The sequence below is a fragment of the Brachionichthys hirsutus genome, chromosome 11 (assembly GCF_040956055.1).
Source record: "Brachionichthys hirsutus isolate HB-005 chromosome 11, CSIRO-AGI_Bhir_v1, whole genome shotgun sequence".
Lineage (NCBI taxonomy): Eukaryota > Metazoa > Chordata > Actinopteri > Lophiiformes > Brachionichthyidae > Brachionichthys > Brachionichthys hirsutus.
The window spans coordinates 978,044-1,043,094 of record NC_090907.1 but is presented as its reverse complement, the minus strand read 5'-3'; the positions used below and the strand labels follow the sequence as shown (position 1 = coordinate 1,043,094).

Below are 65,051 nucleotides of genomic sequence, written 5' to 3'. Positions count from 1 at the left end.
TCGCTCTCTCTCTTCTCTTCCTCCTCTTGTCCTCTCATCCCCATCCACGGTCCCCTCGCTGCCCCCCCCCCCCCCCCCGAACACGCCCATCTCGGCGTGCGTCGGTTCCTGCCGCAGAGGGTCCCGCATGTTCCACGTGTGCGGCGGAATCTGATCCACATCAAAGTCGATGTCGGGTTTTTTATTTGGAGCCGGTAATTCGAGCACCTGCTGAGTCCACAGGCCCCCACCGAGGACAGCGAGCCCCCTGCAACACACACCCACAGCATCACTGCTGGGGGGGCCATCGGAGAGGTTTAAAGCCAATTGAAATGTGCCTCCTCCCCAGGATGAACGAATGAATTCCACTGCTGGGGCGTAAATGTTGCTTCACCAGAGCAGGAAAGAATCACGTTCTGTCAATCCGTTCGATTTGGTCGATATTTTAGTGTGTGTGTGCGTGTGCGTGTGTGTGTGTGTGCGTGCTCAGCGCTATCCATAAGGAAAAGCAGCGGGCAATGTTGGGAAAGGGAAGCCGCAGAATGGGAGGGCAGCAGAAATGTGCAGCTTAGTGGTTTGGTGCATTAAATGCGGCGCGCTCACGGTGCCCCCCCCCCCCTTTGTGCACCGTGCCCTCCTCCCCTCCTCCTCCTCCTCCCTTTGCCTGAAGGCCTCACATCGTGAGAAGCATCCTTTCTTCCAGCGGTTAGGATGACGCCTCCCTTTATGACAGCGATCACCGACGCAGGAATGCTCATCAGAGCGATCTTTGATCCGCCGGTGTGAAAACACGGGGCCCCGCCCCCGACCCATCTGCGAGGTTTAAACACAAAGGCCCCGGTCGGGTTTAACGACGCCTTCATACCAGACGCAGTAATCGCCTCAACATGTTTAAATACTCTCCTTTTCAAACGCAGCAGACTCGGTTTCCTGCAGAGCACGCACGCCACGCACGCACGTCTTCAGGGGACGGGCTGACACTCCTGAATGGCAAAGTTTATTATTTGTTTATTCCAGCAGGGGGCAACTGGTTTCCATAGTAACCACCAAGCCGTCATCCAGGGCGGCATCTGCAAGTGTTTTAAGTGAAGACTCTTCCCTGTGTGTCTTTGGTTTATAGGTAGGCTCCGAGGATTCAGTGCCCCCCCCCCCCCCCCCACACACACACACACACTGCCCCATCATTGAAAGACTCCGTCTCTAGACTAAATGAGCTCTTTAAGACAGGAGGATTATTTCCAGATCCCCGGTTGTGTAAGCGCCACTGCTGTCAGCCCATAAAGAAGGTCCAGGGACCACACAGAACCAGAACCGGTAGACGGGAAGCTTCCCGGGGCCACTCAGGGTCCATGCACTGAAAGACGGCCGGCTTCTCTCACAATATCGTGCATGTGGCGACGAGAAGAGGCGAACGCTGACGCTTCGGACGCGTAACGGACGTCTGTGTCCATTTAAGGACTGCTTCGGACGCGTAACGGACGTCTGTGTCCATTTAAGGACTGCTTCAGACGCGTAACGGACGTCTGTGTCCATTTAAGGACTGCTTCGGACGCGTAACGGACGTCTGTGTCCATTTAAGGACTGCTTCGGACGCGTAACGGACGTCTGTGTCCTTTTAAGGACTGCTTCGGACGCGTAACGGACGTCTGTGTCCATTTAAGGACTGCTTCGGTGGCAACGCCTTCGTTCCCACGGATAGATGTGGAGTGAAACGTTCTGATTGTGAAGAATCAACCAGTCCGAGGGAGAGCCATCTAGTTCCACGAGCGAGTTCTGGTCCTCCTCACAGCCCAGACCTCTTCCTGACTCCTCCTGGAGGAAGAGGCCCAGCAGAAGACGGGGGAAACTGGACACCCCCGAAAGCAGAATCCGGTCGGACCGCTCGTCCCGTTTCCACTTCGACGTCCAATCAGAGCGACGTCTGCGTCCGAGGCCATTAGACTGTTATGACTGGAGACGCGAAGCTCTGGTCATTTACGGCGCTCTACGTGGAGCTGCTGCAAAGTTCTGGGCCCGGGGGGGGGGGGGGGGGGGGGCACGGAATCCGGCACTTTGTAACAACTCGAGGTGACTTCAGGTCAAAAGACTAGAATCAAGAACAAATCTGTGACGTCATGAAGGCCTCGGACTGTTGGTCCTGCAGTTGAGAAGAAAAATACAATCTCTAAAGGATGAGAAGAATGTTAGTAGGATGACGGGGTTTCCATGGCAGCAGATTTGACTCTACAGCCAATGAAATGCAGTCGATCCATCCCAGAATGAGCAACATAGATTATATTTGGGATTTGTGTGGTTTTAAAGTGGTTTTTCTGATGGACGCTATCGATGATCCTGCTGCGTGATAACTCAGAAGGATGTCCTACACTGCCCTCTAGTGTTTCAAACCGGTAACCATCTGGGAATGGAACTCCTGAAGTATTGAAACCTTCCGGTGCTGGATTAAATAAATCATCCAGGACGTCCATTCTGCTGCTTCAACTATTAAAGAGCTGCTGCTGGGATGGAATCAAGAACGCAGAGAAACGTCTCCCTGTTTTCACAGAGGGCGCCGGTGAGGCCTGCCGTGCACGCACGCACGTGCACCGACCGGTGACTGGGTCACAGCCCAGAGACGTCTCTTCACACTGGCATTCATGGAGGCAGCCGTGAGGGTGAAGTTATTCCTTATAGCATCATACATGTTGCTCCGTCGGCCCCCGTCGGCCCCCGTCGGGCCCCCGGTTTCAGGGTCCATTAGTTTAAACTCACCACTTTGGCAGGAGTTTCCGATGAAGCCCGGTTTGCAGTCACACACGCCAGTCTCTTTGCTGCAGGAGCCTCTGTTCTCACAGATAGGACAGGAGGACTGGCACTTCAACCCCCAGAATCCATCAGGACAGTCTGAGGAGCACCAGGCACGATTTAGCGTCGAGACACTCGCTTTCTCTCTCTAAAGTCTTTTTCACGGGCTTGCCTTCCGACCACGGCACCGGCTTCTCTTTCCTTCTGACCACTTTTGGTAGCGCTGACCAGCGCAGACCGGGAAACCCAGCAGAACCTGCAGCGTCCCAGTTACGCTGACCCAGTCGTTTAACCATCGCAAGTCACTCAGACCCTCACGTTGTTTCCTGCTTCCATCATCATTTTCTGATGGCTGAGATAAACGGGCCATAAAATCCATATAAAACTAGAAAAGCACTCAGAGAGCAGACCTCCACCAAGCATCTCAGTCGCCCTGTCATGTGACGTTATTTATTTGATCCATATTTATACATTCCTTAACCATGACAATAAAACCTTTAGCAACCGGATTCACGTTGATGTCATTATGAGTTTAGAAGTTATTCACTAATACGGTCAGTAAAGGCGGATTCTTCTGGATCTATAGATCCAGAGCTTTGAAGAGACGACGAATCCGTTTGTCCACTTCTGATTCCGCAGCGTCTCGAAGGCACCGGAAACAGAACCTCCTTGGTGGAGGTGATAAAATGACACAGGGCAAACGTTCACAGAGACATGAAGCGCTTCCAGCAGGTGAAAGTTAAAGCCACACGAGGGCGCTGTGGAGCTTTAAACTGGGACATCATGCTGGATGTGGGACAGAGGAACCTACACTTGACAGCACTCCTTCTTCATTCACAGAGTTGTAATTTTGTGCAATAATAATTTTTTTGTCTCGCCCTGCTGACATTTGTCTCCGTGAAGTCCCGCAGGACATTGTGGACTGCCTTCTCCAGGGCTGGCACTCTGCAAACATGGGGGGGAGGGGGGGTCAGAACACAGGCTTTCACGGCTGTCCTGGTCAGAACGGGGACCCACACGCCTCTGCTGCGTGGGCGCCGTCAGTCATGCCGTACTGTTCTCGCAGTGGGGGCCGTGGTACGAGGCCTTGCAGGCGCAGCTCCCTGTTTCGGGGTCGCAGCCAGAGGAATGTTCTTGAGCGCAGCCACGTTCCCTGGAACCGCCCGCGCCGTGGCTCCATCTGGGGCAGGCTGCGTTTTGAAGCAGAAGAAATGTGCAAATCAGGCTGAAGAGTGTGACATGAGTTTGACTTTAAGATATATTTTGGGCGGGGGGCGGGGGTGGGGGGGTTGAACTTGGAAAGAAATGTAATTTCTGGTGGCCGTAGTTAATGGAGAACAAATGCTGAAGTAAATCCGTCGCTGAGATCACGTTGCGTTTAGCGTGAGCCAAACAAACACGCCCAGCTAGCAACACGATCGGCGCTTCCGGTTTCAACCGACCGACGGAACGTCTTTAAGAATGCGTTGCACCGATTCCGAATGGTCCACTAAGAAGGAATCCAAGTCGTTCAAGAAAAGAACCGTTCGGTTTTCTTCTCCGAAGCTTATCGTGATAAGAACTGAACAAACACGCGTCATCGGAGAAGCAGTCCGTGTCGAGAACAATAAATCTGCCAGGATTGTCCCGAGTCGGAGACAAAACGCCCACCCCACCCTGTTGGCCTGATGTTAGCTGCAGCTGCAGGATCTGGTTCCGCCCCCCCACCCCACCCTCTGCGTGTCCCACTGCTGGACGGAGCGGACAGCTGTGAGAATCCGATAACATTCTCCTGCTCGTTCCTCCATCGTTCAGTTTGGTCTTAGAAGACAAACCGGCTTCCACACCGACGACTTAAGAGCAGGAATCCGTCGCCATGTCGATCCGGAGGCTCAGGAGCAGCGGGAAAACACGGGGGGACGCCACGAAGGTGACGGAGGAGCTGAGGAATCTTTACTATAAGAGGCTGCTGCCCATAGAGAAGCACTATTCCTTCCATCACTTCCACTCTCCGAGCTACGAGGACGCGGACTTTGACAACAAGCCGATGGTCTTAGTGATGGGCCAGTACTCGACGGGAAAGACGACGTTCATCCGGTGAGTTTCACGACGTCCCGGCTTCGTGCATGCTGAAGGAGACGTGTGCCGGAGGTGGCGCTGTCACTCTGGGTCTGCTTGACTTCAGGTATCTCATAGAACAAGAGTTCCCCGGCAGCAGAGTCGGACCAGAGCCGACCACCGACAACTTCACCGCCCTGATGCACGGCGAGGCGGAACGAGTCATCCCTGGGAACGCCCTAACCGTAGATCCCAAAATGCCCTTCCGCAACGTCGACCCCTTTGGGAACGCGTTTCTGAACAGGTGATGGGAAGAGAAATGAAGTCTCAGAAGTCTTTTTGGCCAATTCTCTCCCGTCGATGGCGGCGGACAAACATGGCGAAAGTCACTCCAGTTTTCATTTATGTTAAGAAAGTCTTTTCAGCCTCTTCTTGTCGACGCTCCCGTCTTCCTTCGCAGGTTTCAGTGCGTTCAGATTCCAAACAAAGTCCTGGAGAACATCAGCATCATCGACACGCCGGGCATCCTGACGGCGGCAAAGAGGCGGCTGAGCCGAGGTGAGGCGGGGCCTTTAAAACGCCGTTTTCACCTCCCTGGTAAGAACAGAGTTGAGTCGAGTAGAGTTGAGAGGCAATAAATCAGCCCGACATACTTCAGCGATTGAAAGAAGCTGCTGAACGTAACATGACACGGAGTTGGGAGGATGGGGGGGGGGGGGGCGGTGAGAGAGTCTCTGGGTGTAACCCCCGCGTCTTCCTGCTGTACCCTCCGAGGCTACGACTTCCCGGCGGTGCTGCGCTGGTTTGCCGAGCGCGTGGACCGGATCATCCTGCTGTTCGACGCGCACAAGCTGGAGTTCTCCGACGAGCTCACCCGGGCCTTCGGGGCTCTGTGCGGCCACGAGGACAAGCTGCGCGTGGTTCTGAACAAAGCCGACGGCGTGGACCCGCAGCAGCTGATGAGGGTGTACGGCGCCCTCATGTGGTCGCTGGGCAAGGTGTTCCGGACCCCCGAGGTCATGAGGGTTTACATCGGGTCGTTCTGGTCGGAGCCCAGGCAGACGGGGGACCAGTACCAGCTGATCGAGCGGGAGGAGGAGGACCTGCTGTCGGACCTGAGGAATCTCCCGCGCAACGCGGCGCTGCGCAAATGAACGACCTGGTGAAGAGAGCGCGCCTCGTCAGGGTAAGGGAACACGCGGCCCATCCTTCAGCCGGACGTTCCCAAACCCAGACGCGGCTGGAGGTGATTTCAGGTGTGGCGTTGTCCCCCTCCAGGCTCACGCGCACATCATCAGCCACCTGAAGGAGGAGATGCCGGCCATCTTCTGCAGAGAAAGCAAGAAGCACAGCCTGATCTACCGGCTCCCGGTGATCTTCACCAAGATCCAGCAGCAGCAGCGAGTCCCCGCCGGAGACTTCCCCGACTGCAGCAAGATGCAGGTGTCGTTAGCGTCTTCAAACGCCGCCGAAATGCTAAACGTGTTCCGCAAGGCTCACGCCAGCTTCCCTGTGTTTTCAGGAGACTCTTCTGGGGCAGGATTTCTCAAAGTTCAAGACGCTGAAGCCAAATTTAATGGCCTCGTTGGAGAAGCTCCTCACCAGCGACATCGCGAGCCTGATGCCGTTTCTCCACCAGCAAGACTCGGGGGGGGAAGCCCCCCCTGGAGTGTTGGATGGGGAGTTCCTGGGAACCTTCAGGCCCGAGCATTTCAAGAGAGACCCGTTCAAGGAACTCCCCGGGGAGGATGAGAGCAACGAATGGGCGGTGGAGAGATCCAAGCCGAAATACGACGAGCTTTTCGCTACCCTCGGGCCGATCGGAGGCAAACTGAGCGGCACCAAAGCCAGAGCGTGGATGACGAGCACCCTGCTGCCGAACGCGGTGCTTTCTCACGTCTGGCGGCTCGCCGATGTCGATGGCGATGGGATGCTGGACGACGAGGAGTTCGCTGTGGCGGCCCATCTGATTGAGGGGAAGCTGGGGGGCCACTGGCTGCCCCGGGAGCTGCCGTCTCACCTGGTGCCACCGTCGAAGCGGGCGAGCGCGGCCGGCAGTGAAGAGTAGGCGGCGCCGTTGCCTGTAAAGTTCGTGTATCGTTTCCTCTAAACTGAGAGTCAAAGAAACGAGCAATGCGATCAGAGCTTTATCCGTAACGATCGGAACGATTGTGACGTCACCAACACCTGAGCTGCAGGTATTGATCACGGCGACTTTTACATATTATAGTTTCATCTCTACGCTTCCAACATTTCCTTTCAGGCTGAGCTGCTCCCGTAAACGTCTTTTTTTTTTATTGCATTGAACCTGTAAGGATGAGCAGCCACGACCGTATCACCGTGGTAACGCGGTGACTCGCAGCAGCGTTTAGACCAAGCCACAGGGGCGGAAAGACTCATGACAGGGCTGCAGGGGGGGGGGGGGGAGGTTGCTTGTGAAATATTGTGATTTTATCTTTTACTACCTCTGACATCATTTCAAATTAAACAGTGATAAACATTTAGCAAACATCTCCGCGCCCGTTAGCTGCACGTAGCGCCTTGGGGAAAGTGAGTACCAACCATCTTCACAGAGCAGGCCCTTTACCCCTGGGGGGGTCACAAGCACTTCCCGGTCACGGGGTCGCACGAGCCTCCGTTCTGGCATCGGCACCGGCTGCTGCAGGCCCGGCCATAAGTTCCCCCGAGGGCGGGCTTCAGAAGCAAAGAGGGAAGCAGATGAAAGGAATCGATGCTGAAGGTTTAAGATGTTCGACTCCATCACGTCAAGGTCAAGGTAAAGGTCGGCTTCAATCCGGCGTCGCTCCACGGGAAGATACAGTTGTAAAGTCCCAGAAGAGGCGGCAAGGGTGAGTGTGCTGGGGGGGAACAGGTCACATCTGGAATAGGAGTCTTTGTTTTTCTGCTGAGTCGCCGTTTTGAGAGAATTTCCCTTCTGCTCTCAGGACAAGAAGCCGAGTCTATAAAAAGTAAAGACAAATAAAGTCCACGAGTGAAAACCGTCGTTTCTTTTATGCCGTCATGTCAAAACAGCGAGAAATAAAACGATTTGGTAACCGAAGCCGGCGGAGCGCCACCTGTGGACCGAGGTGAGATGTCCTGCTGGGGGGGGGCTTGCATCCGAATGCCGCCACCCCAGGGGCGTGTTTCTAGTATTGATAGATGGCCTCTAACGGGCCTGTCCTCATGATTACCGGCCTGAGTCGGGTTCGGACCAGGAACAGCCATTAATCACGGCGCTGGATGGGGGGGGGCAGAGGCACGGCGCTAGACATCTCGATCTACACCGTCACGTGTCAGAGGCCATGGGGGGGGGGGGCTATCGCGTGACACCGTCTGGATCCACAGCCAGACGAGGCAGACGAAAAGTTCCACAGAGCCGTTTTGAAAGAGGAAAGAACGCAGGAGGTCTTCGGCAGGAAGTGCATTTATTTAAAAAAGACGGGGGGGGGGGGGATTATATGTATCTAGAAGAGTTTAGAAAGACCACTCTGAGAAACAATTAGGAAACAGGAAAACCTTTTTTTGTTTGGGAGGAAAATGCTGGATGGATCTCGATGAAATAAAATCTGAAGATGGGTCCTGGTCTAATTTAGATCCCATTCAATTCTGAGAGCGATCCGGACTCCCGTCTGGATACAGAACAACAACGGAGGACGGTGATAACGTTTTCCCATTGGGCGACACGGAGACCAGGAAGCTGCTGGAATGTTCTCGCATTGTCCATGGACAAACGTCAAAGTCCCGATCCCTGTTTATCCTCTACACTACCGTACCCCCCCCCCCCCCCCCCCCTCTTTAGCTTCTACAAGGAGCGGCGCTCTTCCTCAAAGAAGAAAACTACTTTCACATTTTATAAATCAAACATTTGTCCATTAAACTCGTTAACATCATCAGGCGGGTCCGGGAGGCCTTTGGCTGCGCGGCGTGTCTCTCGGCCGCGGTTCAACGCTCGGATGTCCACGTTAGCGCTCTGAAGTGATCTACAGTTTCTTCCCGACTGGGTGGAATTTGAGTCTCTGGCTGGAATGGCTTCTATTTCCTTCATTTTCCCAGTCGGTTTTCCCACATTACTATTCCTGTATCGTCCACAGAGAAGGAAGCATCACTGCTGGCCTGGCCATTCTTTATTTCATTTTAGAACACGTGGCGTCTAAAAGCGACGCCTATTTGACCAAAGGGGATGAATGAGAACAATCACGTCCAGCTCATAAAACTGTAGAACGACTATGAGCTGTAAGCTCCAACGTTGAGGCGTCCCACCTGGACCTGTTAAAGGCTCACTCTCATTCCCTTATTATTCCGCCTGTCCTTTGAATTCTGACTGCTGCTAGTCATCCATTCTCTATTCACGCTCTCGTGGGTTTCTGTATGATCTGCTTATCTGACACTGTTTTTTTCCATGCCCTAACGTTGCCTGTCTTCCCAGTGGACACCTGCTGCTCGTCTCGTCATCAGGCGTCACACTATTTAGGCTCTGCTCAGGGTCCGGCTCCTTTCCGAGCCGTCAGCGGGAGGTTCAGCGCAGTAGCAGTTAGTTGCAGCTGAAAACAGCTGTCTTTCCTTCGTCCAGATGTCCACAGTGGACACCAGCTCGTGTGATTCATGTCCTCACGGAGTGGTGTTAACGACAATAAAGCTTTCATTCTTTCTCTTTAGTGAAGTCAGGACCAGAAAATATGGTCATGTTTGCAAAAGAATCGAACGCCAATGTTGGGGAATGTTTCCAGGAACAGGTGATCCAGAAGAGATCCTGGATTCTGGATCACTCGGAAATGTGTGTTCACATTGCAGTAAAAGGAAATTCTTCATGGCTAAAGAATCTAAAATATAGATGAAATAAATGTCGGACGATAATTTAATAATGATAAAGGGCGGCCGAGGTGCTTGGAGGAGGTCGGTGCTCTCCGAGTGCTTCTCTCGTTATATTTCGTGTCCTCCCGTAAATAAAACCTCGTTTGGTGGAGATAAAAACAAACGTCTGGTGTGCAGAGTTCAGACCAAACGCACGGATGATGAAGAGGAGAAATGTACTGAAGATATCAGAAGCTTTGTTTCAGAATCAAAAAATCTACAATAAATAAACGAGAAAAGCACTCCAAGAAAAACATAAACGTTTCGCTGTGAAAAGTCACCCCCGATTTCACCTGGATCTGTCTCCTCAGGTATTAAAGACAGAACAGACTTGCTCCAATATTAAATGTACCGTCGGCCAAACACAAGAGTGGATGAAACCCGGTGTGGAGACAGAGCCCCCCCCCACACCGGTGCTAAATTCCCTAAACATCGGTCAATAATCAACAAGATATTGATGAGCATATTTTGAAGCTTCATTTATATACAAATACACGATATATTCTAATTAAAATATCGACACCACTCAATTAAATTAGAATGTAGCGGCAGGAATAGTTTTTTTTTTTTTTTTTTTTTATCTTCATTGTTTTAATTGTTTTTTTTCCATTACTGGTATTCCAATAGAAATATTGAAATAAAGAGGGCCTGTATGTATTTGTGAACTTCTATTGTTTTTCTACTGTTTCTTTTCATTTCAACTCCAAAAAGTTCGGTCGCACGTCACTTCCTCTTGATTGTGGTACTTCCTGTTTTGGTTTTAGCTAGGAGATCCCTCTCGTTTAAGGGTGTTTGGCAGCTTAGCAGTTCGAAATACGGCGCTTTGACGCTACCGGTCATCGCGTAGCTATTTTAGTTTCCTTTGGGGTTTCATGAATGAACTATTCGTCGCGGAAGCAGAAATAATTAGCCTCAAAGCTAACGGTAAGAAACCGAATTTAGCGCTAGCCTGAAATGGCGCTAACGTGTGGTCTAGCTGAAAGTCACATATCCCAACAGTGACTTAATCCATGAAGATGTTTTTTAAGTAGTTAACTTATTTTTTCTCATAGAATGAAGTTTTAAAAGGGCAAGTAGGGTATTATCTAAGTGACCTAAATATTCCTGTGTTGATCTCGACGCTTATTTTACAGTAAATGCGTGTTTTGTGATTCGAACAGCAGATTTAGCTGCTCTTCTCTTCTCTAATCAAAGTGTTGATTGTGTCTTCTGTCCCCGTCTTCAAACTCAGAAGACACCGACTTGCCTTCACGCGATAGTGGCACTAGTTTCAGTGTTACTTTGAGGAAATCATTGAAGAGATTCTTTCTTCGTACCCTCAAACACCTCGTAGCTTTGAAATCACCGCACTCAAATCTCTCATTGGTTTACAATCGGCTCCGTGTCGTTGCACGTTTTCCTCCCACAGCCGAATGAGCGTCGCAGAATTCCCTTCCCCCGAGTCAGAGAGGGCTGAGATGAACCGCGTTCAGTATGAGCTCGACTACGCAGAAGGCATCAGCCAGAGGATGCGGATTCCTGAGATGCTCAAAGTGGCTCCTCAAGCCCACGGGGGCCCCCTCGTCGGCGCTCAGGACGTCCCCCAAAGCGTCGTCATGCAGGTTCCAGAGAGGATCATGGTTGCAGGTCGGTGTCCTCTTACGAAGGGTTAATCAACACGAGCACGTTGGTTCACGACACGAGGAGAAAGTACAAGATCTTGTCACGTTGTCTATTGAATCAGGAGACGGCCATGACCCCCGGTTCCCCAGACCCAGGGACCTGGACCTGATCCAGGCGACACCGGTAGAAAGCCTGTCTCTGAAGACTCCGCCCAGAGTCCTCACCCTCAACGAGCGGCCGCTGGACTTCCTGGAGGAGGAGCAGCGGGCGGCTTCCGGCAGTGAGGAGGCGGTGGGTAGTCAAGCAGGATGTGTTCCTGACTGTACGACACCCTGATTGGATCAATAGGTTGCCCCTCCTCCTTTTAGGCCCGCCCCCAGGGACGATTCCGGCGAGAGCGCTCAGCCAGTGAGAACACAGCTGCTCGCGTTCACGGTCAGCTGACGCACAATGATTCTGCGTAAGTCGAGTCCCGGGTAGCCCGTTGGGTCCTAGCATGTCTCAGTTTGAGAGGGTTCTTTCCCGTTCCTGTTTTTCCTTTTGTTGTGAGAACCTTCGGCAGACGTACATTTTTAAAGTCAGTAAAGGAAGAAGAGAAAGGGGCATCTTATTCTCCTTACTTCTCTCCCCTCCCCCTCCCTCTTCCTTTCTTTCCTCCTTTGTCTTTTTCTTCCCTTTCCCTCCGAATTGTCTGCTCCTAATGACGGGCACTAAACAGTGCCACCCGGTGGTCCCCCCCAGCCGCTGTCCACCCTTGTCCCCCTCTCGTGGACACTGAGGAAGGACACGGCGTGCGCAGCGCTAGCGGTGTTCTGTCTTTCATCCAGTCCAACACACGTCGGGCTTACCAGCAGGTCCTGGAGGCCTTGGATGAGAACCCCCGCAGGTGATCTCCCAAACCACCGGCTCATTTTTCTTTTTGCTTACAAGCTAACATCAGCTAACTCGACCGCCTCGGGGAGTGGGGCTGCTTTTAAATCTAGATTTTCCTGTAGTTCCGTGGGACGAATGTGATGGTTGTTCGTGTAGCTCAACATTACAGGAGCCTTTAGGGAGAATATTAGCGCTGCTAGCTTTAATGCTGCTAGCTGTAACGCTGCTAGCTCGCCGTCTGGCGTTCTGAGCTTCGCTGTTCTACGTTGAGCCTCATGGCTGTGGAGCTACTGATGCGGGTCGAACCGGGCCTTTTTTAGTTCGGATGGTCCCTTTTGAGAATCTTTAAACAAACCAACAGGTTGAGAATAGTTCTTTTACGGCCTCCGCTGTAATCAATCAGCTCCGGAGCTCTCTGATCTCTGTTTTTAGAAAATACAAAAACACAATTTGAGGTCACTTGTGATGACGTCGTAATTGACGGAGACGTTGCCCTCGACAACATGTTTCCATTTCTTCTTGTTCCAACTCTGCCTGTCCCCACCTCTATAGCAAACCGTCACTGCGAGGGGGGTCGGCCTCAAGTTCCAACCCCCTGCATGAACCCAGGTAAAGTCACCTGGCGATCTTCCGCCCGATCCTTCGTCATATTCCTCATCCTTTCTTTATTTTCTTTCTTCCTTTGTCTTTTCGGGTTCAGTAAAAACGTTTGCCCGCTAAGATCGCGTGACTGTCGGCTTGGCTGTTCCGTCTAAAACGTGCTTAATGGGCGCCACGCAGCGCTGAATATGTCTGCTCTCTCCCGAAGGCACGCCATTACGTTACCATCTTACGAAGCCTCGCTGGACGGCGGGCCTGACGACATGACCGTGGTCGACGCGGCGACGCTCCGACGTCAGGTCAGAGGGGCAACGCTCCATCTTTTATCACGTACCGCCTCTGACTAACGATAACTGATGAATTATTCATTTGTAGCTCATCAAGTTGAACCGGAGGCTCCAGCATTTGGAGGAGGAGAACAAGGAACGAACGAGACGGGAGGTGTTCCTGTACTCGGTCACTGTTGCTTTCTGGCTCATCAACGGCTGGATGTGGTTCCGCCGCTAGAACCGGCCTGTGGTTCTCCGTCATCACAGCAGCGGGACAGACACGCGGAGTCTGTGTGTCAAAACGCAGCTCTCTGCTGCACTCGGTCCTGCACACCTTTAAAAGGCCTTCCCTTCTGCACAGAGTCGTCGCTCTCATTTCATTCTGTCTTCTGTTTTATGTTTGTCTCGACTCGCTCTCCGTATTCTATGACATGTTGTAAATATTTCTTCATGTAAATCAGAGAACTGCAGAACAATCGGTTTACCCAACAAAGTAGCAGCTCTGCAGCGTGAGGACGTTTCATGTGCATATTTATTCTCACAGGAGAGATGTGTGAATGATAACGATGAATAAACTTATGCGTATGCCACGTTGTTGTTGTTGTTGTTGTTTCTTATCTTGCGATACTTTAAATGACTTGTATATAATCGTGCAGCGTCACCACGAGACTCGGGAGTTAGTTTTAGAACGAGTCGTTCTTTTCAAGGGACGGAGTGAGGATTTATTATTTCAATGGGGGGGTTCTAACTTTTCTCACTGCATGCCGAAACATGGAAAACCATTCACTGACGGATGTAAGTTTAGTGTGTCCTACACGACACTGATTTATGCACTAGTACATATAGCGATTAACTAAGACGCTTGATAGACAATTATGATATAAATATAGATTATTTACAACATGCAATTGAAGTTAATCGATCAAAGCAGACGAGATAGACTTGTAAACGTTGAATAAAGTTTTCTCTTGCGTCTGGAGGGTCGGACTGGATGGATGGATGGATGGAGTTGTGTTGTGAGTTGTTACACGTTTTAACACACAGTGTGTTTGGATTTCTAAGGCAGGATGCAGTCTGTTAACGTGCACTAAATTTGTTTGACAAATAGTGAATAGGATTTTGCGCATTTAATGTTTAAAACTTGTTTTACAGGTGATATTTTATCCGAAAGATATTCCGTGAATTGTGTTTATTCATAAATGCGCACTGCAGTTAGGGCTTGTGTCCACTAGAGGCTGTCGGGTTCGGTATTTCAAACACTTTTAATGGACACATTGTGGCATAAAAAGGCCTTTTTCTGTTCTACAAGAGCTGAACTACTTTATGATGAGGTATTTTCACGTTAGTTTATTTAGAATAAAAACATTCTGACGCATTAAAAACACGAAAAACAAGATTTTCCGGCTTTGAGTTCTCATTGGTTTAGCGTCAAACACGTGACCAGGAAGTGCCACCCAAACCGCGGTTATCTAAAATAACTCTCTTTCCCCGCCATTCTGTGGCGTTGTCCTCTCTCCGCTGCGTTTTATGTGATCCACGCGACCCAGTTCGGGTCCGGGTCGTGACTCGGTTCTGCGGACCGTCAGCGAGAAGGACGGGGCGGCGGAAGACCCCCCCGCCGCGGACCTTATTCCGGTTATCGCTTCTCGGCCTTTTGGCTAAGATCAAGTGTAGTATCTGTTCTTATCAGTTTAATATCTGATACGTCCCCTACCCGGGGACCATATATTAAATTGATTTTTGGAGCAGGGAGATGGAATAGGGGCTTGCTCCGTCCACTCCACGCATCGACCTGGTATTGCAGTACCTCCAGGAACGGTGCACCCCCCCAATGATGTACAAAAATAAAACATGGCCGCCCTGCCTGGAACTTCACTCAGGGTTTGTTGTTGCTTCCGCTGCCTGTCAGGCAAAGCTTCGGGAACCCTTAGCACGCACGGATGTTATTGGTGTTTTTGTCCAGAGTAAAAAGCTTTAAATGTTAGTTTCTGGGTGGGGAGGAGGTTGGGTTGCTATGGCGACCCCTCACAAGACAAGACAAAAGTACGGTAGTATTGTAATAAAATTCATGTATAAAAAAATAAAAACTGCGCTGGGTAATTTCAAAAATAGTAACACAGAGTTAAAATACTCAATTCAAGTACCGAAAGTACTCGATCAGCAGATTGACCCATCCCAGAATAAGGTGTGAATTATTGAAACATGGCAGACGGAAAATATGGAGTTTATTTACTTGGCTGTTAATGATGAATCATTACGCAGTACAATAAATGTACTTAGAATACCTGAACAGAGTCTCAGCGGTAAAATAAAAGATCCAGACAAATATACAATCAATAACAAATCAATATAAGCTTGTTCTTCAATTGAGCAAAAGGGGCGCTGCAACCTGATTGGCTGTGGCTGCAGTCACACCTGGATCGTTACCAGACGTTCATCCATTCATGTTGTCCGAATATCAAAAATACAGTTTCTATGCAAATGATGCTACAAAACAGTTCAGTTCAAAACGGAATGACGCGTTTCTGTCGATGGGCCACATAATCAATAATCTTCTGGCTCCGCCCACGTCCGTGGGGGACGTTCAGCTGATCGATGTCCCACTGAGGTCGCTCGCAGTTTGGGGAACGTTCCGTCAAATCAGACCTGGAGGCTGTGAATCGGCTAAAAACGCTCTGTAGAGCTACAGAGATCCGGCATTCGATCAGTCAATCACCATGGTTACTGCTGCTAACCTGACAAACAGATTTGGGAGCACAATTTACCACGGAAACAGTTTCTTGATCTCACGCTGAAGACAAACATTTTCTCTTGAAATTTCTTTCTTTTTCATTTCACCAAAGATGACAACCGTAGCTAGCTAGGTGACATCACCGCCTAGCTTAGCAATGCTAATGCCGCATATAACGCAAGCACTGCGAGCCAACTTGTAAAGCTCAGCTCAGAGCTACTAGCTAGCTATAGCACAATTTATTTCTATGTCTGTTCCATAGATCGTTAGCTGGAGACGCCGTGGCTAAACGCACGCGGGTTTAACGGGTCCGTCGTCTCCCGGTTTTACGACAGTCGGAAACATTGTGTCGTTTGATCCGTTAGCTCGCTCGAGCTAACATCGGTTCAAACGGAAAGGCCGACAGGTTAGCTAGAGTAGAAAAAAGAAGGCGGAGCTTAACAAGTGAGCCCTTGCACATTTCACCGAGTCATCTGCTTTGTTGATCACGTAGAGATAATGATCGCATGAATTAGGAACCGGCATGTGGTAACCATGGCAACAGAACGCTGCTTGACTGCTGATTGGCTGTTTGGTCTTTCATGTCTCATGTGACCGGACGTGCTGTAAACATGAACTGGCTTTCAGGATTGGCTGACGGGTTCACTCTGAGTACCTGCAGAGTTCGTGTCTGGACAGCCAATCAGAAGCTGGTCTCGTTCATGTGTGGTTTGGGGCTGGCGGGCGGGTCGCTGGTGGGACCGTCGGGACCGTCGGGACCAGCTGGAGAATCAGGAGGGGACGCCGCTGCACCACGCTGAGGCGTAACAGACCCCGAAGACCGGCTTGGGCTCATGGATGGGGTTTGGGGAGAGGTGGGGCTTGATGAAGAAGTGGGCGTGGCCCTGCAGCGTGATGATGATGATGATGATGATGAAGTGGTTCCTGACGAGTGGCGTGCAGCAGGTGACACAGAGAAGGTGGTCGGGGTTCTGCTTCCAAATCGGGCATCGAGCTCGCTGCACACCGCTAAGCTACGTCGAGCGCCCTCTGACCCCGGCAGGGCCCCGAACCCGGAGCCCGGAGCCGCTTCAGAGCTCTTTGCGAGCTCCTGGCAGCGCTCAACGAAGCTCCCCCTTCGTACGGGACCACAGTCCCTGTCCCGGTCCGGTCTGACCCGGGACCTGGCCATCTGGCTGGGGCTGGAGCTGTGCATGTAGGTTGGGATGGCGAAGGTCTGCGGACCCGGCCCGGGTCCGGCCGAGCCTCCGGCGTCTCTGACGGGCTTGGTGAGGGGAGCGGGAGGCGGAGCCTGGCAAGGGACGCTGCCGCACAGGGAGGCAGACGAACCTGAAGAAGAGGAGCCTCCTCGTCCTCCTGCCGAGAGGAGCCGCTCCATCCGGAAGGCGTCGCCCAGCTGAAAGTGGAGGCTGGGGGGGGGGCGACAGTCAACAACAACAACAACAGAGCCCTCTTTAATAATAGTGTAAATAAATAAAGTCTCTTTATTCTTCCAATAAGGATCAAATTAACTTCCTTTCAACTTCTACTCGATCATTTTGGATTTTTGATTCTAAACAATAACAAACCGTGTGTGTGTGCGTGCGTGCGTGTGTGTGTGCGTGCGCGCGTGCGTGTGCGTGTGCGTGTACCTGCAGGTGGAGGCCCGCGGCGTGCTGTCAGGTGTTCTGGTCAGAGCCAGGTCACACTGGTCCAAAAGCTCCAGCAGCTCCTCCTCCGTGGGCCCGCCCAGAGCTGCGAGACAACCAATAAGAGCCCTCGACAGTCACCGCCCAATCACAGCGTGGTACCGGCCCCCGCCCCCACCAAAGCGCATCGCTACCAGTGTCACCTCTGATGTCGACCTTCCCGGCGATGTCCATCGCGGTCGTCAGGTCCCACATCTGGATGCTGCCGTTGCTATGGCCGCTGAAAAGGTACCGACGGGGACGGGAGCCGATGCGACTCGAGCCTTCGCACTCGTGGACCATGAAGGCCGTGATGCAGGTGCCGTCCACCGAACGCACCTCGCAGACCCTGACGGAGAGTTCGTGATGAAACCCCGCCCCTCTCCTCTGATTGGTTCCTTATGACCAGCTCAGCTTAGCGTGGACACTCACCTCTTCCCATTGGACGACAGCCTGACGTAGAGTTTATCCGTGTCCGGTACGACTCTCTGGATGAACACCTGCTGGTCGTCTCGCTCGCCAAACGGGCCTGGAACACACGACGCACTCGGTCCCGAACGGCGTGCGGTTCGGTTCTAATCAAACGGCCGCGACCTTCGACCCCGGCGGTTCAGCGGTACCTATCTCCGTGCCGGCGCCGCAGCCTCCGTGTCCGTCGACCTCATCCAGGCTGAGGATCTTGAAGGAGGTGAGCGGCGTGGATCCGGGCTGGGTGGAGATCATCCCTCTGAACCGGGTCACCGTCCAGGTCCGGACGTGGTTGTTGTCGGCGCACACTGGGGGGGGGGGGGGGGCAGCAGATGTGAACGTCCGGGGGTCATGTGGTCACCCCGCGGTGCGTTCCGACGCGCCACGCACCTGAGATCAGGTGTTTCTCCGACAGCATGATCTTGGTGACGGGGCTGCGATGGACGGAAAACGTCTGGAAGAGCTGCGGACCCGAGCCGACCGTCTCCGGGTGCTGAACGATGACCCGGACGGTCCCGGAGCTGGTCCCGTACGCGATCTCGATCCAGTTCCCGCTGTCACCTGATCACATGACCCACATGCGGTTTTCATCTCCCGCTGCTCGGCGCCGGGACTCGTACTGGCTCTGATCCGGGTCCCTACTGGATTTGGGCGTGAGGTAGACGCTGAGGGCGGTGATGGCGTCCTCGCTCGGGTCTCGGAACAGCTCCGTCACCAGAAGATCGTTGTCCTTCATCCTCAGAGGAAACTTCTGCACGTCTGAGCAGCACAAAACCAGAGCCGTGTGAGTCTGACCGACAGGTGGCGCCGGTGAACGAATGAAGCGCACCTATGTAGTAGATGGAGCCGTTGTTGCCCCCCAGGATGAGGAAGGAGCCGGCGGTGTCGTAGCTGCTGATCGGAACCACGTCCTGATTCTGCACGGGCGGCAACACAACGCCGACTCAGCGTCGGGCGGACGAGTCGGACGAGTCGGACCCGCCGCCCCGCCCGAAAGCGTCTCCACCCACCTGCCAGTGTTTGGTGACGGCGTTCCAAACCCCGACCTTCCCGGTGTGGCTGGTCGCTATCAGCTGATTACCGACGAAGAAGAGGGCCTCCACGGGGACGTTGAGACTGAAGACGCCTGCGGGGGGGGGACGGACATTCAGACGGATCCGTCCTCGTCTTCTCGGATGAACCAATCAGGATCAATCCGGAGACGAGGCGGCTGTAAACCGGTACCGATCTCATTCCCGTTGCCGTCCGCGCAGACGGACCACAGGATGATCTCGGTCGCCGAGGCGACGGCCACCATCTTGTCGTTGTCTCCCAGCGAGCCGGCCATCACTTTGGCGTTGAGCGCGACTCGGTCAATCACCCAGTCCAGACGAGGAGACGTGAAGACCTGCTGCCAGCCAGTGGACTCCTTCACCCTGGGGGGGGGGGGGGGGGGGTTAGGCCTCCTGATCACCGCCCATCCACCATCCAGCCGTTTACCTGTAGCAGACGACGAACTGGGCGTAGGCCACGGCGATCCAGTTGTGGTGACCACAGATGATCCGGACCAGGCCGGGGTCGGAGAACTGACCTGCAAGGAGACGGGTCGGCGCGGCGCTCCACAGACACGCGCCGCCGAGGGTTCGTGTGTGTGCGTGTTTACCTGCGGCCGTTCTCTCCTCGAAGCCCGCCCTGCCCAGCATCCCAGAATGCCCCAGGTTGGGGGGCATGGTGTTGCTGCGCCGGACGGGGGCTCTCTCTGCAGGAGGGACTCTCCCCGCCATGAACTGCGACCCGGCCACGCTGTGGCGGTTGCGTCGCTTTGCCGGGTAGACTGCGGCGGGACACGGACAGGAAGTGAGGACGCGACTCGAGGTGGTCTCACGCGGGGAGCAGACTCGGGCGTACCTGGCGGGGGCAGGTAGCCGTTAAACAGCACGTTCCCGCAGGAGGAGCGGTCCAGCTCGTCACACAGCTGCAGCTTCCGCACTGATGGAGATCAAACGCCACCCATCAGTCCCAGCGGACAGACGTCTCCGCTCTGATCGGACCGGGTCTCACCCAGCGGCGTGATGCCGTAGAACTCGGCCTCGTGCATGAGCATGTGCACGTTGATGGAGCGGGGGTGCAGTTCTTTGGTCCGCAGGAAGTTAAGGATGGTGGCAAACAGGGAGGGGTCCCTGTCGATGAAGATCTACAGGCAAGAAATGAGGGGCAGGAGGAGAGCGTGATGATGACGATGATGATGATAACAGATGCTAGCATGTGATTGGATCGTTTTTGTGATGTCACGAACAGGCATCTTGATAAAGAACCAATGAACTCACAGCTCCAGTTTCATCTTTCAGAGTCGAGATCCGACCGCTCAGAAGACTGAAGACAAAAACAGAACGGTCTGTTAGTGGAAAAACGTGTGTGTGCGTGTGTGTGCGTGCGTGTGTGTGCGTGCGTGTGTGTGTGTGTGTTTACATCGCCCACCTGGAGAAAAAGGAGTCCGGAACCCACGTCAGCGTCTGTCGGGAGGTGCTAAACCTGTAAACAAACTGTCAGCTTCTCCTCCTTCATGGTCTCCATCCCATAATCTCAATCTCTAATTTAAACCCATTTGTGAGCCGTGCAGTGCTGGAATGTTTCATGGACATTATTCTACAGCATGGCAGAAGCTGCACCTTTTATTTATTTACATTTAAGAACATTTTAGAAATGATTATGGGGAATGAAACATAAACAATGGCTTGGAAAGTTGTTAAACTAGCTTAAATGGCTACCGGTTAGTTTTTCTGCTCGAGTGGCTTTAACCGACAGGAACAACTAAGTGTGTAAGAGTTTGCTGTATTGTAACGTTTTAATTGATTATAGTGGGTCGAATCCCGGTGAGAAGCCGGGGTTAGCCCGCTACGGTTAGCCCGCTACAGCTAGCCGGGGCTAGCCGGTGCTAGCCCGCTACAGCTAGCCGGTGCTAGCCGGGGCTAGCCCGCTCGCTACAACCATCCTCCGTTTCCTCACCTCTTCCCTCCGACATTCAGGTGAATAATGTCCCCGCTTCTCACCGTGGTCGACATTGTCGGAAGTTTTAGCTGCTCCGACTAGAGAAAGACGCTTCACTTAATCCATCTTTTTTATAAACACAGTTTCTCCTTCTGTTTTGAAGAAAACTTCCTGTTGCTCTCTGAGCTGCGGTCTCGCTCTCAAACCCCGCCCACTCGTTTGCTACGTCACTTCCTATGGATGCTAGTTTTTCTCCATCGATGCATTAAAAAAAAAAGCTGTTCTCTGTTTTATTTCTTTTATTTATTTACACTACAAACGTTCAATCAAAAAAGATTCTGAACTTTATACAGAAATTACAAAGACACAATCATGTATATATCTAAATATAACACGCGAAAAATGATTTAAATGATGGGATCCAGGCTGACGATGATTTAAAATCAATTCAAGGCAAATCAAAAAAAGGTTATTTCAATGGATCATTTTGTGTTGCAAAAACGAGCTGTTCAGTATCAGGTCGTGTCAAATGGAACCTTTTTTCACGACGTACTATAAGCAACTGTCAGTTTGAATCCCACAGGCTACGATAGCGTTTAGAAACATTTATTTTTATGTACACAAAAACAATATTCCAGCGATGAATTCACTGGGCAGCGCTGCAGCTGTCCAGTGTTATTTCAGTGGAGATGAACAGAGATGCTCCTCTTCCTCCTCTTGTGTCTGATATCTTCCTCTTCCCTGCTGGACTTCTCTTCCTCCCATTCTCTACCAGATCAGAGCAACGTGGGCGAGAGATGCACCAACAATGTCCAAATAATATACAGTCTCTAAAGAAAAGACAGCGGCTTCCAGAACCGGTGTGTTCTGGCGTGCTGGGATTTCCTGGACCTGAGAGTTTAACCGGGTTCATGTCCATACAGGACTTTATTTTAATTCCGGACTGTGGGAGCTTGAAGCAAGGTCTCCTTCAACATCTCTGATTAATGGGTGTAGAAATCTGATTTGAAGTTGGAATCTGTGGAATTTATGTCCGATATCATGTCTTAAACCCGACAACCATTGGACTTAGAACTAATTTTGATGTAAAAAAAAAAATGTTGGTCTTATTTTTTATGCAAATACCTTAAAAGGTGAATCTAAGCCCCCCAGGTTTCCCCCGAAGCCTTGGCAGCATGGCTCTGTGCTGTTCCTTTGGACCTCGCTTTTGTCTCAGCTTGTTAGCCAAACGTCAAAACCAAAAGCTGAACCGCTTCATCATTTTGACATTGAGCTCCCATGACTTATATGCCTAAAAAAAGACTTGAGTCCACACGGAGCCAGGTGGAAGGCAGTTTGTTAGGAAAGTGAGTGGGTTGGGGGGGGTGCAGAGACTAAAAGTGGAAAAGATGTGAAGCTATAAAGAGACGAGCGATCAGCGGCGGTCTGAAACACATCCTGTTATCTGCAGAGACGCCTCGCAGTCGAAGCCCGATGTGAAACAGTAAGAGCACAAGTAGGTGTCTCTGAAATGGCAAAGAGACGATCCGGCGTCACGGACGCTGTCCAACGTCCTGCAGGACAAACTGAGCTCCGTGGTCAAAGAGTTCAATTCAGTAGGGGCCAGATTATCTGGATTATCTGGATTATCTTTGGTCACTCGAAGGTGTTTGATTTAAAGATGTGGCTCCAAATGTGCAGCTTCAACAACACAACCATCAGCGTGTTGAAGTCAATGGCATTAACCGCCACTAGATGCCACACTACGGCACAAAGTGGTGCAGAGTCCACGTAGAAGACCTGACAGATGCTAAACCTCAGTGTGTGTGTGTGTGTGTGTGTGTGTGGAGTCCATCTGACAGAGAGAGAGAGAGAGAGAGAGAGAGAGAGAGAGAGGCAGTGGAAGCTGCTGCTCCAACCAACAGAGAACATTCTCATTTCCATGGCAGGTGGAGGAACATCTGGGAAGCTGACGGAGCATCAGAGACTTCTTGTGGTGAGTCGATCGATAATGTCTTCTGGTGTCGTTTTTAATTTTGGGGGGGGGGGGTTCTTAACCAGGAAACTGCTCGCGTTTTAAAATCTGCTGTCTGATATCCACATTTTATTTCTCTGCAAATCCATTAATTCATTTCACTTACTGGCAGCAGTCTTGTTTTTGTTCAGGTCTCAGCCGTCGATGACATCATTCATCAGAAATGGTGATCATTCTTTAAGTCTGAGATCTTTTTCCTGATTGTTTCCCCCGCATCAAATCTTACATTTAACTTTAAGTACTTAAAACACACACACACACACACACACACTATCGCTGAATGCTTCGTATCAGTAGTTACAGCGGAGGCTCTTATTGATCCGAGCGGAATGTGCAGAGGATTTTCCAGAAAAAGTTGAAACTAAACTTTTAAAAATATTAAACTCTACACAACTCTTGTGAAAACACAGTTTAATTGTTTTGAGTCTGCGGTTAACAGAAGCAGAGGAATAATTGAATGGAGAGGTGGATAAAATAATTATACGTCTAAAATAAAAAATAAAAATATTCAACTTTCATGAAATTCAAGGGAAACTGCAGTGAAAAGTGGCAGATAAAAATAAAAATAATAATAATAGTCCAGGCTCCAGCTCCGTTCCCTGCATCCTACAGGACACTGAAATGTGTCGGCTCTTGTGAGAATAAAGACGTGGAAGGAAGGATCACTCAAACCCACGTTTCCACAACAGCTGGGTTCTGACCCGCTTTCCCCCAAAACCGTATTTCAGATTAATACGGAATGCTGGGAAGCTGACAATGGACAAACTTAGTAACATCGTCATTAGTTTGCCTTCGCCGTAAACGAGAAAGATATACAAACCCAGCAAGTCACTTCAAATCCACCAATCAGCACGCGAGGAGGAAGATGCTGAGAGCGCTGCGGCACGTAGAAAGATCAGAGATGAGATGTGGAGGAGGAGGAGAGCGTTACGCCGCACTTCTTCCAAATGTCCCAAGAATGACATGAACAGAAAGGTCACAGGCGTGGGCCGCAGACCTCAGAGGGGTCAACAGGTTGGCTTCAGGCTCCGCCTCCCCCGAAGGCTCAGATCAACACCAACATCTTCTGTCTTCACTTCTGGCCCAGAACCCCCGCCCCCCCCCCCGTTCATGGAAAATCACCGCGATCCTTCTGACAATCCAATAAATCAATCAAATAAACCTTTACAGCGGCTCTTTGTGGAGACGATGGTTCATTCCCAGCAGCTGTTTTATTGATCTCTGACAGAAATATTAGCACAGCAGCCCAGGAGTCGTTTTTTTACGCAGGGAAGAAGAGGAAGCACGATTCCCTGCTTTCATGGATCACCGGATCGACCTTTCACTTCTGCCGGAACGATGGAGGGTGCACGAGCAGCACCAGCCGACCTTGTGGACTCGGGGGAAGGCCGACAGGAGTGGCTGAGATGAGCCGGAGATGACTCACAAGTCGAGTTCTGTTGTCTCCACATCTACATTCATGCTTCCTGTGGTTAATCGCTCCGTCTCCTCCGAAGTCGTGTCAGAAGGACGAAAGCAGAAGCGGTTGGCTTTCAGAGCAGCTGATCAGAGCGGCTCATTCTGTGTCGTTCAATAATCCAACAAGAGCTGGAGAAGAAGACGACGTTCCCCTCCTGACTGGATCCACGCGGTGATCTGGATCAGCACCAGAAGGTTCTAGATTGTTCTCGGCATCTTTACACACCAACCATGAAGAGTCAAAGTGAATCAGAGTTGATGTTTATTTTTAACTGATTCTTGAATCCATAAATGGGTTTTAATATTAAAATGTAATTTTTTTTTTGGAAAAAAGCCTCCATTATAAATAAATGGGAAAATCCAGAAAAGAAATGTGTGACAGTATCCGCAATTGGGATCCGATCCGGATGTAATTCGGTGTTGCGATAGAGACCCCCGTCCTGCGTGACTGTGCCAAATTCCATAAACATCGGTCAATAATCAGAGCTAGAACAACCAGACTGGGGTCACACACAAATGGGAGATTTAAATAAGTTAATAGCTGCTCAAAGTAATTACTTATAACAACAACAACAACAAAAATTGAAATATCTTCATATCGGGGAGACGGCGGGAGATTTAGCAGCTCTTCAACTGTGATGGATGGATGGATGAGAAACCGGTTCTAATCCTATAGAGGGTTTGGGGAGGGGTCTGGTCTGCTAGCTGTTCTCCACACAGCTGCTCCTTGTAAAATGATATTCTCAACATAAACAGGAAGCCGGAGGAATGTTTTGTATGAAGACCCTGAACTCCTAATGAAGCACGTTTGTTTGAGGTCCTTAGCATCGTAGGAACTGTCTTCGGGTTCGGAGGAACACGGGCGGCAGAGGTAAAAGGTCCTCGCGGTCCTGTTTTCATAAGAGTGGACGAAGGTGGTCCCTCTGTGTTTGTTGGACCCGGATGAGTCGGAGTCGGGAGGGACGAGGAGGACAGAGAGGAGTAGGAGGAGTAGGAGATGAAGGCCAGTGTCAACAGAAAGCTTTGTCTCCGCTGGGAGCTTCAAACGGAAGCTGCCTTTATTGGTGTTTAATTACGAGCAGACCGGTCTGACTACTGACTAATATAAATAAAGATCCATTTGAATGCTCTTCCGGGGGGGGGGGGGTTCACTATGAGGCAGAACCGCGTCGCCTTTGTCGTAAGCCGTATCCTGCTTGTTGAAAGCGGAGACGTTGTTCTACACAGATCGGTCGGGGCCTCAGAGTCACCTGTGTGATGGGGCCCGGAGGTCTGCTGGGGCATCGGGCCCCCAAGGTGCCCTTTAGGTCTCGAGGTGGGCCTCCGTGGATCGGAGTCGAGACCTGGGTGCTATGGCGACCAAGCCAACGGCCCTCGCCTTGCTGTGGGGGTGATTCCGTCGGGCCGTTGAGGGTCAGCGCTGGTCATGACGTTCAAACTGTGTTTGTGTGCCTCCAGGGATGGATCCCCTCAACGCCACCCGCCCCCCCTCCAACCAATCCGACTTCAGCAGCGCCTTCACCCTCCACGTTCTCCCACCGCTCTATTTCACCATCTGCATTGCGGGGCTGTTCCTGAACGGCCTGGCAGCCTGGATCTTCTTCAGGGTGCCCAGCGACTCCGGACTGGTGGTCTACCTGAAGAACATGGTGGTGGCCGATCTCCTCATGCTCGCCACCTTCCCCTTCAAGCTGGCGACTCAGCTGGGCCTGGGCGGGTGGCAGCTCCACGCCGTCATGTGCCGCTACATCGCCGTGCTCTTCTACTCCTCCATGTACGCCGGGATCGTCTTCATGGGCTTCATCAGCCTCGAGCGCTATGTCAAGATCGTCTGGCACGCTTCTCCCTCCTCCTCCTCCTCTTCCTCCTCCCGTTTGGGCAGGCTTAACCTGCTGCCCCTCCTGCAGAGAGCCGGCTTTGCCCGGGCGCTGGCTCTCTCCACCTGGAGCCTCCTGGTGCTCTGCGTCTTGCCCAACGTGGTGTTGACCAGCCGGCCGGCCCACGAGGGGAATTCGCGGCACTGCATGCAGCTGAAGACGCCCCTGGGCGTGCGGTGGCACCGGGCGTCCACCCTCTTCAACGTCGGCCTGTTCTGGGCGACCCTGCTGGTGATCGTCTTCAGCTACGCGTCCATCGCCTGCCGGATCTACCGGTCTCACCGCCGCGTGCGGCACAACGACAGCGACGTTCGGCGGAAGTCGAACCGCAGCATCTTCAGCATCCTGGCGGTGTTCTTCTTCTGCTTCGTGCCGTACCACGTCTGCCGCGTGCCGTACACCCTGAGCCAGACGCTGGCGCTCGGCTTCAGCCAGGACGCCCGCTTCCTGCTGTTCCAGCTGAAGGAGGGGACGCTCTTCCTGTCGGCCCTCAACGTCTGCCTCGACCCGGTCATCTACTTCCTGATGTGTCGAACCTTCAGGGAATCGCTGCTGAGAAAATTGTCAGGGAGAAAAAGGAGGAGATCCCTGAACAACGGCCAGAGTCTGAGCAACATCTAAACGGGGGGAGGGAAGGAGGAGCGACGGCACGGGAACGGAGGAGAGGAGACGAGTCGTGGTTGGGTTGAGAGGCGAGTGTCTGGTTCTGCATGAAAGACACGTTGGGTGACGTCATCCGACTCATCCTGGACTCCAACGCTGAAAATAATAGAACAAATAATTCGTGAATGTCTGACATGTCCTTCCGGAGGTAAATCTCAGGAAAGGATGAGTTTGCATGAGAATTATTTTTGATATGAAGTCACACATCTGCTCTGAATGATTCGCTTTCAGACGATGTATAAACGGTGTCATTACGGTGAAGACGGAAGTGAAAGCGACTTTCATTTCCTTAAATCCTGAATTTTGGTTTTTAGCTCTGATTATTCTTCTCCCACTCGAAATCTGATCCGAACCAATTTATCCTCGTTACGAGCCGTCATGTTCAACGCTGTTACTTTCAGTTTGGAGTATTACCACGTATTTACACTGCCCCCAAGTGGCCACGGGATGTAACTACAACCATGCTGTAGAAGTGGCTGAATTTAGATCGATTAATTAGATCAATTAATCCATCTTTTGTGATATCAATTGTTAAACTGAAGCTGAAAATAAAAACAACCCTTAAATGCTTTAAGTCGCATTCACTGCCAATTCTTAATAGTCTGTGCCATGGAGACTACAGATTAATTTATTTTTTATATTAAAATCATGTGCTCTTCTGGTAAAGTAACACATGATCTTATTGAACCTGAATCAGCACATTTTAATGAATTAATCAATTATAAATAAGACATCCATTCATTGTTAATCTCGCCGGTCCTCATTAACATCCAGTTAATTTATTAGATTTTATGTCTAGGCATATAATAAAAATGATATTTATATTTCATTTAGTTAATTATATAGAAAGAAATTGAAGACGCTGCTGCTCTTCGTCCTCACAGATCGCTTCAGGTGAACTTCCCCCCCCCCCCCCCCCCCCCCCCCCCCCCCCGTCACACTGGAACACATTTTCTGTTTCTCTTTCAGATTATTAATCTGTCGGCTGCAGGCCTGATCCATTTTAACACAACTGCCCTGTGTGATGACATCACACGTAAACCCCCCCCCCCCAACCCACAGCAGCGCTTCCTGATCAGAGATACGCAGACGGGTAACGCCGAACTTTTAATTACGTTGTTTTTTTTTATGTGTATTGTGATTAGAAGCATCAACAAAGGTAAGAAAAAGTATTTAGACTTTAGAACGACGGTGAAAAAATACTCAAGTAAAACTGCAGATGTGCTTTCAGATTCATATGTTTTTACTTATTTAAATATATTACATGTTAAGTATAAATAATGTAATGTTCTCCTCGTATGTTGTTTTCTGTAATCAAACCAACAAAGAGAAACAGGCAGTAAAATTATGGACATATTAGTACCAGATAACGGCAGCAAACTACACGTATATATATTTTTAAAAACACTTAATTGATTTAAACTGAATTTAGATTTTTTTTTTCCGCGCATTGCAGCGGTAAAAATGCTGCATCCTATGTATTGTTGCGGCTGAGACAAACAGGAAGTGATGACTTCCTGTAGCGTGACCGGCAGGTTTTCCCTGCAGCGCCTCCGCGTCAGCTTCTACCTGTCTGAGATTATTTACTGGGTCGACTCAGAACATCCAGAGAGCATGAGGGACCTCGGCGGAGTCAAAGTGGCCGTTCTTCTCAACCAGTCCGACCAGATGAACGCTAGTCAGACCTGCAGCGGCCAGGTCGACGCCCCGGCCCACCTTTTCTTCATCGTGGCCCACAGTCTGGTGTTTCTGGTGAGATTCCCTTGAAATACTTCAAAGAAATATCTTAAATGACCAATCCCTGTCTAATCCAGTTCCTGTAATCCCCGTCCGCAGGTGGGTTTGTTCCTGAATGGCTTCACACTGAGGTTTTACTTCTTCCAAGCTCAGCAGCCGGCCCCCAGCAGCGTCACCGTCTACCTGAAGAACCTGGCCGTGGCCGACTTCCTCGTCAGCCTCTGTCTCCCCCTGCGCATCGCCAATTACGCCAGCAGCTCCATCGCCGTCCGACAAGTTTACTGCAACTTCGGTGCCTCCGCCTTCTACCTGAACATGTACGCCAGCATCCTGTTCATGGGCTTCGTCGCTGCAAACAGGTAGGACCAGGTAGGACCAGGTTAGACCAGGTAGGACCAGGTAGGACCAGGTAGGACCAGGTAGGACCAGGTTGGACCAGGTAGGACCAGGTTAGATCAGGTAGGACCAGGTAGGACCAGTTTAGACCAGGTAGGACCAGGTAGGACCAGGTTAGATCAGGTAGGACCAGGTAGGACCAGTTTAGACCAGGTAGGACCAGGTTGGACCATGTTGGGCCAGGTATGACCAGGTTAGATCAGGTAGGACCAGGTAGGACCAGGTTGGACCAGGTAGGACCAGTTTAGACCAGGTAGGACCAGGTTAGATTAGGTAGAATCAAGTTGACCCCCCCCCCCCCCCAGACTTAACGTCGGCCTCTGGATCGAAATCAATCAAATTGTGCATCTGATTAATTTAATTCAGGTAAGAAAATCATCAGATGCCGTCTCTCGTCTCTCAGGTATCTGAAGATCGTCCGTCCGGCAGGAACTCACGTTTTGCAGACCGTGCGAGCCGCCCGCGGCATCGCCACGGTAACCTGGGCTTTCCTCCTGGCCATCATGACCACCTACATCGCGCTGTCGCTGGCCAGCCGGGAGCCGCTGCCCCCTGCCCCCGGCCCGGTGAGCTGCGACGCCCTCCACAGCAAGCAGCTGAACTTGTTCTACAAAGTGATCCACGCCTGCACCGCCGCCGTCTTCCTGCTGGTGCTCGCCTCGCTGGCGTTCTTCTACTACAGAACCTCCTGCAGGCTGTCGCAGGCCCAGCAGAAGCAGCTGGCGTCCTCCGGCTCCAAGAAGCTGGCCAAGTCCCGCCGCAACATGTCGGTGCTGGTCACCGTCTTCGCCGTTTGCTTTGTCCCTTACCACCTGGTCCGGCTTCCCTACATGTTCCTGTGGCGCCGGTGCTCGTGGAACCAGGCGTTCTTCTACGCCAAGGAGCTGACGGTCCTGATGTCGGTTCTCAACGTCTGCCTGGATCCCATCATTTATTTCATCTTCTGCAAAGCCTTCCGGGCCCGGCTGAGACCGAGACGGGTGTTCAGCGCCACGCAGGAGGCCACGCGCGGAGAGCACGGGGAGGCGGGGCCAACTGCAGATTAGTGATTAGCTTTATGCTAAAGGCGCAGCCACGGCTTGTTTGCCCGAACCCTGCAGTTCGGATCATATTCTTCCTCGTGGCGCAGTGGGTAGCGCTGTTGCCTCACAGCAGAAGGCCACAGGTTCAAATCCAACACGGGACCTTTCTGTGAGGAGCTTGCATGTTCTCCCCGTGCCTGCGCGGGTTCTCTCCGGGTTCTCCGGCTTCCTCCCACCAACCCAAAACCAGCTAAAACTGTTGTTTTAGCTTTGATGTTTGTATCATAAATAGCTAAATGTAAAATTAATTGATTTACAATCGAGTGAACTTTGTGTGCCGTTGTGTTTTGTGACCAGCAAGTGGCAGCAGCAATCAGTGCGTCCCTCCAGCGGTGAATTCCACGTTGTGCTTTCAAGGCAACACATTGAAATAACTTTATTAATGTACTTCAAAGCGACGCGGACAAACGCAGCTCGAGATGGACTTCTCCTAACGTAACGTTAAGACGAGCAGGAATGAAGTCATTCTGTCGTAAAGCAGATTTTAAATCATTCTTCAGCGTCGCCCTCGCTGTTAAAGTTAAAGTTAAAGTCCGTGTTTCTGGCCAGCGCACATGGAACGGATAAATATAAGGGTTTGATTCAATCATAAGAAGATATTTGTGATTGATCGGAAACGCTGCAGCTTGTTCTCGGAGCAGGAAGAGAGTCTTCTTACAATCGACCCGATCGTGAAGTCACGACGTCGTGTGTGTGTTTAGTCGTCATTCGCAACATCTGACACTCATTTGAGAAGTTATTACTCTGCTCTAGAGGATGAATGTTAACAGCAGAAATACCGGGCCCTCGCCACCGGCGCCCCAATAATCAATACTGGATCGCTTGGTTCTGTGTTCGTGCGTTTAACGTCCGGCCTGGGGAGTTTTAGAGCGTCGACGCAGAATTTGTTTCGCTCTCCTTCCAGCCAGATTATTTCAATTACTGCTCCTAACAAGCTGAAGATCTAGAAGATCCTGACCCCGACCGGTCTGAGCCTCCGGACCCCGATCTGAGGTCAAACAGAGGACTGGGGACGATTTAAGGGTGGGGTGGGACAGCCTGTTAAAGGAGGTCTGTTGTTGCTTTTACTGCTTCTATTGTGATTTATTTACGGTTCCACAGCTGGGCTCGGGGGGGGGGGGCATGGTTCCACCTCTGAGCAGGCCTGGATCTACGTCAGCCGGCTGGATGATGGACGTACAGGAGCGGGACCCACAACCATCAACCATCGTCCTGGGAGGGACGCAGCTTCAGGTCGAGGGACTCACTTCGGTCCCGCCGGACTCGTAGGACAGGAGACATCTGGACTCTGGGCGAGACGGACTCCACTGTCCTTGGTGACGCACTAAAACACACAACTCTAAAATTAGACCCTGAAGACTTCCTGGATCTGGAACCGAATGAGTCCACTGGGCTCCCCTGTCCTGATGAAGCCCCCCCCCCCACCCGAGGGGGAGCCAGTTGGACTCTGATGGGCCAGGTTACACTCCATCCACACATTTTCGTCTTTAACTGATTGGATGCTGTCTTCTTGTCTTCTTCTTGCACGACGTGTGGCTGTACTGCCCCGAGTGGCTACTGGTGGTACAGCGCTGAAACGAATGACGTGGACGGCCATCTCTTCACCTGTAGGTCCGTTAATGAGACGTTTTATTTAATTAACCCTTCCTGTATGCCTGAACCGAGGTCAGTGACCTGGAGGCGTGATGTCATCTTCATCTGCGTCTGCCTTCGCTGACCGATCGCTTCGTATAAAATGTGGAATGTCATTCTTTCGTCGTTCCAGTCTTCTCTCTCTTTACATTTCCCTCCCTCGCTCCTTTTTAAGCCTGACTGGTCACTAAGTGCCACCAGACGGTCCATTTATAGAGCGACGAGGAGAGGAAGAGCGAGAGAGACGGAGGTCATGCGGTGTCGTGGGAAGAACAGCCCTAAAAAAACACACGCTGCCCCACGATGGCTTCGGCTCCAGGTCAGTCCTCCTCTCCTCCGTAGCATCCATCCTTTCTTTGCTGCTTCCCCTCCTCTTCCCTGTCTCTCAATCGTTCTCCAGTTTGTAGAACATATCTTCATCCTGGTTTCCGAGTTGAAGCAAGACGATCAGAATTATTGTGCGATAGAAAGCATCGTCTGAAACGATGATGGTAGAAGTCGCGTAATCTGAGTTCAGCATCATGCGATCAGTGGCCGGTTCTATCGATCGGTCCGCTGATTGATTATCATGATGATGCTGTTGTTCATAAAATGGCATCTATTGGGCTAGGAAGAATGAATATCCTTCGGAAAGATGGAGAGAGAGAGAGAGAGAGAGAGAGGGGTCCTCAGTGAATCAGAGATTTTCTATAAAAAGTCTGAGAATTATTAAACTGCTCAAATGGAAAATAGTTTGTGTGTGTGAGTGTGTGAATGTGTGTGTGTGTGTGTGTGTGTGCATGTGTGTGTGTGTGTGTGCATGTGTGTGTGTGTGTGTGTGTGCCATCCAGTCGTCTGACGTTACTCTTCCTTTTAATTTTCTTATACCCTCATTATCAACCAAACAAATTTAAGGAACATCCGACCAATAAAAACTGTAAATAAAAATGTCCCATTGTCTGGATTTACGCCTGCAAACGTCGGACGCCGTCACCGGACGTGACGCTAATGATCGACGGCGGGCTCTGATTGGTCGGTAGGCGGGCGGCTGTCTTGTTTGTCTTTCATAATTGCTGCTGCTAACTGTTTCGTAGCTCTGTGATCAGATGACATCATAGACCCACACAGTGATGTCATAGACCCACACAGTGACGTCATAGACCCACACAGTGAAGTCATAGACCCACACAGTGACGTCATAGACCCACACAGTGAAGTCATAGACCCACACAGTGACGTCATAGACCCACACAGTGATGTCATAGACCGTCTATGACGTCACTGTGTGGGTTTATGATAGACCCACACAGTGACGTCATAGACCCACACAGTGACGTCATAGACCCAAACATCGTGATCAACTAAAATCTCCAGGCTTAAAAGTGGACTAAAAAAATAGTATAATGTAACATTTTGTTTAATGTTCTAAGTTCTAAGAATCTAAGTTAAGTTAATTTCGTAACTATGGAGACAATAAAATTACATACAATAAAAATTCCTGTCGTGAAAGACGCCACAACAGTACCCTGTGGTTGTGTGTCGGAAGTTTGGGGAAACAAATCTGAAACAGATTTCGAGCCTGAAAACTAAAGGCGGGACAGACGGTCCCGAGCCGACCCCCCCCCAATTAGTTTGTGGTGGGTATCAATAAATAATAGTCAAAACACACCAAACGATCATTAACAGACTCACAGACTTTCTTTGTTAGACTTTTTCTAAAACAGTGTCTCTCTCTCTCTCACACACACACCTACACACACCTACACACACACACACACACACACACACACCTACACACACACACACGCACACTTACCTCACTGTTCAGGAGTAAAAATAGATCACTCCCAAGGGGCTGACTCAACAAAACTACCGAATCTATGGAGTCATTTTTCCTCGTTGCTCACACACACACACACACACACACACCTACACACACACACGCACACACACAAACTCACACACACACTAAACTTAACAAACCTAAGATATAAGACCATTGCCAGGAAGTTGAGTTCATGCTGACATGTCTGCAAGGAATGTTAGCTCTCTCTCTCTCTCTCTCTCTCTCTCTCACACACACACATTATTGATTAATCACCAGTCAATGGTAGTTATTGGTTATCTCACATTGGTGATGATCTGATGGTCCAGTCTATCAGTCTTTAAAAACTAAAAATGATGGGATGCTGTAAAAAATACAAATAAAAACATTTCAACTGTTGAGAAGAATAAATTTTATTGTATTTGAAAATTATGTGCGCAATTAGAATGTGAGACCAGCAACACATTTCAAACCGGTTTGAATATAGTGAATATAGATTTCAACCGCCTGGATCCGGATTATGATCCGAATCAAGATCTCAATCCAGCTGTGCCAAACGGAAGCATGGGAAGCATGTTTCCATGCTATTGGCAAAATGCCACAATAATAATATATATATATATGGATGAAAAGTTTTTAAAAGTTAGTTCATGGGAGTTTGTTGGTTTGTTTGTTTGAGCTCCAGGTCATCTGAATTAAAAACTAGGAGTGTGTCTGCTTCTATACTTGCTTGAATATCGCGGGTAAAAGAAATTCCAACATTTGTACATAAAAATTCTCGATTTTCTAAGAATTTCTTTCCTGCCCACACTGATCATTTCATGGATTCTAAAACTAAAAATCTACCTGATGTGGAAAATGAAAAGGGAAAGTTTAATGATCCTGACGTTTTAGAAATATTGCAAAGTTCGACAGCAATGTTAAAAGTGAAAGCATGAATGTGAAGTAATTCTTGAGTTAAATGCTAGATTTTCTTGAGAATTTAGTCTTTTTTCATTGTTGAGAAGTATGAAATTTTTCTGGGTTGATAAAAAAAAAAACTACTAATAGAATAAGGATTTTCACTAATTGTATGTACTTGCCTTCCATCTTTTACATAATGCTAGGGCAAAGTTGCTTATAGTCTTTATGCTACGCTAGTTGCTTACAGCCTTTATGCTAAGCTAAGCTAAGCTAGGATAATGAAATCCAGACTGTAGATAAGCCCCTGCATCTCTGACCACACCCAGATCCTTGACACGGTGTCGAGGCGGTCCCGTAAATCGCGTTCCAGAGACCACAAGGCGACCAACATCTCGGTCACGCCACAGACAGAAGGAATCTGGCCAAAGATATGGAGAGACGAGGCCATTCCCTCGCTCGCTGCTCTCACAGAGAGTCTGTAATCACCAGCCGGGTTGGAAAGCAGCGTCTCGCTACAGCTAATTAAAGGCTATAAAACCGTCTGAGCAGAATTCTGATTTAATGAATGAAATTTGATGCTCCACCGGTGAAGACGAGGCGGAGTCCTTCCAAAAAAACGTGCACAGGAGAAACAAGAGGATGTTAATAATCCCCTGAGCAACGGGACGTCTGTGATATTCAGAGGGTCGGTACGCCCCAGGGCGGCTTTCCCCGGGAACGCTAACAAATCACAGCGTCAGCTGACAGTACAGAGGAGCCCCAATAGTATGTAATTTAACTGGTGCAGCAATGTGGCCTCAAAGCTGACACCAATAAAGCTTATTTTGAGATTTAAATTGACAAGCCACATAGTTTGTTTCGCAATGCTAGTCCAGATGCACCGGTCGGTAAATTTACACTGCAAATAAAAAACAAAAAAAAACGCACGGGCAGCCCAGTCTGCTCCAATTCACCAATGTCATCCTTCATCAGGATAAACAAGGTCAACCGATGCCGCCATCGTCTGGCGTCTGGACTCTAAGGGGAACACGGATTCTGTAGACAGGTAACCCTTGATCTGCAGATCTTCCAACAGCTCTCATTTTCAAACCGTTCCTCTTTCCAAAGACAGATGAAATCCACCTTTTCTCGTTGTTCTGTAAGCAAACACCTTCACCGATGCCGCTTCGTCCATTCGTCCATTGCACACTCATATTTTCCTCCAGCTGATGACCTCTGACCTCTCCACGTGTTTTTTTTTTCTTCCGTCAACCACACATGAACTAGCACATGTACACACACACGGGTCTGGGGGGTTTGGGCGCCTCCAGTTTAACGTAATGAGATGGCAAACAGAGCCAAGATGGCCGCCGCCGTGTCATTAGCAGTGGAAATGTGGTCAGTTATTAGAGATGGAATATCAATATGACTTCATGCGAGGCTGATCGCTGATCCAGCCGACAGGAAGCAGCCAAGACGACTGACCTGATGACAGGGTCAATCTGTAGCTCCCTGCGAACGGCTGCTAAACAATTTAGCTTCTACGCGTTCAATTCATTCAGCGCAGAAACGTAGCAATAAGTCAGACACGCAATTCTCCCCTATGCTTAAATTCCTAGTGTTCGCTTTGCTAGGTACACCTGTCCAGACTGAACCTGCAGTGAACCACGACGGCTGAAACGGTTGGGCATGCTTTTATCGGAGGCTGTTTGGACATTCGGGGTAGTTTCTCGAAGAATAATTCATCCTGATGACATAAACCGGGCATGTTGAGGGGATTGGCATCTATGAGTTTGTGTCAAATAAAATCCACCAAATGTAAACGCTTTGCTGTTACCAATCCAGTAACCGTAAATTATGGCTGGAGGGCTACGAGTCTGAGTTCAGCGAAGGCTAAGCACTGTTAAACCGGATATTTGGTAACGTTGAGTGCTTAAACATAGAAAAATCAAACAATGTCTCGATTACTACCTGTGGATTAATTGATCAGATATTAAATACCTTCAGAAGACTTGATTTTCTCATTAGAAAACATTTTAAAATTACATATAAAAGCATTTTGTTTGGACTGGAAGGTCTTAGAGTTCTGTCGTAGTGAACACACACACACACACACACGCACACACACACGCACATGCACTGTTCGGAGAGTAATTGTCTCGGGAGGAAAGTGAGTCGAGGAATGTCTGAGTTTGGAATAACATTCAGGAAAGGTGCCAGCTCACCACCACTGTTTACCCTCTGTGTGTATTTTCACTGTTCACACGTTCTTACTGCTTCTGTTGATCTATGCATTCCTCCACTGCGTGCGTGTGTGCGTGTGTGCGTGTGTGCGTGTGTGCGTGCTTATCTCAGGTTGTGTTTGTCCGGCATACAGCACTGACTGGTAAACTGGTTGCTTGTATGGGGCAGATGGGGGGTCGTTGTGTTTGTGGACTGGTCTGGACTGAAAGCGGAACTACAGGTGAATTTGAAGATGTTTCACAATAAAACTTTATCAGGGGGTGAACAAACAGGTGAACAAAGAGGGGAAAAAAAATCATTCGAGAGCCGCTTCAGGTCGAGTCATGGATCCGCTGCAGAAGAAGAGCAGCACCAAAGCCAGACTTTAACATTTATCTCTTTAAAATATCTGTAATAACAAGTCATTCATGAACTGCATTCGTTCATCGCGAGTATTCGGCTGTGGGCTCGCGAGCGCCCTCTGGGTGAACTGCAGCTGTGTGTGGGGGGAAATGTCAATAAAGATTGTTTTGAAAACACTTCCGGGACAGGAAGTAATTGTTTTGTTCTGGGACGGCTCCAAGGGAAATGAAGACTTTCACCTTGAAATCGGCTTTTTGCGTTCCCCTTTGAACAGCCTGTCAGAGGCGCCCCCCCCCCCCTCTCTGATGGCTTTCGGACCTCCCTCCCTCTCTCCATCCCTCCTCCTCCTCCTCCTCCTGAACCGAAGCCGACTCTTCGCCAACTGGAGCTCATCTCCACGCCACCGAGGCGCATCTTTCACCGGGAGACCGAGGCTCTCCGCCCGCCACCGAGGCGCATCTTTCACCGGGAGACCGAGGCTCTCCGCCCGCTACCGAGGCGCATCTTTCACCGGGAGACCGAGGCTCTCCGCCCGCCACCGAGGCGCATCTTTCACCGGGAGACCGAGGCTCTCCGCCCGCCACCGAGGCGCATCTTTCACCGGGAGACCGAGGCTCTCCGCCCGCCACCGAGGCGCATCTTTCACCGGGAGACCGAGGCTCTCCGCCCGCCACCGAGGCGCATCTTTCACCGGGAGACCGAGGCTCTCCGCCCGCCACCGAGGCGCATCTTTCACCGGGAGACCGAGGCTCTCCGCCCGCCACCGAGGCGCATCTTTCACCGGGAGACCGAGGCTCTCCGCCCGCCACCGAGGCGCATCTTTCACCGGGAGACCGAGGCTCTCCGCCCGCCACCGCGTCAGCTGAAACTTTTATTCTCCCTTTCCTAACTTCTCTCGAGGCGGACGCGGAGACGACATGGATGGATTTCGTGTTTCTTTCGGTGCGTAAAACATGTCCAAGCAGGTTAGTGGATGACCGGAGGACTGGGAAGTTTAAAAAAGAAAATTCGTTGAAGATACTTTGTCCAAAGCGTCCGGATAAACCGGCAGGAACACCGCAGAAAGACGCCCGTAGAGAGAGAGGGACGATCCGCGGGGTCTGCGGGACGTACACGTCTCCCGTCCCCACCGGCACCGAGGTACGGCCGCATCTCATTCACTCATTCACGCATTCACTCATTCACTCGTGCACTTTTATTTGAACATAGGAAAACGTGTACAATCAAAACAGCTTGACGTTTTCACAATAAAAGCCTCAAACTGGTCCTCATATTTGCTACAAAGACACCTGTAGGTGTATTTATTGGCTTGTTTTATATGAATGTGATCATTATTTCAGCCTTTTTTATTATTATCATCATCAAAAATCGGAACAATATTGTATAGATTCTGAAAATAAAGGAAAGTTTGAGCTTTTCATACTAAGTGCTTCAAATTTCTAAGCGTCATTCATCCCCATGTTTGTAGCTGGAAGACTGTTGTTTATAGTACACAAATAAATACTAAAACAATTAGAAATATGAATTTCAACTAGTCGTAATGATATAATTGATTTTAACAAATTAAAAGAAAACAACAGAAGATGAAAAGGTCGAATTATTTCAGAATAAAAGGCTTCATCCTCAAGTCTAATACATTTCTCTTGTGTATGTTTGTTGTTTTTCGGATTCTTCTGCTTGTATTTATGAGGTAACTAAGAAATCTGTCAGAGCTCAGTGTGATTTGCGTCATCTGATCTCAGTCCTGTTCCACAGAGGATGAACCCGGGCCACCCTCGTCTCTTCTGGAGGCTGTAATGCGCATTGAAACCCGTAGGGGGCACTAGGAGAACTTTTCACACCAGTGAGTTTGAATAGGAAACCGACAACCAAATCAAGATGTGCTCAGTCGTCTGTTTGAAACCTCGCACCAGCTTTCAGCCCGTAAATACTGCCAGGCTGCGGGGCGGACGCCGACGGTCCGACTCCTACAGAGATGCTCCGGATCCCTCTCTTCCTGTTTGCGCTCCTTGTCTCGCCGTTCAAACGGCTTTTCGAAACAAACCGGCTGCACAGAAATATGCGGGATGTCAGCGAGAGACGGAAATATCCAGCCGGAGTGATCGACGCGCAGCGGAGCGCGTACTTCACTGCGTCCACGAATTACAGAAATCTTTTACTTAGGTTCGCCGTAGTTAGGGAAAACGAACATGCGGAAAGCTATAAAAGATTCCTGGGTCCGCCCCCAAATTATTCTCTGCTGGATCACGACCCCACGTTTCCACCGTTCCTTGTGTCAACCTGCTAACAAACAAACCGACCGGGCCGAACGCAGTCGGGGTCGTAAAGCTCGTCGTGTGTGCTGGACTTCTAGATAATAGAGGAGGGGAGGTTCAAAGGTTGTGGGTTCAAGGCCCACCAGAGACGGGCTTCCTTCTCGGCGGCTAGCTTTTGAACATGTGGCTACCGTGTTGGATTGGAGAACCTATCACATCACTGTCCTCCCGTCGCGACCTTTCTACGCCAATGCCTCCAGAGCTCTCTGTCTTTCTTCAGTCCGCCGTGGCGTGGGATCCCGAGTGTTTCACGCGTGTCAAACGTGACACTAAGTATCTCTTCAGTCTGAACCCGCGGAGCCGCAGGCGGGCTTCGAGAAACGACGCTTCGTCTTTTCATGGGATTTGTTAAATATAGCGGACCGTCAGACTTGAATTGAAATGTTTTGTTCTGAAAGATCAGGTCGGAAATCAGAGTCCATGTTTTTCTGCTCTCGGAAAACCATCTTTCGGCTTCATTTAGGCAACATGAAGGCTGTTCCCAGGGGCTGCTCCAGTTTGCACGGTGAGTTGGATGTCGGCGAAGGCAGCGTGGCGGCGGGCCGAGTCGCCTGAACACATCTGTTGTGTTTTAGAGAGGAACTCCTCGGTGGCAGTCGATGATGGATGCGGCGGTGTGTTTAGGGTCTTTCGAAAGGCTGGGACAAGAGAGATGAGGTTTTATTTAAGTCCACGTCGAGGCCAGCGCTGTCACGGCTACATGTAGCGACTAATCACGCTTCACTCAGGGGCGTGTGCGTGTGTGTGTGTGTGTGCGCCTTGGCTTACCGCGCGCGTGTGTGTGTGTGTGTGTGCGTCTCTGAGTGCCAATAATACCCTTCGATTGCTGCCGAAGAAAAGCGCTGATGGGATTATAATTGTGTGTGTGTTTTGGCAGGCGGACGGCAGCTAAGTCTTTCTCACTAAAACACACTTTGTCTGTCCAGGTCTGAACTGTGTCGACCTGGATTTGTTCGTGTGTGTTTGTGCTTTGAGTCAAGTAATATATTAACTGGTGCCGTGAACCGCCTGCATTGTAAATAAACATGATAAATAATAAATAGGCCGGTTAAAATGCACTCAATCATAAGGCAACGTGTTCATAGTTGAAAGATTTAAACATTTAGAGCAGAACTGACCATGTGACCTCCAGAGCCTTTACGGAAAGTGACCGAGCTTCTGACTGGTCGGATTTGTGTCACTATTTTTTGTCACAACCGGCCGCTTGTGAAGGTCGAGTCCGTTTTTAAGCGAGCCCAGCGCGGACCTGGACGACTCCTCGGTTCCATCTCAACAAGTCTGACAGAAATCAAACACACCCCAACCATCTCAAGTATTTGGAAGCAATTTTAATATTGAGACAATGCAGTATAATTATGGGATGGGGGGGGGATCGTTCCCTCGGCGACCTGTGTGTGTCTTGTTTATAATAATTAGTCTAACAGTTTAGCCTGAGGTCGGACGGAGGCCGTGCGTGGCTGGCGATGAATGCGGAGCGTTTCCAACCTCAGAGAGGCAGTGAGGAAAATAAACGACACACTCAGAGTTCATATTTTTGTTTGTTAAACACGCACTTGAATGCACCTCGCGGGTCCTGAACCAAAGAGAGAGACAGGTGGTTCTGTGTGTTATCGGGTTAGCAATAGGATTAGGATACTGGGTGAAGATGGAGACTGGTGCAGTGATCCAAAAGTTGTTGGTTCAAGTCCCAACAGAGAACATCTTTAGCTACGGCAACTCTACAAAGGTTTGGATTGTAAGATTTATCGGCAGCATGTACTTCCAGGCGGTATTTCTGCCTTTATGTGACATTCTTTCAGAGATTTTGGGGGGGGGGGGAAATCGAATATTTTTAAATCAGAGTTGAGTCTCTTTCTTTTGTAGTCCTTCGCCAGATGCGTACCCGAGCCATGGTCATGTGACATGAACCAGGACGTGACAGGATTTAGATCATCCACACAACAGATCTGAGCCGAGTAAAAATCAGAAGTTAAAGTTACGCCACATTCATTTCATTGTTTGTCGTTTTTTTGTTGGATAAAAACATCGGTCTTATTCCAGACCGATGAGAAAACTATTAGCCTATATTTGTTTGACTTTGTTGTTTCTTTTCTATTTATTTTTTACAGTGTGGGAACTCTTATCTATTTTGACGTTTTATTGGAATTGGGATGAGGGTCTAATTTACGGCGACTGTCGGAGCTTGGCGGAGGAATACGCTCGGTTCTGCGCCCCTGCAGTTGTTGGTTCTTCTGGACTAGTTATTTAAGGCGTCTTTTCCAAAGCTGAACTCTGGGACCCGGAGGATAAAATGTACTTACAGTAAATTACTTTTACGATCTGCATTTTATTTGTAGACGTGGTTTTATGAACCAATAGACACTGTGATGTGTTCATGGTTCGAACCAGGTGTGTGTGTGTGTGTGTGTGTGTGTGTGTGTGTGTGTGTGAGTGTGTGTGTGACGCCTCCTGCTGTCTCTCTGTACATTCCCATCATGAATCACCCCCCCGGCCCCCCATCAACCCAGTCATCCCATAAAAACGTACTATTCTGTCATTTAGCTTCTCTCCACTGATTCCCTCTGCCTGTCATGGACGTTCTGACTAATAAAGATTTATTGAAAGCTGCTACAAGACATTTGTCGGCGAGCGAAGGCCTCAACGATCAGAACAAGAAAACAGAAGATGCTAGTGTAGCCGTTGGCTTCTTTTTCCCACTTGCTTGGATCATGCTAGGCTAGCATTTATACTAGCATTAGCCACGCCAGCCTGCATCTGAACTTCCCTAGCAACATGCTAGTTAGTTAGAGGCTAAAACAGGGGTGGGCAAACCTTTTGACTCGCGGGCCACAATAGGTTCTAAAATTTGACAGAGGGGCCGGACCAGACCAGAACCGATGGATGGAGTATTTGTGTGAGCTAATATAAATGACACATGAAAGCTATTGCATTAAAGGATTTGGCCTTTTACAGGTAGCATTACAGGGAAAAGGTAAAATGAATGAGGTTTAATTATTATACAATTTTATTTAATGATATTATTTGGACAAGTTTGGCGGGCCGGATTAAAAAGACCAACGGGCCGCATATGGCCCCCGGGCCTGGGTTTGCCCATGTCTGGGCTAAAACATTGATTTTTTTTACCAATATTGAGCTGATATTCCATCAATTTCTTCATTTTAATCAGGTTGAGTGAAGTTTTCAGAGTGAAAGCAGTTTGTCCACATCTGAACCGGCTCCTATCTGAAGCTACGCCCGTATGACATCATACTTATTCTGCATTTGAAGTTACATTTTTATCATTCAACAGAGAGTGAACTACTGAAAAAAAAAATCCAAATTCCAAAAATTGTTTATTAGCAATCATTAGCATCCTAACCTGATTCAGATTAAACCCAATCTCAGAATAACTTTATTTTTAGAGGTTTATAATATCGTGATTGTGAAACCCAGGGCTGAAATAATCGCACATTCTGTCATTATGAAATACATTATTCCGCTTTTGTTTGGGGAACCCCCTCAAGGTCCCCCGGGGGGGGGGGGGGGGGGGGGGGGTTCTCGGACTACAAAATCCATACTTCACACTTCTGATACCTGTGGCTCGTCTCATCTCGCACCTCAATCTGATTTATGATTCTGCGTTTTAAAAACACTCCGGATTTAAATGAACCCTAAACAGATTCATTGAGCACCGCTTATTCAAACACACCAGGAAATGATTTCTTCACTCAGAGGACCAAAAAGTATGAAAATTAAGTCTGATTATATCTAATTATTGTTTAATTCATCATCTCGTTGTTGATGCGACAGAGCCGGTGGGAGGTCATCAGAGGTCACACCAATCTGCGTGTCATGTGATGAATGATGAGGGACGACCATCCCATGGAGTTGCATCATCGTCTGTGTTTGTGTGCTGTTGGCTCATTCTGTGAGGATTTGTCTTGACGACGGTTTCCAAGGCACAACGCAAAAACTTCTCACCAACATTTCTGTACATTTGATTTCTTTTTTTATTCCATTCTTTTCTGCAGATACGCTTTGAACAGTCTTTTAACTGGAATCGCGTCTTTCTAATTGTCTTTCTTTAATGATATGCACCCCTGGTGGCTCATGGGAGGTGTAGTTTTTGATGTCTTCCATATTATCTTTGCGAGATTATTTACGGTCTGTGGTTGTGTGGTTTGAACTCAACTGTCAGCCCACACTGGGTGTGTGTGTGTGCGTGTGTGTGTGCGTGTGTGTGTGTAGAGTGGGTCGACGCCGTGAACACAATGGACACAGCAGGACAACAATAGTGTGTGTACGCAGAGACCACCCGCAGTGACGCTGGCCTACATAGCGGGGTCATGTGACTCTGACCCAGCGGACGTTCTAGCAGAACATTTAGATTTTATTCATCCATCCATCTCAACACAGAACCAGAATCACGATCTCTGTGTTGAATGAGGATGGAGCTTGTCGTTTGTGACGCCTGTTGCCTGTGAGGCGGCGCTGAGGGCTCAGGCCGCTCGGCCAATGATCTCATTTTAACACGAACCCCAAAGATGAAGGAAAAATGTAAACAGACTCTGGTAGTCGGCGTTTTAGGACTCTTCTTGGCCCACAGATTCATTACAGGATGATTGACGTTTTTTATTGATCACACCTCTTCTTTGTCTTCCTGCAGCTGTGCTTCCTCCATAAAGATCGACCTTTGAATCCATTATTAATAACCAGCTCCTTTTTATTATGTTTTTTTTTTTACACATAATAAAAAAGTACTAATATAAATGTTTAACATTATTTCTTTTATTTCTCATTGTTTTATTATTTCCATCCCTCTGTGTGTATTCATTTAATTTAATGTAACGTAAGCTTTTACCTGCAGAGGTTGTTTTCACTGACATGAAGCTTTGACCTTTTAACCTTCATCCTCCACCAGAGCCTGGTTGGGTTTGATCAGGTTCATAGCGCAGCTGTTTCGGTGCGTGTCTGAAGGGGTGTCGTGTGGAATCGATAGGCGACACACACTCCAGCGTTCTCTCCGGATCAAGAGTGTGTGTGACCTGACGGTAAACTCCGTCTTTGGACCGGATCCGCCTCCTCCCTCTGAACCGCATAAATGATGCTAAGCTAACGCTTTCCACTGAGATAATCTGCTTTTCTTTCTGTAAAGAGTCCTGCGTTAGAGTGGGTGCGAGTTTCTCAGGTCCGGCTCTGCGCTGCAGATGCGGGGCTGGTCCTTGCGAACTTCTGCCAAGATAAAGATCAACTCTGGTGGGACTCGAACCCACAACCTTTGAATTACTCCCCCTCACCATTCAGCTAGAAGTCCAGTGCGCTACCCGTTACGCCATAGAGCCACATGTGGGATCCCGGCCGCTCGGTCCATCTTAGCGGCTGAGGTCAGTCAGACTTGTATCACCGACAGCCCCTCTCCCGTCTCCCAACCGCCGTCCCCTCCTCGCCCAACCCACATCTCTGTCGTCCAGCAGGCAGCTGCAGAAACACTCTGCCTACAGAGGCCTAAGTGGGTCAAACCGTGTTCCTGTATCAATGACTTTGTCGGAGGCCGTTAGCAGACCTCATTCCTGTCTCGCTGCCAAACATTACACATGTCCTCACTCCTTTCACACCAGAGAGAGGATTCTTTTACGGCCCTCCTCTTCTTCTCCGCTGTCAAGCAAAGCCGCGTGTGAAGGTTTCGGCCGCCTGCTCCTCGCTGTGTTTGGTCTCTTTGTGTCGCCGTTGAGCTTTTATGTTGTGACTCACAGAAAAAAAAAGAAGACGAAGAAGAAGACGAATGGCGACGGAGAGGCCGAGCTGGAAACTAACCAGAGTCCTCTGATCATTCTTTCTCTGCAGGTTTCTACTTCCTGTGACATCATCGCACCATGCCTGAGGGGTCACGGCGCGGCAGCCAGAAATCGCCAAGGAACACAGGTAAGGGGCGGAGCATGGAGTCCCCCAGTTATTTTAACGCCTGTTTGTTTGTTCCTTTGCTTGTTTTATTTTTAGTAGGCTAACACAGGAACTACAGATGTTTACGACACGTGCTGCAGGGTTCGGCACGCCTTTTAAACGCCACCGCCGCAATCATTGAGTTTTATCAGACCATTCCCCGTCATACAATTACTCCAGAGTAGTTATATGATGTTTGTGGTAGTAAGCGTTCTTCTGATACCTTATTGGTGCACGTACATTAAGCCCCGCCCAACTTCTCCAGCTCTCCTTTCTCATTTGGCTGAACACCAACATGCTCTCTGTGGTGTTTGGCTTCACCACTAAATGATCCATGAGGTTCACGCTAATAGATGCTCATCGAACGGCTAAGCGGCTCGTGCAACAGTCTAATTTAATTCTCCAATCGCAGCAGAATAAGTGCAACCAGATGATGTCATTAACGAGCGACCACGGAGAACAACGTGGAACCAGTGATGAAATACGGCATTTCGGTTTTATCCGTCTGTTTTCATAAGAGGGAATTAAAGTAATTCTAACGATTATGCTAAATAATTGCAATTACGATGCGGCGCTTATTCCTTGCTGTCGGTTCATTGCAGTGTAAATGATGTGTTTGGGCTCTCCTACCTGCCAAGGTAAGCGGCAGATGTTTGCAAACACCGATTTAAGAAATTATGCTGTCCCCAGACTCCTCTAAAAACAAGTGAAGCATTTGGAGAGTTTAAGGTTAGGAGAAACTTTATAAGCAGATGCAGGAAATTCGACTTATTGTGACTTCGGCGTTAAACGTGTCACATTTCTTTATAGAAAGAGTCAGTTTGGCTAGAGAAGCCTGTTTTGACCCGATAACCTCTGCCCTCGCATCCTGAAGAACATATGTAATGGACAAACACAGTAAACAGTAATAATATAGGCCATGTCCTCAGTAACCCTCAGAATATCACTGATATCTGTGAGTTGTTTGTGATGAAATTACAGCTTTAATGATATAAAGAGCTGGAAAGCGTAATCTGATTCATAGCGACCACTGAGGGAGAGATTTATTTCCATGCCAGGTTTCATGACACCTGATTGGATAGCAGGTTTGTAGCAGATGTGAAGAGACTCTGGTGGGTTTAAGGCCCGTCTTTACTGAGTCAGAGGCCTTTTCAACTCCACAAACATTTAATCAGACTATAAAATGAGAACATTAGATTTCATATAAAGCATATTTGTTCTTGCAGCCTCGAGGGAGCGACTTGTCTTTTTCTTTATTTCTCCACTGAAAGTCATTATAACCAGATTTATTTTTGTGTTCTGAGTCTTGGATCAATTTCCTCCTTGAACTGTGACTTCCTGTCACAAAGCAGGGAGAGAGGCCAAATGGACACACACACACACACACACACACGGGCTTAGTAATGACGTGTAATTACACATAGAATTTAGGAATCCCACATGCTGTTTAGTTGCTGTTATATTGGCCTCCCTAGTTAGCCTTCACACACAGAGAGGAACATACCAGAACACACTGCATAGTAGAGGCAACAGCTGTTTACACACACACACACACACACACACACACACAAAACTATTCAAAGTGCTTTAAAGTGCTTTCCTTTAACAGCGGCTGGTAAAATCATGGCATTAGAATACATTTCATTGCAAATACAAGACTAAATACTAAAGTATTCGCAGGAAGAGCCGATAAGAATCCATAATCTGAGAAAGCAGTGAAGAGAAGGGGCCCGAGAGCAGAACCTTGGGTAACGCCGTAGATCTTTGCTCCGATAAAATCACCAATCAACACAAAGTAGTCCCTAGAATCTAAGAGTGATTTAAAGTAATTTGCCACTCGTGGCTTCAGATGTATGTTACGGCCACTTGTGTTAAAAGCTTGTGTTGAAAATCATTTCGAGCTTTCGTCTCGTGGCTGATGTGGCTGAACTCAGTTGTTTATGCAAACACACACACACACACACACACACACACACATCCCTGATCGTTGCATTCATGCAGAATCGGTATGTGGACACACACACACAGGATGTTGTATGGTTTGTGGTGATAAAGTGTAGCACTGAACTGTGTTTCTGTACACATACACGCACAATAAAATGCCAGAGCAGATCTGTTGATTATAACCATAGAAAAGAGCGAAGCAGAAAATGGAGAGAACGCCCAAGATAACATGGCAAGATGAAGAGTAGGAGGAGAGAGGAAGACTTGGAGAGGAGGGAAGAGGAGGTTAAGTGAGCGACTGCAACGCGACAAAGGAGAAGCAGAAGTGAAGACAGAAATCAGTTATTTTTAGCTCCAGTTGTGTTCTTGTCTTTGATTGGCTGCTTTCCGATGCCTCCCTGCTGCTATTACCATGATGACAAACATATAGGGCATAATAAGTAACAGGCGACAAGCCGGCCTCAGAGTCTGGACTGAAAACAGCCAGAAAGAAACATTCCAGGAACCTGGTCGGAGCGGTTTCAGCCCATTTGATTCAAACTATAGACTCGACATTATTGGCATCCATTTCCCAAAATAGACCCGACTGCAGATCCCAAAAGGGACGCAAGCCTCCTGGATGAGAAGCTGTAAATCTCCTCAAAGTGAATTATTAATGCACCCCCACGTGTCCTTTGATCCCCAGAGCAGGTCACGACCACGTCCTGTTTCATTGCCAAAATGAGAACAAAACTCTTTGAAGGTTGAATATGAAGCAACTGGATTCTGTTTGGGGTCAGAAGACGTTTCACCTCTTGGGGGGGGGGGGGGGGGGAGGAGGTAGCGCAGCGAGGATGAGAACTGTCCAGGCCGCATGTGACGTCATCGCAGGTCAATGAGAAGTTGATGATGTCACTGAATGAAACGTGAGCCTGTTGATCTGAACCAGTCGGAGGTTGTTTTTGCTTTGCGTGAAAGTCTGGAAACGACAGCGACAGACTGAAGAACCAAACCAACAAACTTCCTGTTGATCAGTTTGCTGGCTTGGCAGTACATTTGCTCAGCTCCCTTCCTGTTCGGTACGAGCCATGAAGACGATCACATAAAATGAGCGCCGAGCAAAACCCACCAACAGGGATAGCCAAGGGACTGTTGGGTTGAGGTGCAATGACCTAATGGGGGAACCGAGCTTGCCTTGGTGGGGGCTTGTACTCTCCGAGCCTTCTATGAAACAAAGCTGAACTTTGATTCCACAACTGCCCCCCCTTCCCCAGAGGGACTGGATTCTTGAAAACAGACCACAGACATTTCGATTTTTGTTCAGTGATGGCGGAAAAAAAACTGAAAGGTTTCAGCAGAAATACCAGAGAAGCAAAACAACATACGGTGTATTTAACGTCTTATATTTCACACTGGAATTATCCGTCCACATGTTGGGTTCAATTGAAAAAGAAATCATTTTATTTCCATTGGTGAGGTCATGCGTGAGATTGTCTCACCGTCAGCAGATCATATTAGAGCGTTCGCTGACTGCTGGAAGAACGAGCGTGAAGACTGAATGTCTGTGCTCGGGCGGTACAGTATTGTGAAGGGGTCAAAGGTCACGTGGGCGCATCGTAACCTCGGTCGCCCGGCCTGTAAATGATGATACGAGACTTCCTGTCTCTGTCTCCGTCAACACAAGCCGTTGTCTCCTCTGCCGTCTGAAAACGTTCACTTTTTCCAACACACACATTTGATCGTGTTTCGCTAAAGGGAAACTTCCAACATTCTCCAATAGCTTCAGTATATTCTGTAATTATCACCATGTTATCACGTATTAGCATGCTGTGATGCTAATGAAATGATAGCATGCTAATCTGTTAAACTGCACATGTGCTCGAATATCAATATGTTAGCAAATGTTATCTTGCTAATCTGACATACACTAATCAGCACGATGCTACCAAGTTGTTTCATCAGATTACTGCACAGAAAATCAGATCAGCAACAACCTGCAGCTAATTTTAGCAGACTGCTCTTTGTGAACGCTTCGCTACTCAATGCTAAATGTGGTTGCTAATGCAAAACTCCGAAGCTGTGTAGGTCATCGCTTCAAACTCGCAAAGCTTTTCAGAGGCTTTATTTCGGTCTCTCGTTTGTGATTTATGGCAAACTTACGTTGGAGCTATTTAAATATTTGGTGTTTTCATTGCATTTCTTCGCCGTCGTCGTTCCCCTGTCAATCCTCGTTTATCTTTAGAGTCACTGCGGTTGGAAATGGATTTCTTCCAAAATGTTGAGGTTGAAGCTCAAATGGAGGACGAAGTTGCTGTCAGGCACATTCCAACTTTAGATCTGTGCTACATGATTATTCTCCGTTAGAAATGTCTGGAGGTGCTGTTGCCTTGGTGCGTCGCTAACCCCGTAAATGAGATGGTTCGAAGCCTCAAAGATTCAGTTTAGGTGGATTAAAACTGTTTGCAATACTTTACCAATGGCGTTGGATGCAACAGCCACCTGGGAAGATACATTAACAAGATGCAGCAGTCTCAGAACCATCTCAACAGACCCGGATGGTTTCTCTGGAGCCATGCATCCAACCTGGAACTGTTGGAGCTGATGGATCAGTGGTATTTATCAGCCCCAGCTGTTATATGGATGTAACGGGACACTGATTTTAATATGGGGAGAACATCATGCGTGTGGTTCTGTGGTGCAACGAATAGCATGTTGGACTTCTCGATGAGAGAAATGAGGCAAGTAATTCAAAGGTTGTGGGTTCGAGTCCCACCAGAGTCGTCCTTTAACTTGGCAGGAGCAGTTGGCCCTCCTCCCCTTCACATCTGCAGAAATGTTAAAGCTCGGTGAGCTCTTTAAATAAACAGCTTCCTTTAGTAGGGATGGCGATGCAGCGCCGCTCCTACTTTTCCATCAACGCCGTTATTGTATCTTAGAATTATTATTTTTTTAGCCACCAAACATAAAAACGACGGGGGGAAATGATTGAATCCCGGCTGTGATGGTCGACATGTCAAAGTGTCCTTGGGCAAGGCACTAAACCCAAAATTGCTCCTGGAGGCGCCTAGAAATGAGGAAATAAGAGGGACAGTGAAGGTCAGACGAGGTCAGAGAGGACAGACTTGGATGGTTTGGACGTGTCCAGAGGAGAGACGGGGACTATATCGGTAGAAGGATGCTGAGGATGGAGCTGCCAGGGGACATGTCTCATCTTCAAGAAAAGGAATGAGGGAAAAATATAAGGAAATCCTATTTCCCATAACAAACGCATGTTTAATGTTACGCTTTTATTGTAGAACTGAACATAAGTTTAATGTGACCTGAAATCCCAGAATCCAGAAGAAACGAGTCCCCCGATGTGCAAATCATGCTCCTGTCGCATTTCACAACACTGGAACATGAAAATTAGACGGCGGTGCTGTGTTTGAAGACCCGTCATGTGTTCCTGGACAACCGAAGAACATCCTGGATTCCTCAGGGAACGCTCTGAGGCCCCCTAAAGTTGTTCTTCGCTGAGGCAACCTGAAACACATTTTTCCTTTGTCCAGATCCACTCCGAAGCAGCTCGTTTCTTGCACAAGTCCATCCTCCTTCCTAGCGCCTCGATAAAACACTGTCATTCATTCAGAAAACTCTGTCAGACGTCTGGACGTTGCCGACCTCCTTAAATAGGACATGAATGAGCCTTCAGCGTTAGCGTGCATGCTGGTCATCTTTCTTGTCTCTTCCTCTGCTGTCGTTTGCCAACACAACATTCCTCTCAGCCGATATGAAGATGAAGCGATGTTTATAGCATGAGGATGAAGTCATGCCGGTTTTTGGTCTTGGAGCAGTCAAACCTGATAAGAGCGAGAGAAGGAAGCGTATGAGGGAGTATGAACGGCGTCCGCAGGGGTCAGGAGGTCACTTTACTGCTCCTCGGAATTTCTGCTGCCTTCACTGCGTCTTTAAAGTGCTGATGGTGCAGTGTTTCCTGTTTCACATTGGCTCCGAGAAAGGTTTTTAAGTGCGTTTTGATATGGTTATGTCTTGAGAAGTGAAAAAAGAAGAATTTAACACGACAAGCGGCTGTTAAATTATCTGCTGCTTTTTATTTACAAGCTACGCGATCCTTTTTTGACTCTTTGCTGTCTTCTCGTGTCTCCGTTGGACGTGTGGAAGTGTCTATGGATACATGATTGTATGTAAAAGTTGGACAAATGGGCAAAACAATACTAATTTCATACAGCATGCTGCGAAGTGGCTAACCTTAGCTTGTCAACTGTCAACAGTACCCCAAACGAGCTGGTCGACGACGCAGGCAATGATTTAACGGTCGACGTGATTAATGATGATAAGTTTAAACGGCTGAGGTGTGTGGCGTGAAATCACCACGTACGATTGTTATTATTTTTTTTTACACAGTATGTTGGTGGTTTTCCAAGCTTGATGTGGAAAAAGAGCAACGACTCCCTGAACCGCATGCATGAGTCGCCGTCACCCCGCGGATGCATGCAGAGCTTTTACGGCCGTTGGCAGCCGTTAAAGCGATTCCTGTAACAATCTGCACCGTTACGAAGCCGAAGAGGAAAAAAAAAAATTAGGGAGCGCATAGGAAAATGCTCTCATTTAACACTGCGCTCGGAAATTCCTCCTGCCAGGATGTCTGGAATTGAAACGCTAATGAACTTTAAATAGTTCTCCAGTTCTCGGCCAGGACAGGTGTGTCGTCGTCTGGGTGGAAACTGGAAGTGATTTGATTCTGGGTTCCGAATGAAGGGGGAAAGAATCTGATTTCATTTTGAGTCTGACGGAATGTGTTTTCTGAGAGAACGTCCGGGTTTTCTTATCATCGGGAAGACTTGATGTCATCACTGCCTCTGAAGCCACAAACTCTGGCTCTTAATTATGACTTCTGCGTCTTGTATTGTGGTATTGATTTAAGTATACCTGCGCTCAGCCAATGTCTAATCATAGTCATTGAGTTAATCCCACCCACCATGATTTAATTGGTTTGACTGTGACTAACAATGTCTTTCATCGTTCGGCATCAAATTTCAGCTCATGAAATAAAAAGACCTGTTATTCATCAATGTATAATATCATGATGGGAAAAGGAGCTGCAGTGATGTCACCCCCTTCACGGTTCTAATGTTTGAAATAAGCCCCTAGCATGACCGTAGCCGATATCGAACGTTAGCCTCAGTACGAATGTCTCCATACAACCGTTATACAGCAACGACCTGTGCAAGGCCCAATGCTAACGGCTGGCATCCAATCAGGATCGAGCTGCGACCTCAGGTTGACACTAGGCTCCTTTCTCAAAATGACTCTTCTATAAAGAGGGGGGATCAGTTTGAAATGGCTTATGGCTGATATAGAATGTAAATGTCGATGGTCAGATGATGCGAACGTCGCGCGATACGACGCGTTGCTCATCTCGTGTGCAGGGTGAGCGAGGAGGAACCGGCTGGCGCTCTGCTTCCTGTTCACTCCGAGGATAGAACGCTGCAGGTTTGCCTCACAGTTCATGAAACCGCCTCAGAGAACGGAAGCACGTCTTCTCGGTGCTTCCTGTTTGTGATGCGCTGAAGCAGCTGGAGGGCGGTTTGATTGGCAGGTAGGCAAGAGCGACCGCGGTGCTTTGTGCTGTCGACACGCCGTTTGTGTTGGCCATCTTGTTGACTGGCAGCTTTTGAGGGAGTCTGGATGGCAACACGCACACATTCCCAGATGTTTGTATCCCGTCCAGCCGTGTTCAGTCTGGTGAACAGCAGAGCGGCAAACGAGGTAACGCTTAAGTACGTCTTTGCTGCCGCACCTGGGAGGTTATCGTTTTAAAGTGGGATCATTTCTTGGATTGTCAGCAGTGTTGTGCCAAAACAGATTTCCACACAAATTGGTGGGAGTTTGGCTCAGGGTTCTGAGTAGATGATTTTAAATTTGATTTGTTGTAGATCTAAATATAGAGGTGGTTCCAGGATTCTTCTGCTCACTTTATTTAATATTGTAAGTTCGGGCTTTGGGTTTGATTTTTGGGTAAAGCTTGATTGAAGTAAAGGGGGCTGTTGCACCCCGGCAGGGTTATGTTCTCTCCTCGTGGGTCTATTACGATCTGGCTTGGATTAAATCTGAGTTTCTCTATTCATGATGGACAGACTGTACTTAAATGTTTCATATCACACATAGAGAACTGGGATTCATTTGTGTCAGTTGATAAATCTGAACCTGAGCAAAGAATAATCTCATGTGGCATTCCCCAAGGGTCCGCTGTCGGACCACTTCTATCGACATGCCAACACTTCCTGGGATTATGGATTATTTTACCGTCTTTATGCAGATGACACACAGATATATATTACATAGCCCCTGAACATGCTTCCTGTGACTTCTGTGGTGTATTTTAAATGCCTACTGGTATATTCTACGCACCCTCCAAGGAAAACACGAGTTTGTTGTTGTTTGTTAAGTAACACCAGCTGATGGACTCACTTCATCTTTTGTGTCTTTGCAGCTGCCAAGCGTCCCTCCTCGGCCTCGTCTCTGAGTGGGATTGTGGGTCGGATGATGTCGTCAGTGGAGCGAGGAGCCTCGTCCTCCTCGTGCACCTCCGTCAACACAGTCTGCTCGGACAGCGAGCGCCCCGCCTCCCTCTCCCTCTCCTCTTCTGCCTCCTCTGTCTCGCTTCAGGACACTTCCCATTCCTCTTCTTCCTCTTCCTCCTCTTCCTCCTCTCTACCATATGGCACCGTGCCGACCTACAACGCCTCTTCCTCATCGTTGTCATCGTCCACGCCGAAGATAAATGGCTCGGACATCAGCCTGGACCTCACTCCACTGGTCACGCCGCATGCCGGTGGAGTTCCCGCTAGTGGAGGTGGGGTCTGTCTGGCCAAAGTGACCGGCGGAGTGGACCCCACGAGTGGGCATCTAGCCAATCCGCAGGCAGCAGCGCCGGCCAAACCCAGGCAGCTTTCACGCCTGGAGCGAGTCGTGTTGGAGATCGTAGAGACGGAGCAAGCCTACGTCAGAGATCTGAAGAGCATCGTGGAGGTAAGAAGCAGACTGGGTCTTCCTTATGTCATCGACGTAATCTGGTTTGGTTGTCGGCTGGCAGGACGACTCACGAAGTCTGGAGAGCAGAATGATGATAGCGTGAGATCTAGCACACATCAGCTGGTGGTGAATTGGTTTCCAAGGTAACCATGGTTGAATATTCTGAGGCGCTAGCCCCGTTAAATGCACCTGGCAGCCAATCACAATGCTGATGTGGTTTCCAATAAAAAGAAACCACGAAGGCGGAGGGGTGGGAGGGGCTAGCTGTAGTCAAGATTTATTGGCCAGGTGTGAATGCCTCTGGGCCAGTTCACCTGCAGCTGGTCTACACACACACCCGATTGTATTTTACTGTAATATCAGTATAAAAACCTCAAGGAATATCTGTAAGACCTGAATGGCACCAGGATCGGACCATCTGCTGGGCCAAGGTGATTTTGGCCCGGGACTTTTAATCAAAAGTTGAGCTAAACCACATCTGTTCACTTTATCAGTCATGTTTGAAGAACTACCAGTCGGACCTGTTTCATGCTGGAATATGCAAATGACCACATGTGCATTCGTGATACCTCTTTAAATGTCAGACCTGTAAGAGACAAGGTTTTAGGAAATGTCCTCACCCCCCCCCCCCCCCCCCCTGCAGAGGAGTGGAAAGAATGGTTTCAATCATGAGCATTTGACTTGTTCATGTCCAATAACATCTTGGTCACCCAGCAGCAAAGATGCAACACAGTTTAAAACGGTGACTGTATTACACAGAACGTTCTGGTTGGGAAAGCTAAGTAAAAAAAAAACGTGCTTTAATTTATACGCAGAGCTACGTTATAAGGACAAATACAAGGACAAGTACAAGTACAAGTACAAGGAGCACTTGTCCATAAAGTCCTCGTTCATTTTGTGGGTCTGTTTCTGTGACCTTACTCAGAAAGTGTTGACGTAATCTTTGATTCTCAAATATTAATATCAGATTATCGGGGTCAGGACAAACTAAAGTTTCACTACAATAGTGAAACTGGGGTGAGGTCAGAGTGAATTTGGCATTAAATAAATGTAGAATCGGACCCGCCATCTGCTCCCGTATAAAAGGATTGATTCACATGGACAGGAAGTTCAGAGGCGCTACTTGAGGATTGATCCACACACTTTTGGAGACACCTCTGAGGTTCTTCTCGAATGAAAAAGGTTTTTTTTTTTTCTCCCGGAAGGAGTATTTGCTGACTCGTGCTTTTTTAGTGCACGTTGGTCCAGGTGCAGCGAGCCTCGGCCAAACGTCTGTCTGACTGGAGTGTGAAACATCCTTTTTATCCGCCGCCACGGCGTGCACACGGCGTGCACACCAACGGCTCGGCTGACTGTCATCGGCTCTATCAGCCGTCTGTCAGCTTCCCCTCTCTGACCTTCAGCGCCGGACCGACCTCCAGCTCCGTCTCTCATCACCGCACCTTTCTTCTTCCTCGGTTAATCCCTCCTGACGCTCAAAGGTCATCGGCATCATCTCAATGGAGCCGATTACTGCCGGGATTATTCCTCCCAAACCTGGGATTTCAAGTCACTTCTCACCTGAAGAAAAGCAGCCGGGATTAACGGCGTCTGTGTCGCGTCGTCATTGTCTCGCCTTTGTCTTGGAAACAGGCAGACTTGACGGGGTCAGCCCCAAACATTCCTGATCCCGATGGAAAGGGTCGGATCAGTGTCGTGTCCTGTAACTCAAGCCTTCGTTTTTGTATTTGAGGTTTGCTGAAGTCTGGTTTTGATTGAGGCTACATGATGTCACGCTCAGTGGGAATCTGAAGCAAATACCATAATAGGCCAGTGTGTGTGTGTGTGTGTGTGTTTTAAGGGAAAGGGTGAAAACAGCTCCTCTGTCACTGACGACCAAAGGTTCTTTTTCTTCCGACCCATTTCAGGAGCGTTTGGGGGAAATTTGTGAAATAATGAAACCAAATCAGGAATAAGTGGAACAATTTCATGTGATTTGAATCAAGCGATGTCGTTTTTGAACCCAGAAAACTCAGCGAACATGAGACGTTTGGATCCTGCTGTTGACCTGCAGCCAAGTGGGACAGGAAACTGAGGGGGGACGGAGGAGAGAGAGAGAGGGTGACGATGGGGGGGGGAGAAACAGAAAGGGATAAGATGCAGAGAAAAGACAGGAAGGAGAACAACTTTCTTTCTTATCCATCCTTTTGTCTTTGGTGTTTGTTTTAGCCAAACCTTTCCTGTCTTCATCATTCCTCCTGTCTTCATCATTCCTCCTGTCTTCCTCATTCCTTTTTGACTCTCATTTTTCACTCATCGCTCTCTCTTTCTTCAGTCTTTTCCTCTCTCTCTCTCTCTCTCACACTCCATCGTGCCCTCCAGTGATTGTGCGTTTCCCGTTGCCTTTAAAAGGTGATGAATGCAGCCGAGACCTCTCATTATATGCCTCATTATGTGTGCGCACACACACACACACACACACACACAAGTTCTTGTTTTTGTGTCCAATTTAGGGAAAAACAGAAGAAAAGTCTGGCAGGAGAAAAACGTTTTAACACAAACGGGCTCTGGGTAGTTCAGGTGTCCACAGAGGCAGCTGTCCGTCTGTCCATGAGGACATCACACCTCCACTCGTCCCTTGTCTCTGGGCTCTGATCCCATTTCCTGAATGTGTCTTTATTGTCGTGCATTTTTTTTTTTCCTCACAATTTTAACAGAAATATCAGGAAAAGACATGCCAGTGCTAAATTGTGGGGCAGGTCCAAATCACAAATCGGAGCCGGGCTTCGTGTCGCTCTTCCAGTGACCAGGATATAATCGGGATCCGACCGCCAGCCTGCATTTGCTGGCGTGTCACTAATAAAACCTTCTGATGAGGTGAAAGTGCTCTCTGTCTCGCCCTGTGTCCGTCACCCCTGACTCTGTCCGAGTGTAATCTAATTACTGGCTACCACAGGAAATGACCTCACGTGGCCTCTGACAGGGATTTAAGTTTTCACAGATAATCGTGTCGCCTTGTGTTAAAGCCGTTTAATGAAACGTTGTGTCTTCGTGGTGTTTTATTTCAACGATCATAAAGGTATTTACGTCCACTGAGTCTGCAGCGGTCTGTCACTCACACCTCAGACTTCTGCTTCTTCACACTTCCTGTTTTTCTCTGTTGTTTCCTGTTTGACTTCCTGTGTGTGACAGCTCAGGTGTTTTGCTGTTGGCACCTTCAGCGTCTTAGAGGTCTGGTGTTCTGGTGGGGGGGAGGGACATTGTGTGATCGAGCTTTTACTTGTGCCGGAGGGGGAACCGATCAAGCTTGGGATTGGTTCCGTTCTTAGGCGTGTCCAGTTTTCATTCTCGTACATTTCATGTCATTTCTAATTTACCTGGATTTTCATTCACATCCTCATTTTACTTCCCATCGTGGAGCCAAACATGAATTACAGATGTGGATGAAAAACATCTGTCGCCTTGGCCGATGTTTCGGCTGCAGACCCAGAACGGATCTGCCGAGTTCTGATGTGGATGGCTTCATCGGGCTCGGCTAATAATTGGACTTTAGATTTGGGTTTAATTTAGTTTGAAGGAAACTGTTGAGGGAAGACGTCCCTCTGGTCCCCTTTTGTCTTTCCTGGTGTCTTTCTTTGTGCTTTGTTGAAATGAAAGTATGGATTACAGTCTGATCTCTTGTCCACAGAGTCACGTAAAACCAACCTGGATCGTTTCAGTGCCAATGAAAGTCGCCTCCGGGCTGCAGTGGTTAGCGTCGTACGTCGTGTTTGTTTAATCAGAAAGACATTCCGAATCCAAAGCGTAAGAATTCACGAGGACTTTTTATCGACGGAGAGCAGCCAACACAACCAGAACCCCACTTGGAGTTCGTTTTTCTGAAATCTGCTAAGAACACAGATTATGTTAGCTAGCTGGAGCTAGCTAGCCTGAAGCCAGGCTAGCTTGTTTGTTAGCTACGTCCTCCTGTTTCCTGCAGCTCTACATGGACAAATGTTCGCCTCACCTAACGCTGATAAAACAATCCTTTAGATATAAATAAAAGAATGCTGCGACTCCCTGGAGCTTTCCTCGCCAGGATGCCCCCAAAGTGGTTCCGCCAATCTCAGCTTGGAGCCCGTAAACAGCCTGTTGTTCTTTACAGGGACTTTGAATGCAATGCAGAGATGTTGATTTATATCATATCTCATTCTTTATCCCAGTTAGAGATGGGATTCAATCAAAAACAGACCTCCAGGCCTGCATTCCTGGCCGACGGGGGGTGTTTACGATGGCTCGGGCTGCGGATGTTTCATCGTCTGCTTAATATCACTGTTTACTTGCGTACCTGTGTTTCCTGGTCAAACATCTGGCGGTAGCGGCATCTTTATTAACCGGCGTGCACGTGGAGACTCAGCCGTCCTCACCGTGCGCGTGCAGACGGTGTTCTGGTGACCGATGATGAAAGGATGACCAGCTTACCACAACCGGGGATGTGTTCCTTCTGTCCCTTTGAAATCATTCCTGGCCGACTCACCCAGAACGAACAAAGTCGATGTATTTATTGTTCTCTGCTTCTTTGTGTGTTTGCAGGATTATCTCGGCTGTATCATCGACTGCGGCGCTCTGCAGCTGAAACCAGACCAAGTCAGCACTCTGTTCTGCAACATCGAGGACATCTATGAGTTCAACAGGTAAACCCACCTGGTCCTTGAGATCAACCGATCCTTGTAGATGAGGCGATCGTCTCACGGGAGTTGCCTATCCCAGCTTGCTATGAGCGAGAGGCGTGCTACACTCCAGATGTGTCGCCAGCGCATCACGGGGGGGGGCACGCATAGAGAGACAACCACTCACACACTTCGGAGTGATCGATTCACCTAAATAATGGAGGAGAACATACAAACTAAGGACAGATAGCATTTGAACCCGGTCCTTCCTGCTGTGAGGCGACAGCGCTAACCGCTACCACCGTGCCGCCCTCAAAAAGCGTCCCCTGACCGGGTATCGAACCCCGGCCGCGGCAGTGCGAGCGCTGCGATCGATGGTGGGTTCCTGATTGCTAATGTTACCCCAGGAATGTGCCGCGTGGCGCGTCGTTGCTATGCGGGCGAGGGGCGGATAGTGATGAAGCAACAATCTACAGCTGTTGGGCCTTTCTGGTGGGACTGGTTCCACTGGTGAAAGTCACATTGAGGGTTTATTGCTGTTGGGTTGAGTCTGGAACACGTCTGCTGGGCGACACGGAGGCAGAAACTGAACTGAGCAAGGCACTGATGCTGCCACAGCTGCCAGTTTGACTCCTGTGATGGCCCCGCGGGTTGAGGATGAAAGCGTGCAGCAGCTGTCGAGCTCACGCGAGCGTTGCCAGGAATGCTGAGCGCTATTGCGCCCAACCTCGCACGCTCAGAGAGCGAGCGTGCCTGGCTCTGTGTCACGCTAGTTTGACCGAGCCGCCGGCGAACATTCCAGGATATCGCTCTCTGCTGAAATGCACCGCGGTTGTTTTCACAGACGTCTGCAGCGCCGGGGTCGAGGGTCGGCTCTGTGTCCCCTCCTGCAGCGTCTCGCATCAAAACACCTCTATTTAATCATCAAAGTACATAAAATCTGTTCCAGTCGGACGTGTGACAGCCGCTCGGCGGCGTGCCCCGCCCACCCGGGACTGCAGACTGAAGAAATTAAACGGCTTACTGGAGACATCGGGGAAGGCGACAGGGTGTGAGAGTGTGACTTTAAGGGGAGGGTAGTCCTGAGACGATGGGAAGGAAGCTGTTAAAATATGTCACACACACACACACACACAGACACACACACGCCCTCCGCCCTGCTGCGTGTCCTGCTTTCACACTTCACTTTCTTTGTGTTTGCTCCAACTCACACAATCAAACAGTTTTTCCTGCCCCTGCGTCTCATGGGGAATACTGTATGAGAGAGAGGAAGTGACACAGAGTCAGAGTCTCTCTCGCTCTCTCTCTCTCTTTTATGTTAATGATGTTAATTAGGTAAAAGCAGTCATTCCAGCTCCCTGGGATCCCGTCTCGATGCTCCGCCTCCCGTCTCGGGCCACATATAGCACCACCACGACCACCCTTCCCTACGCCGCCTGTTTGTTTACACCGAACTAAACTCAGTGGTATGCGTCCCTCCACCAAGACCCAGCGGTCCCCTTTAATTCAATCAAGCCCGATCCGTAATCAAACTCGGAGCCCTGCAACCATAATGGAAGGGTTCTGTATCGGTAACAGCCAAACATTTACATGGTGGATCCAGATTGTCATTTGGGTCCACCTCAAATTGCAGAACCTCATGGACACCAAGACGTCAAGATCCGTCATCGTTCCCTGAGAAATTAAGAGAAAACGACATTAAAGAAAGCAACTATCGTGGGTCCACCTCTTCATCCGGATCCACACCATAATTTAATGGAGTCCGCTTTGGGTCGAGACCCCGGGAACCTTCTAGCACACATGCTTGTCCGATTTCAGTTGACATATGAAGTTGCTCAGCGGAGCAGTACCATCCGAATCCAATGGGGGCAGTGTTGCCTTAATTCAAGCATGATGTGGAAAAATGAAGAAGGCGGCATTTCTTCTTCAAAGACTCTCACATTTTGACCCGAAGCAAAAATGTACGCGATGACGAAGTAAATAAAAGACCGTGAGAGCAGAGGCAGAGACACTGCCCCTAGTGGTTACTTGGTGGTATTGCTTGCCCCCCCCCCAAATACAGGAGAGACAAAATGAACTCATAGTGCAGACAGACAGCTAGAATAAATGATCCCTCGCTGAGTCGACTGCCAGCTCAGAGGCGGAACAACAACCACGCCTCGTTACGGCGTGGTAACGTTTACGCAGCGCGGCGAAGCGCAGCCATCCGACAGGAACGATAAATGTACGAGGCGACGGGCTCTCGCTTTGTCTCCGCGTCCTGCAAAGGTTCACTAAAATGCTTGAGCTGGTTTTTCTCTCGTTCGCGTTCTTTGTTCAAGGACGGAGGGAAAAGCCCCTTCCCTCCACACACACACGCACGCACACACACACGCACGCACACACACACGCACGCACGCACACACACACACACACACTCATGCTGCTCATGCTGAAGGTATGCTGGATGATGTAGCTTCTCTGGGCTTGTAATGTCTGCCCATCTGCTTGTGTGTGTGTGTTTTACACTACATTGTGTTACAATAGAGAGTCAAGCCATGATTGTTGGTGGACATTTAACGGTAGTTAACGGTTTAAATAGTTAATGGTTGATCCAGATAAAAACATCTTTTTTTTTTACTTATTATGAATTAGATGTGTGTAACATTATAAAATGCATGCACTACAGCCGTGCGTCGCTCCTCATGATGGGCCATCACAGCAGCTGGTTGTCGGTGATGTCATAAAAGCGGCGTTTATTTTGTCTTCCTCACCTCTGAACTTCTGTTTTCGGTCATTCTCATCTCTTGTCTTTCCTTCTTACTCAGATTTCTCCCTCTCTGTGATTTAGCATTTGCCCTTTAGCCCCTCCATGCTAACCAGGGGTCACACGCTACATGATGTCATGCGAACACGTACCCCACTGCCGTCCTTGGAAGAGCCCTCGGTGACATCATGCATTCCTTAGACTCTCCCCTTAACCTTAACCTTAACCTGATCTTAACCTTAAACCTGAAGCGTCTGGTTCCTCTTTGAAGTTGCGACGCCTGCAGTGAATCTGAATCGCCTCCGACCACACAGGCCTCCGTTCTGGATGTGTTGTCAATTAGCCTCTCGCTCTGATTTTTTTCCTCTAATACAAAATGTCTTTTCAAAGATTTACGGCCCAAAAATGGATTAAATTCACCAGGAAATATTGAACGGATTAGAACCAGACGTGAAGCTTCACCACTGAGGACAGAAAAGATGTTATCGGCGGATTGGGAGGTGCACGGATTAGAGCGCTATTTAATGTTTCATTAGCTCCGACTGCCCGGCCTCAGCTTTTTCTTTAAAGATGAGGCTCACATTTGTGGAATATAAAACGGTCCAAAGAAAGTTCATTCTGACTTGGGTTGACTTTTTGAGTGAGAATTCGCTTTTGTCATGTGGATGAAGTGTCTTGGCTCTTCACGCTGGCCTCCCGGGATCTGAGCTCGATGACAGTTTGAGTAAAAGAGTAGATGAGTGTCAAAATAAATGTCGACAGCGACGTTTTATTAGATTGTTTTTAAGCAGAAGTGTTGCAGCAACAGACCTATCAGAGGAACCTCAGAGGATTAAAAACACCGGAAATACGCTTAAAGCATTAAAGAAGCGTCCCGCCACTGTTTTGCTCATTTAAATGTGAAATCATTAGACTCTGACTCATGTGTTCATATAAAAGCAGTTTTATTGTGCTACTTGGTTTTTATTATGGATTAATCTGATCATTACTTCTCCATTAATTGATTGTGTGGTTTGTAAAACTTCTATAAATAGTTAAAAAATGGCGTCACAAGATGTCCGAGCCCAAAGTGACACCTTCGCTTTGTTCGTTTTATCCGGCTGCAGCCCGAAACTTCAGCACTATTCCCAAAATACTTTTTAAGATGATTGAAATCATTCACAGCTGCAGGAACGTTTTACGAAAACCTCTTTTGCTGTTAGAATGAAGTCGCCGCCACACAAGCCTGAAGTCTCCGTTATCCATTGTTATCAAGTGAACGTTTAGAAAAGAAGAGGAGCTGCGAGAAACATGAATATGATCCATATTTGCCCCGATAGATCAGGTTGATTACATGAAAAATGATTTACGGCTGGTTAAAATTACAACCTTTGTGTTGTCTGTGGTAAAAAGTACAATATTCGACTGATATTTTCACTTTTCCAGTCCAGAAAATGTCAAAATGTCTCTTAAATGCTGTAAACCGAATGAATGCGCTTCAGTCCGGTTTGAAGACGGGTCTTTAGAACCAGCGCAGCGTTTTAACGGTAACAGATAGACGCCGATAGATTACAGGGAGCCATAAATCGGCCATAAATCAGCCATAAATCGGCCATAAATCAGCCATAAATCAGCCATAAATCGGCCATAAATCAGCCATAAATCGGCCATAAATCAGCCATAAATCAGCCGTGAGTCGGAGGAATCCGTTCGCCTTGAGGCCTCAGGTAGGTTTTATAGCCGCCATGAATGATACATGGACGTCGGCGTTCTGGGTGGCCGTCTGCTGGGGGTGGTGGGGGGGGGGGCACCTGTCGAAGTTTCCTTGAATGGGATTTGGAGCGTTTTCACGGCTCGTGTCTGAAGGCTCTAGCATCCTCCTCTTAAGTGTCCGAGTCTGGGAACGTCGGGAAAAACCTCCACCGGAGCTCAAATCAAGGTTTACCGTCCGGGTCCGGGACCAGGAAAAGCTGGTTTTGAGGCGGATCCGGCTTTTGGGTTGCTTCTTCCTGTTCTTTTTTTTATTGTGGAAGATGAAGAAGAAATCAGGCATGCAGTGCTTCCACATCTGGGCACCCCGGCTTTGAGATCCGGATCAGGGACTTGGGTGGTTGTAATTAATGATCTGAGTAAAGCAACATCGTGGCGATGACATCACAGCGTGATGCGCTGACGGCGTGTCCTTCGTTTCAACGCCGTAACCCTGGACTTTCTGAGACTCCCGACGGAACTTGTGTTTTACGAGTTAAAAGCAGCGGAATGGGCCTCATTATTGGTGTCTACGCCTCCGAAGAGACCGCGCCGATGAAGCAGATTTATTGATCCGTCCCTCTGCTCCTCCTCTTCCCACTGGTGTGATATATAACCCTCCTCCTCTTCCTCCTATCTCAGATGCCACACAGTCAGCTGCTGTTTAAGAGTCTCTTCGCTCTGTGCGAGGATAAAAACCAGACGCCGGCCCCGTCATGTTTGGTTTGGCCCTGGCCTGTAGAGGAGGGGCCCAGGGGTCGCGGGGTCAGGTGGGGTCAGGGTTAGGTTTGCGTATTTGGCAGCTTAAACCCCTGAGAAAAGAAGTGAGAGGATAAAATACGTGACGGAGCCGAGGGGGCGGAGCTGTCAAAGAAATTTAAATATTACTGTTGTTAAAGAAGGATTGAGGACGGTTTATTCAACTCTTTGAATAAACATCCAGAGCTCCCTCTCTGGATGTCTCTGCCCGCCGTCTCTCATGGCTAGCATGCTAAGCTAACATCATTATGAAGTTGATTCAGGAATGGAGGATGAGCTGAACGGATCTTCTTCTTCTTATTTTGTCTTCCTCTTCCTCGACATGTTTCTTTTAGATATCTTCCCGTCACCGTTTGTTGTTTATTCTCTTCTTCTGGTGTTTCTCCCTCTGAACTTCTGTCCTCCGCGTGTCGGCCTCTTATTTTCTTCATTTCTTACTGTGGCATGGTTTCCTCTCTCTCTCTCTCTCGTCCTGTCACTGTCTCTCTTCCCCATTCTCCTCCCCTCTCTTTTTTCTCTGTGGTCACTCCATTAAAAAATAAAAACACCCAGAATTCCCTTTTCCTCTCCCACAAGCCCCACTAATGACGTTCGCCGGCCACAAGATGAGGCCTGACGCCAGGAGAGAGAGAGAGAGAGAGAGAGAATGAGGAGAGGAGAGGAGGATGAAGATGAAGGATTGTGCGCTCCGCCTTGTGCGATAATGATTATTGGATTCAGCTTGGTGACTCAGATGTGTGTTTCTACTGGGTCTGATCTACTATGAGGGTCGCCCTACCTACAACAACTACAGCTCCCATAATGCTTTGAGAGTCGTGGCAAATATACGTGGACATGAGAAGGAAGACATTGCTGGTTTATGTTGTGTAAATCTGTTAGAACCTCTGACTTGTCTGGTCCAGTTGTTGGTTCTCTTTAGTCCCTTCCCTCCCTTCGCCTCCAGTTTTAAGATGGTTTGGATTTCCTCCTCCTCCTCTCACTCTCATCCATGCAGACTCATCAGTTCCTTCTGAGGTCTCTGCTTTACAGACGTCTGATG

At 49.0% G+C, this 65,051-nt stretch overlaps 5 protein-coding genes and 1 non-coding gene across 7 annotated transcripts; 5 read left to right on the top strand and 1 right to left on the bottom strand.

Annotated features, from left to right (window-relative positions):
• Positions 1-4,615: 4,615 nt before the first annotated feature.
• Positions 4,616-7,002, top strand: LOC137901329 (EH domain-containing protein 2-like). Its single transcript, XM_068745350.1, is given in 7 exon segments — positions 4,616-4,836; positions 4,925-5,101; positions 5,258-5,355; positions 5,572-5,946; positions 5,949-5,983; positions 6,076-6,240; positions 6,320-7,002. Coding segments are annotated over 7 exon segments (1,617 nt in total). The 3' UTR covers positions 6,866-7,002.
• Positions 7,003-10,458: 3,456 nt separating this feature from the next.
• On the top strand, positions 10,459-13,581 carry mffa (mitochondrial fission factor a). 2 transcript variants are annotated; one of them, XM_068745382.1, is made up of 8 exons: positions 10,459-10,575; positions 11,060-11,277; positions 11,375-11,544; positions 11,622-11,713; positions 11,972-12,139; positions 12,679-12,735; positions 12,935-13,025; positions 13,102-13,581. In XM_068745382.1, the coding sequence occupies exons 2-8, from the start codon at positions 11,064-11,066 to the stop codon at positions 13,231-13,233; spliced, it is 924 nt and encodes a 307-aa protein (XP_068601483.1). In that variant the 5' UTR covers positions 10,459-10,575; positions 11,060-11,063; the 3' UTR covers positions 13,234-13,581. The 2 variants fall into 2 exon arrangements, with proteins under 2 accessions (XP_068601483.1, XP_068601484.1); XM_068745383.1 differs by lacking the exons at positions 11,972-12,139; positions 12,679-12,735.
• Positions 13,582-14,633: 1,052 nt separating this feature from the next.
• LOC137901870 (U2 spliceosomal RNA) lies at positions 14,634-14,824 on the top strand. The gene has a single exon (XR_011105718.1). It is a non-coding gene; the product is annotated as a U2 spliceosomal RNA (small nuclear RNA).
• A 387-nt stretch (positions 14,825-15,211) lies between these two features.
• shkbp1 (SH3KBP1 binding protein 1) lies at positions 15,212-20,950 on the bottom strand. Its single transcript, XM_068745293.1, has 17 exons — positions 20,847-20,950; positions 20,319-20,372; positions 20,168-20,213; positions 19,902-20,034; positions 19,749-19,829; positions 19,504-19,674; positions 19,341-19,431; positions 19,086-19,276; positions 18,872-18,987; positions 18,691-18,778; positions 18,504-18,620; positions 18,252-18,422; positions 18,014-18,169; positions 17,826-17,922; positions 17,558-17,742; positions 17,358-17,460; positions 15,212-17,135 (listed from the first exon to the last, which is right to left on the bottom strand). Exons 1-17 carry the CDS (start codon positions 20,900-20,902, stop codon positions 16,409-16,411), a joined length of 2,583 nt encoding a protein of 860 aa, XP_068601394.1. The 5' UTR covers positions 20,903-20,950; the 3' UTR covers positions 15,212-16,408.
• Positions 20,951-25,760: 4,810 nt separating this feature from the next.
• LOC137901605 (P2Y purinoceptor 14) lies at positions 25,761-26,798 on the top strand. The gene has a single exon (XM_068745651.1). It carries the CDS (start codon positions 25,761-25,763, stop codon positions 26,796-26,798), a length of 1,038 nt encoding a protein of 345 aa, XP_068601752.1.
• A 1,710-nt stretch (positions 26,799-28,508) lies between these two features.
• On the top strand, positions 28,509-36,037 carry LOC137901648 (P2Y purinoceptor 14-like). The gene is made up of 5 exons (XM_068745693.1): positions 28,509-28,592; positions 28,677-28,936; positions 29,377-29,988; positions 30,451-30,490; positions 36,008-36,037. The coding sequence occupies exons 1-5, from the start codon at positions 28,509-28,511 to the stop codon at positions 36,035-36,037; spliced, it is 1,026 nt and encodes a 341-aa protein (XP_068601794.1).
• Positions 36,038-65,051: the final 29,014 nt, after the last annotated feature.

Coding starts and splice junctions, on each gene's coding strand:
- mffa (XM_068745382.1), top strand. CDS start 11,064: ATGAGCGTCGCAGAATTCCCTTCCCCCGAGTCAGAGAGGGCTGAGATG. Junction 11,278..11,374: donor AGAGAGGATCATGGTTGCAG/GTCGGTGTCCTC, acceptor CTATTGAATCAG/GAGACGGCCATGACCCCCGG. Junction 11,545..11,621: donor CTTCCGGCAGTGAGGAGGCG/GTGGGTAGTCAA, acceptor TCCTCCTTTTAG/GCCCGCCCCCAGGGACGATT.
- LOC137901648 (XM_068745693.1), top strand. CDS start 28,509: ATGAACGCTAGTCAGACCTGCAGCGGCCAGGTCGACGCCCCGGCCCAC. Junction 28,593..28,676: donor CCCACAGTCTGGTGTTTCTG/GTGAGATTCCCT, acceptor CCCCGTCCGCAG/GTGGGTTTGTTCCTGAATGG. Junction 29,989..30,450: donor CAGGAGGCCACGCGCGGAGA/GCACGGGGAGGC, acceptor TGTACTTCAAAG/CGACGCGGACAAACGCAGCT.
- shkbp1 (XM_068745293.1), bottom strand. CDS start 20,902: ATGTCGACCACGGTGAGAAGCGGGGACATTATTCACCTGAATGTCGGA. Junction 20,214..20,318: donor CCGGACTCCTTTTTCTCCAG/GTGGGCGATGTA, acceptor TTTTGTCTTCAG/TCTTCTGAGCGGTCGGATCT. Junction 19,277..19,340: donor CAGTTCGTCGTCTGCTACAG/GTAAACGGCTGG, acceptor CCCCCCCCCCAG/GGTGAAGGAGTCCACTGGCT.
- LOC137901605 (XM_068745651.1), top strand. CDS start 25,761: ATGGATCCCCTCAACGCCACCCGCCCCCCCTCCAACCAATCCGACTTC.